Below are 72089 nucleotides of genomic sequence, written 5' to 3'. Positions count from 1 at the left end.
TATATGCAACGGTGTTCCGCTGGTGGTACCGCGCAAGAGGCTGGTACCACCAGCGGTTTCCATATTGAGACACCCATCACTTGGGTGTCCCAATATGGTGGTCGATGAACTTCCGCCGCTTGGAATGCTGGGATCCGGACACATCTGGATGGTACAGGATGTGAAGACATTACAAGGTAAGTATATTATAGATTAGTTCCATCATGTCAATTTCATCATGTAAATTTCATCATACCACTTCACATTTGCATATGCAAAAATAGAGTATAAGAACTATTAAATAAAAGTGAACAGTGCACTATATATATTACATTTATGTCATGCATATGAAATATAAAGTGGCTAGTGCGTATGATAAGTACAGCTGGCTATCAGTTGATACATTAGCTAGGTCTTTGAGGTATACCAGACAAAATGTGCTATCAAAGAGACACTAGTAATGATTAGACCATCAGTAAAGACAACCAGAGATAGGGAAATCAGAGTAAAGGGATTAAGGATACATACCGCAGCCAGCCCCACATGCCCGACTCGCATTTCGCCTTGCTTTTACGAGGGAAGCCTCGTATATATGATATATATATCATGTGAGGCTTTATAGCTAGGATCAGTCAGTGCATATAGCATTGTATATGTGCATAGTATAACACATTCAGTGTACACATTATTATTAGTGTTGAGCGAGTGTTGAGCGAGGATGTTCTGTCCGAGTATGCTCGGGCCGAGCTCCGAGTATTTACAGCTGCTCGGTGATATGGTTTAATCGCTCCCGTGTGCATGATTTGCAACTGTTTGGCAGCTTTATTACATTTGAGGAATGTGTAAGAAGTAGACATTCCTCACATGTAATAAAACTGTCAAACAGTCGCAAATCATGCACACTGGAGTGATTCAACCATATCACCGAGCAGCTATAAATACTCGGTGCTCGGCCCGAGCATACTCAGCAAAAGGGTTAACAGAACATACTCGCTCAACACAAATTATTATACATCATCTGATGTCTGTAGCCACAGTATAGTATATAGTAATCTGAATACTGGCTGTGCTGTACTGTGTGCATAGACGTCAGATGGTCAATGGTGTAACTAGAGTCCTATGAGCCTCAATGTAAAATTTGTAATCATTAATTAGGAGATCAGAGAAAATTATTACAAATGATAATTTGTAACAATTTTCTCTGTCCTGGTCCTATCCTGTAATAATATCCCAGCTCTAGGCCATGTATGTAATAACGTCCCCTGTCCTATAATAATGTAATCTGTCCTGTAATAACGCCCCGTCTTGCAATAACATCCCTTGCCCCTTAATATCCCCATCCTGGGCCCTGTACAGTGCTGGCCAAAAGTATTTGCACCCCTGCAATTCTGTCAGATAATACTCAGTTTCTTCCTGAAAATGATTGCAATCACAAATTCTTTGGTATTATTATCTTCATTTAATTTGCTTGCAAGGAAAAAACACAAAAGAGAATGAAGCAAAAATCAAATCATTGATCATTTCACACAAAACTCCAAAAAAGGGCCAGACAAAAGTATTGGCACCCTCAGCCTAATACTTGGTTGCACAACCTTTAGCCAAAATAACTGCGAACAACCGCTTCCGGTAACCATCAATGAGTTTCTTACAATGCTCTGCTGGAATTGTAGACCATTCTTCTTTGGCAAACTGCTCCAGGTCCCTGATATTTGAAGGGTGCCTTCTCCAAACTGCCATTTTGAGATCTCTCCACAGGTGTTCTATGGGATTCAGGTCTGGACTCAATGCTTGCCACCTTAGAAGTCTCCAAGTCCTGTCTCTAAAACCATTTTGTTGTGCTTTTGGAAGTGTGTTTTGGGCCATTGTCCTGCTGGAAGACCCATGACCTCTGAGGGATACCAAGCTTTCTCACACTGGGCCCTACATTATGCTGCAAAATTTGTTGGTAGTCTTCAGAATTCATAATGCCATGCACACGGTCAAGCAGTCCAGTGCCAGAGGCAGCAAAGCAACCCCAAAACATCAGGGAACCTCCGCCATGTTTGACTGTAGGGACCGTGTTCTTTTCTTTGAATGCCTCTTTTTTTCCTGTACACTCTATGTTGATGCTTTTTCCCAAAAAGCTCTACTTTTGTCTCATCTGACCAGAGAACATTCTTCCAAAACGTTTTAGGCTTTCTCAGGTAAGTTTTGGAAAACTCCAGCCTGGCTTTTTTATGTCTCGGGGTAAGAAGTGGGGTCTTCCTGGTTATCCTACCATACAGTCCCTTTTCATTCAGATGTCGACGGATAGTACGGGTTGACACTGTTGCACCCTCGGACTGCAGGGCAGCTTGAACTTGTTTGGATGTTAGTCGAGGTTCTTTATCCACCAACCGCACAATCTTGCGTTGAAATCTCTCATCAATTTTTCTTTTCCGTCCACATCTAGGAAGGTTAGCCACAGTGCCATGGGCTTTAAACTTCTTGATGACACTGCGCACGGAAGACACAGGAACATTCAGGTCTTTGGAGATGGACTTGTAGCCTTGAGATTGCTCATGCTTCCTCACAATTTGGTTTCTCAAGTCCTCAGACAGTTCTTTGGTCTTCTTTCTTTTCTCCATGCTCAATGTGGTACACACAAGGACACAGGACAAAGGTTGAGTCAACTTTAATCCATGTTAACTGGCTGCAAGTGTGATTTAGTTATTGCCAACACCTGTTAGGTGCCACAGGTAAGTTACAGGTGCTGTTAATTACACGAATTAGAGAAGCATCACATGATTTTTCAAAGGGTGCCAATACTTTTGTCCACCCTCTTTTTTAGGTTTGGTGTGGAATTATATCAAATTTAGCTTTAGGACAATTCTTTTTGTGTTTTTTTCATTGAAGACAAATTAAATGAAGAGAATAATACCAAAGAATTTGTGATTGCAATCATTTTCAAGAAGAAACTGAGTATTATCTGACAGAATTGCAGGGGTGCCAATACTTTTGGCCAGCACTGTATATAATAATGTCCCCATCCTGGACCCTGTATGTAATAATGTCCCCATCCTGGGTCCTATATGTAATAATGTCACCATCCTGGGTCCTGTATATAATAATGTCCCCATCCTGGGCCCTGTATGTAATAATGTTCCCATCCTGGGTTTTTGCTGCATTTTTTTCTGCTTTTTTTCGCTGCGTATTTGCTGCATTTTTGTCAGATACATTTATCTGTTATGCATGCTGATAAAGTTTAGTGCATAAAAAAAAACATGGTTCAACTTACTGAGGTTTTGGCACCAACAACGCAGCAAATCCTGATACCTGTGTTTCTTCACTTACTCATTGCTTTCTGTGGGTGAAAAAACACTGCAAAAACGCTGAAAGAAGTGACATGCTGTAATTTGCAAAAACGCAGCAGTTTTCTAAATCAGTCAGACAAAAAAAGCCTTAGTTACTTACCGGTAACGGGATTTTTCAGAGTCCATGACAGCATCACGAGAGAGAGGATCCGCCCATCAAGGACAGGAAACCTACAGGTTAAAAAGGGCGGCACCTCTCTCCCGCCTCAGTTTAGTTAACAGAGCATGAGAGGACCGCCAAGGTTAATTACAACAAAACAAATTAATTGTAAGCCAATTACTTTAACTAACTTCCCCCGAGGGTGCAAAAAAGGAAAATAAATCTACGGGAGTGCGAAAACACCAGTGTAGGGAGGGAATATAAGGGTGCTGTCATGGGCTCCGAAAACTCCCGTTACCGGTAAGTAACTAAGGCTTTATTCGTACTCCCATGACAGCACCACGAGAGAATTACAGAGACGAAAGGGGATTAGGGAGGGACCACAGCTTGAAGCACCCTTCTCCCAAAGGTGAGATCAGAAGAGTCACCTAAATCCAATCTATAATGCCTATAGAAGGTGGAGGGAGAAGACCAGGTGCCTTACATATGTCTTCGATGGAAACCTCCGTCTTCTCTGCCCAGGAGGTTGCTACTGCTCTGGTGGAGTGAGCCCTCAACCCCTCCGGTACTTCATTATCCCCCGAAGAGTAGGCGAGGGTGATGGCCTCTCTAATCCACCTCGCAATCGTAGATTTTGAAGCTTTACAACCTTTCCTAGCCCCCTGATGGCATATAAATAGGGAACTATCTTTCCTAAAACTGTGTGAAACCTCCAGGTATTTAAGTATGCACCTCCTAACATCCAATGTGTGTAGTTTCTCCTCTTTCTGATTCTTAGGGGGAAAACAAAAATTTGGAAGATTAACCTCCTGAGTCCTATGGAATCGTGAGACTACCATTGGAAGAAAGGCTGGGGATATAGAAAGAGACTGTATGTCACTTACTCTTCTGGCTGAAGTCAGGGCAACCAACAGGGCTGTCTTAAGAAGAATAATTTTATGGGAGGCTGAATCTAGGGACTCGAAGGGAGGGTTAGTCTAGGCATTTAGGACTAGATTTAAATCCCAGGGAGAGGATTTAGTTTTAATAATAGGTCTACACCTAAAAGAGGCTTTTATAAACTGTGCTACCCAATAATTAGCCGCTATATCGGAAGAAAACAAAGCTCCTAAGGCCGAAACTTGTACTTTCAATGTACTAGTGGTAAGGCCCTGTTCTAAACCCCGCTGTAGAAATTCTAGTATTTTCCCAATAGGGGGCCCATCCTCTGGTTTGAATTTTGAAAAGGACAGAAACTTCCTCCAAGTCCTAGCGTAGATGCGGGTAGTAACGGGTTTTCTGCTACATAGGAGAGTGTTTACTACATTTGTGGAAAAACCTTTGCTGGTTAACAGTGCCCTTTCAAATTCCATGCCGTTAAATGGAGATTTGAGGCTGGAGGATGGGAAACTGGACCTTGAGTGAGGAGGTCCGGAATCTCCGGAAGAACCCAGGGGTCTGATATGGACATTCTCCGGAGGCAAGAGAACCACGGTCTCTTGGGCCAAAAGGGGCATATGAGGATCATTCTGGCTTTGTCTGCCCTGATTTTCCTTATGACTGACGGAAGCAGGACCATGGGAGGGAATGCATACGCCAAAGGAAACTCCCAGGGAACCATGAAGGCGTCCACTGCCAGGGGCCTTTCTCTGGGGTTTAGGGAACAAAACGCTGCCACCTTTCAATTGGATTTTGTCGCAAACAAGTCCACTGTTGAAAGACCCCACATTGCCACAATCCTGGAAAATATCTGAGTGTTCAAGGACCATTCTCCTTCTTTTATGGAAGTACGGCTGAGAAAATCTGCTGTGACGTTTTCTCTTCCTCAAGACTGCAGTAGATTTACATTCCCAAGGGACTCCCCTAGAAAGATTAGTGTGTACCAACCACCAACAAAGGGATTGTAAGAAGCGAGGGGCCAAGGTAAACTCTTGGTCTAGATGTCCATCTAGGATTGAGTCGTTATACAATATATCCCATTGAAGTGCCCTTGAGTGAAATTGGGACCAACGCACTGCAGTAAAACTTGAGGTCAGGGACCCTAATAATGACATGGCTTTACGGAGTGACATAGAGGGTCTATCCATACAATGTTTCACTAAGCCCTGGATTTTTGCAATCTTTTCTTCTGATAAATAGCATAACTGCCTTTCAGAATCTAAAATGACCCCCAGGAACTGTTGAGCTTTTAGTGGAGTCAACCTAGATTTTTCCAGATTTAGAAACCAACCTAGTCCTTCTAGGACAGAAATTGTTACCTGAAGGTGGGCCTCGCATTGAATAAAGGAGTTCCCCACTATCAGGAAATCATCAAGGTAAGGGATTATTAAGATGTCTTTTTCTCTTATATGGGCCATAACCTCTGCCACTAGTTTGGTAAAAACTCTTGGGGCTATAGCTAACCCAAAGGGAAGGGGGGTATACTGGAAGTGTTTAACCACCCCTCTTATTTCAATGGCCACCCTCAAATACTTTTGATAATCCTTATGAATGGGAACATGGTAATATGCGTCTTTAAGATCCAGAACTACCATATAACAGTGGGGAAAATGTAATTTTATTATCGTTTTTAAGGATTCCATTTTAAAGGTGTCTATTTTAAGAAAGCTATTTAAAGATCTTAAATTTATGATTGTCCTGAAACACCCATCCCGTTTGGGGAGCAGGAAGAGCGGGGAGTAGAATCCGTGACCCTCTTCTGTTTCCGAAACCTCAATCAGGACGTTTTCTTTATTAGGTCTTGAATTTCCGATACGAGGGCAGTCTGCCCCTCTGGGGAGGAACTAGAGGGAATAATCATGAATCTTCTGTAAGGAAGAGTTTGAAATTGAAATTTAAGACCAAATCTAATCAGGCTCAAAATCCAATTACTATGTGAAATACGTTCCCAAGCCGGGAAAAATAATGACAATCTCCCTCCCACCTGGGCCGATTGCGATTCCCCTGGCTTCTGCTCATCTTTGGAAGAAGAACCAAAGAGTAGGCCTCTACCTTTGCAACTTCTTTCTTCAAATTTCTCTTGTTCTCTGAAAAATCTTCTTCGGACAAATTTCTTTTTCCCAAACAATTTCTTAAAAGAGGATAGAGGTACAGACGGAAATCCCTTCTTAGGATCTCCGGCTTTTTCCAACAGTTCATCCATAGTCTGGCCGAAAAGATATTCCCCCTCACAAGGAGTTGTACAAAGTCTAGACTTCGTTTGTACATCTCCAGGCCAGCATTTAAGCCATAGGGCTCGCCGAGCAGCATTTGATAGAGCTGATGATTTTGCTGCCAATCTAACCGAGTCCGCAGACGCATCAGCAAGAAAGGCCGCTGCACCCTGGACTAGGGGAAGGGAAGAAATAATCTCCTTCCTGGAGACACCCTCTTTCAGTTGGTTGTCTAGCTGTTCCAGCCAGACCATCAGGGCTCTGGATGTGTAGGTGGCTGCCACTGCTGGTTTCAGGGCTCCTGCAGCTGTCTCCCATGCACCTTTCAGGAAGGTATCGGCTCGTCTGTCCAGGGGGTCTCTTAATGCTCCCATGTCGTCAAAGGGGAGAGATGACTTTTTTGATGCCTTAGCAATGGCAACATCTAGTCTTGGTGCTTTTGACCAAGAGGAACATGCGGCATCATCAAATGGATACCTCCTTTTGAAGGAGGGAGGAATGCTGCCCTTCCTGTCTGGCTTTGGCCACTCTCTATCAATAAGATCTTTAACTATTGTATTCATGGGGAAACATCTTTTCTTTTTCTGACCTAATCCCCCAAACATTACATCCTCTACAGATTTTTCTGGTCTCGTGTCCACAATGCCCATGGTAGTTCAGACAGCTTTCACCAAGGCATCAACCTCCTGCAGAGGAAAACACAGTCTATCCGACTCGCTATTAGAGGAAAGAGGAAAAAATGTCTGAGATATCAGAGTCTGAGCCTGGCTGAGGGTCCCGAGGAGAATGCCTGGACTCAGAATTCCCTCGCAAAGCCTTGCCTATTTCTTCTTTAATTAAAGTCTTTAGACCTAAGGAAAACCCAGGGGTTTCTTCCGTCATTACCTTGTTAATACAAGGTTGCCACAATTTTTTAATATATGCATCAGGGAGCGGATTGCTGCATAGGGCACATTCCTTATGTTTAGTTTTAAATGAACATTTATTGCTCTGAAAGAAAGTTATAGCTAGAGAAGGAGGAAGAAGAATTAGTAGAACTTTCACGAAAATTCCACTTGCCCCTTGGAATATGCGGTACCGTAGAAGCAGAAGAATCCATCTTAACCGGCGGGGGATCACGCCGAACAACCGGACCTTCCTTCCTGCTTTTTGCGGTGAACTTTCTAGCTGAACGATTGGACCCAGACCGGGAACGTCGTTGCACCGCCTGTTGTGAGGGGTCCCCAGAGGGCTGCTCCTGCAGCAGTTGTTCTTGCTGAGGGGATAGCTGCTCCTGTGTATCTCCCATGTTTACCAAGGAAAAAACAATGGGCTGGAAAGCACCTCTGTATGTTGCCAGGTCCCTTTTATACTGGCCATACCTGGTACCTGTTTGGTGGGGCTTCGGAAGGAATTTCCCCCTCCCCCCAGGTGGGCTGATCACTGGCCGTTTAGCAGCACTGGCGGAACGCCGCCGGACTTTCCTCCCATCTGGTGAACAAACTCCTGCTCCGGTGTGCTCACCATGCTCGCATGCGGTCCCCTACTTCCTGGCCGCGCGCGAGCTCTGCCCACTTCCGGTGGAGCCTCCGACGCACCGGAAACACGTCACAGGGCCGCGCCTGTCACGTTCCCCGCCGGCGCGGCCCAGATCTCTTGCGTAGTCTAGTGGGGGGGGGGATGCCCGCCTGCGGCTCCACACATGGCGGACCATCGACCATCTACCTCCACGAGAGGGGATTTCACGCCGGCCGCAACGCACACAGAGGTGCCCCAATGAGCCCTGCCGTGGTGTCTCCAGACGTCCAGGACCGACTAGGGACGGAAACTTCACCGCTCCAGACACCCTGTCGATTCCGTCTGGGACAAGAGACCATCTTCATCCTGCAGGTAAGCCTGAGAGGTCTCCCATCAAGGACAGGAAACCTAAACTGAGGCGCGATGGAGGTGCCGCTGTTATGATCTGCTACAGGGACTAAGGAAAGACAGGAGAACTGTCCCTACAATAGAACTAAACTAGATCCCTACGATGTAACGGGGAACCTTATCCTGCGATCAGACCCGCTAAAGTCCTCGGCTAGTCTGAACGAAGACCTATAGATGTGAGGGAGGGATCCCTACAAGAACTAGGGACTGGGATAAGTTGGACACCTCCTAGCAGAAATAGTAGCAGTCAAAGACAAACACACAACAAAAAGCATAGAGGTCAGAAGACCTAGCAAAACTAACAGAGAACGGCAACAGAGCACCAAGCTAGCTCAAGAGTAGTAAATACAATGAAGTCAAGCAAGACCAGGAGGGCGGAGCCGGATTAAATAGGCAAAAATGGTCATGTGACCAGCAAACTAAAAAAAACCTAACAGGAGAGTTCTAACAGTACCCCCTCTTCTAAGAGGATCCTCCGGATCCCCTAGGCCCAGGCTTACCAGGAAACCTCCTGTGAAACGCTCTGACAAGTCTGGAAGCAGAAACATCATCCGCCCTCACCCATGAGTTATCCTCAGGTCCGAAACCCTTCCAAGCGACGAGATACTGCAAACTCCCTCTATACCGTCTAGAATTTAGGATGCGGGAAATTTCATATTCCCCGTCCTCCACCACCGGAGGAACAGTGGCAGAGGCGTCACCATCAGATACATCAGCTTTTTTCAACAGAGAAACATGAAACACCGGGCTAATCTTCCAGGACGTAGGAACCTCAACCTAACAGCAGATTGGTTAACTATCTGAAGCACCTTAAAGGGCCCTACGAACTTGGGACCCAATTTTTTAGAAGGAATCCTCTATCGCAGATTCTTAGAGGACAACCAAACCATGTCACCAACAGCAAACAAAACCTCTTACCGTTTCCTATCAAAGTACCTCTTAGATTTTTTTGTTAGCCTCCTGAAGATTACCATGCACATCCGTCCAAACTCTCTCCAAATCACCGGAAAAACTCTCCTCCTCAGGCACAGCCGAAACCAATTTGGAGAATGACCCAAAAGACGGATGTCTCCCAGAACAACAAAAAAAAGGCGAACACCCAGCAGAAGAGGATGTATGGTTGTTAAGAGCAAATTCAGCAAGTGGCAGAAACTCAGACCACCCCTCTTGATTGTCTGCCACAAAACAACGCAAGAACTGCTCAACATCCTGGTTCTTCCTTTCTGTCTGGCCATTAGACTCAGGATGATATCCAGATGAAAACGACAAATGAACTCCCAACCTGTCACAAAAGGCACGCCAAAAACGAGCCACGAACTGAGGTCCCCTATCAGAAACAATGTCAGTAGGAACACCATGTAGTCTGACAATTTCCTTGACAAAGGCCTTAGCGAGTGTCTTAGCGCAAAGCAGTTTGATGAAGGGAACCAAGTGACACATCTTGCTAAAACGGTCCACGACCACCCAGATGACCGTGAAACCTTCAGAGGGGGGAAGGTCAGTAATAAAGTCCATAGCCAGATGTGTCCAAGGTGCACTAGGAACCTCCAGAGGGCAAAGCAACCCCGCAGCAGGAGCATGCGAAGACTTGGATCTAGCACACACAGTACATTGGCGCACCCACTTAATGACTTCCTTCTGCCATCCAGGCCACCAAAAACTGCGACCCACAAGTCTCTTGGTCTCAGAAATTCCTGGATGACCTGCCAACCGAGACTCATGACACTCAACAAACAAATCTCTCCTAAAGGTCCTAGGCACAAACAACCTCCCATGGGGAGTGTTAGATGGGGCATTCTCCTGAGCTTTAAGAATCTCATCCTCCAAAACGGAGTCCAAAGCAGCAATCACAACACCTTCTTGTAAAATGCTCTCCTCTTCCTCCTCAACACCGACCATGGGAGAAAAGCTGCGAGACAAAGCATCCGCTTTAACATTCTTGGTACCCGGAATGTAAGTAACGGAAAAATTAAACCGCGAGAAAAAAAGAGCCCACCTAGCCTGACGGGCATTCAAGCGCTTGGCAGCATCAAGATAGATCAGATTTTTATGATCAGTGAAAACCTGAATGGGAAATTCAGCACCTTCCAAGAGGTGACGCCGGTGTTCAAATGCGAGTTTAATCGCCAGCAATTCCCGATTACCAATATCGTAATTAAGTTCAGTCTCAGAAAATTTTTTGAAAAAAAGGCACAGGGATGTACTTCATCCTTGTTTTCCTGAGACAACACCGCACCGACCCCCACCGAAGAAGCATCAACCTCAACCAAAAACGGCTTAGTCACATCAGGCTGCATAAGGATGGGAGCAGAGGTGAACCTCTCCTTTAGAAACACAAAAGCTTCAATGGCCTCAGAAGTCCACTGAACCGCATTAGCACCTTTCCTGGTGAGATCGGTCAGCGGTTTGACAATAGAATTTTTTTTTATGAATTTTCTGTAATAATTGGCGAAACCCAAAAACCTCTGTATCGATTTCAAACCAATAGGCCTAGGCCATTCCTGCACAGCTTGAACTTTAACCGGGTCCATCTCAAAACCTTCACTGGAGATAATGTAGCCCAAAAAACTAATTCTCTGTACAGCGAACTCACATTTCTCCAGCTTAGCAAAAAGCGAATTGTCCATTAATAACTGTAATACCTCACGTACGCTCCGCCAATGAGACTCCAGATCAGGCGAATAAATCAGAATGTCATCCAAATACACAACCACATTTTTGCCGATTAAAGGTCTAAGGATGTCATTAATAAGATTCTGAAAAAATGCTGGAGCATTGGTAAGACCAAAAGGCATAACCAGATTCTCAAAATGACCCGCAGGAGTGTTAAAAGCAGTCTTCCATTCATCACCCTCCTTCATGCGCAACAAATTGTATGCCCCCCGGAGATCAATTTTAGAGAACCACTTGGCCCCCACTAACTGGTTAAATAAATCAGGAATCAATGGCAGTGGGTAAGGATTGCGTACAGTAATTTTATTAATCTCACGAAAGTCCAGACAAGGACGTAAACCGCCATCTTTTTTTTTACAAAAAAAAATCCAACAGCCACAGGAGACTTGGAAGGCCTAATGTGACCGGCGGCCAAGCTTGTCTGTATGTATTCCTCCAAAGCCTTTCTCTCAGGAATAGTAAGATTAAATAAACGACTTTTAGGAAAAGTCGCTCCGGGGACAAATTCAATGGAACAATCATAGTCTCTATGGGGAGGCAAAATTTGTGACTCCTCCTCCGAAAAAACTCTCCAAAAATCCTGAATAGGTACAGGCAATTCCCCTTTATCCACAGCAGCAATACGTCCGTTACAACACTTGTCATAACACTTAGGGCTCCAGGACTTAATTTCATTGGTAGACCAATCCAGTACAGGATTGTGCAATTTTAACCAGGGTAACCCCAATATTACTGAAGAAGGCAAATTATCCAATACACCAAATCCAAATTTTCTTGGTGAATACCATTAATAGTGAGGGGAAATAAATATATATATTGTCTTTCTTTTTCATTTTAAAAAATTTTAATAAGGGAAATGGGCCTATGCAAAAGTTTGGGCACGCTTGGAGATTTGTGTGCTTTGATAATTTTGACCAAGGTTTCTGACCTTAATTAGCCTGTTAGGGTTATGGCTTGTTCACTACCATTGTTAGGAAATGCCAGGTGATGAAAATTTCCCAGCTTTATAAAAACCAAGCCTCCTCTAACTTTATGCCAAAAAATCAGCAGCCATGGGTTATTCTAAGCAGCTGCCTAGCACTCTGAAAATGAAAACGGTGGAGGCCCGTAAAGCAGGAGAAGGCTAAAAGAAGATAGCAAAGTGTTTTCAAGTTGCCCTTTCCTCAGTTTGAAATGTAGTTAAGAAATGGCAGTTAACAGGAACAGTGAAGGTCAAGATAAGGTCTGGAAGACCAAGCAAAATTTCAGTGAGAGCTGTTTGTACGATTGCTAGAGAGGCAAATCAGAACCCCCGCACAAATATGACCTTCATGGAAGAGTCATCAGAAGAAAACCTCTCCTGCAGCCTCACCATAAAATTCAGCATCAGAAGTATGCAAAAGAACATCTAAACAAGCCTGATACATTTTGGAAACAAGTTCTGTCGACCGAAAAGGTTAAAATAGAAGTCTTTGGCCACAATGATCAAAGGTATGTGTGGAGAAAAAAAGCCACCAAATTTCAGGAAAATAACATCTCGCCAACTATTAAGCATGGGGGTGGATCAGTCATGCTTTGGGGTTGTGTTGCAGCCGATGGTACAGGGGACATTTCACGGGTAGAGGGAACAATGGATTCAATGAAATTTCAACAAATTCTTGATGCAAACATAACACCATCTGTAAAAAAGCTGAAGTTGAAAAGAGGATGGCTTCTACAAATGGTTAATGATCCTAAACAAACATCAAAATCCACAATAGGCTACCTCAAAAGGTGCAAGCTGAAGGTTTTACAATGGCCCTCACAGTCCCCTCTTCTGAACATGAATGAAAATCTGTGGCTAGACCTCAAAATAGCAGTGCATGCAAGATGACCAAGGAATCTCACAGAACTGGAATGATTTTCCAAGGAAGAATGGATGAAAATCCCTCAGACAAGAATTGAAACACTCTTGTCTTGCTACAAAAAGCTTTTACAAGCTGTGATACTTTCAAAAGGGGATGCTACTAGGTACTAACCATGCAGGATGCCCAAACTTTTGCATTGGTCCATTTTCCTTTTTCGTCATTTTTAAAATGTAAAAGATTAAAAATTATATATTTTTTGCCTAAAATACAAAGGAAATCTGTTATCTTTAACTTCAGGCCTTTTAGAGATCATTTCATCTTCAACTTGCTTAACTGTTCACAATAACACTAACTTTGACCAGGGGTGCCCAAACTTTTACATGCCACTGTATTAAAGGGAATCTGTCACCCCCTGGGACGCTTTTAACCTTTTACTATGGGCATACAGGTGATAGAAATGTTAAAATATTCCTATCTGTAAGCTGTTCTTCACTTCAGTACCAGTGACTCACCGATGCCTGCGCAGAAGAACAATGATGCCAATGGCCATAGAAGGGCAAAAAAGGTAGGTATAATCGCGCTATAGCAGGGCGCAGGAGCAGGATTCCGGCCCCACAGCTACACGTCACATGGCATGGAGACGCTGATGGGAGGTGAACACCGGAGGCAGGAGTTTTCTTCCAGGCACCGCACGCTCCTGAGCCTGAAAGACCTCATTAACATAAAGGATTAAAAGACGATTTCTCAACAACAAGGCCGCAGATATGGGCATACAGGTAGGACTATTTTAACAATTCTTTCACCTGTATGTCCATAGTAATATGTTAAAAGCGTCCCATGGGGTGACAGATTTCCTTTAAGCCTGCGTTAATGGAGAATTTCATATTGTAAACACAATAAGGATGGGCAGCTGCTATGTGCTTGCCCCCCAGTGCAAAATTTGCCAGCCAGCCCCTGCCTTATAATGAGGCTCTATGAATAGAGAGAACTTGTTTTCATCATACAACCCCTTTATCACCTATCCAAGGTGATCGGTGGTGTCCAACAGCAGGGACCTGCACTGATCGGCAAAATGGGGCACTTTTAACTATTCAAGGGCTCGCTTACACTGGCAAGTAACACGGATTCGATAAAAAATTGCATTGCACTCAGACTGATGTTATTCAATGAGGCCGTGCAGATCTGCATATTTTCTGTATTGGACATGAGAAAAAAACTGCAGCATGCTACGATTTCACTATGAAATCTGATGGGTATGAGAAAATAATCAGATGCCTTACGGACCATCAGTAAGGCATTCGATTTTTACGGATGCATTATAATCCTGTAAGATGGAAAACTGTAAATGGTCCTGTAAATGATTAATAGCTGCTGAGGAAAACAAACAGATAGTACACGGACAGCACACGGATGACAAGAGAGAAAAAACTGTCCCACTCTCCTGGATGAGAATGGGATCATTTATTTATACGCTAGTGCAGCAGTGCACATGCTCAATACAAGCTCCATTCTTGTCCTATGGGGCTGAAGAGCGCTCTGCTTTTTCCAGCAGCCCCATTGAGAATGAATGGCATACTAGTCATGCATCCAACCAGCCGCTACATGCCCTGTTTGCTAATTGGTGCAGGTTCCAGCATTCACACACTCACTGATCAGCAAGTTATCACTTGTCCCATAGTTAGGTGATAACTTGTTTTCACTGTACTACCCCTTTAAGAGGACTCGTCAGCACAGAATGACTATTCAAACCAAGCACTGGTGCTCGGTGGACCTATGGTGTGACCAAACATTTAAAGGGGTTGTCCACTATTAGGACAACCCCTTCTTGATCAAAATGCTTTCCCCCAATAAAATAAAAAAGCCTATTCTCACCTCCCATGCTGGCGCCATTCCAGCGGTGTCAGCACTCGCGGTCCTGTGACTGCCGTGCGGTTGTTGTGACACGTGACGCCAGCGCCCAAACAGGGCTGGCATCACTGTCTCCACCTTCGGACAAATTGAACATGAAGAGGAAGTCCGGCCTGCAGCTGATCTCGGACTTCCTCTTCATGCTAAATTCAACAGGAGGCGGGAACAGTGATGCCACCGCTGATTGGCCGCCGCCGTCACTTTTCGCAACAGCGCGGAAACCCCAGGACCGTGAGTGCTGATACCGTGAGAACGGCGCCAGCACAGGAGGTGAGTAAAGGCTTTATTATTTTATCGGGGCCAAGAAAGGGGTATGAACAGGAGTTGTCCAAGTGATGGAAGTAGTGGACAACTTCTTTAACCCCTTAACGACCGCCACAACGCATTTTTACGGTGGTCTTTATGGGTACTTATTCCACAGAGTCGTTAAAATGCATCAAAATAAATAGCGCCGCCCGGTGGTGGCGATTTCTGCGGGTGTCAGCTGTGTGTGACAGCTGACACCCTGCAGTATCGGCCCCGGCAGGTCCCGATGCCGATCGGGGCTGATTAACCCCTTAAATACTACTGTCAATCGTGACAGCGATATTTAAGTGCTTTCCAGGGGGTCTTGCGACCCACTTACTAACCATCGGACCCTCGCGATGAGAATTGCGGGTCCCAATGGTTACCATGCTCCCTGAGATCATGTCATGATCCCTGGGTACGGTGGCCTGTGAGATCCATCAATAAGCTGGGTCTCACAGGCAGAGTCATTGAGTCAGACATGACTTACTGACAGGTCTCATGCACTGCAGTACATGAGTATTGCAATGTATGAGACCAGCAATCAAAGTGAAAATTACACATGTCCCACAGTGATACTTAGTGAACAAGTAAAAAAAGTTAAATAAAATGTGTAAAAAAGTAAAAAAAACACACAAAAAGTGCACACAAATCACAAAAATCCGTTTCACCGCTCAAAACGCAACGTTTGTGCTAAAACAAAAATAAACAAAAAAACTTACACATAATTGGTATCGCCGCGCTGGGAATGACCCGCTCTACAAAACTGTCACGTTATTTAGTCCGTTTGGCGAATGCCGTAAAAAAATAAATAAAAAACACACCGAAAATTAGCCTTTTTAATCATACTGACTCACAAAAAAGTGCATAAAAAGCGATCAAAAAGTCCTATGTAAAAAAAATTATACAAATAAAAACGCCAAACCGTCCCGCAAAAAACAAGCGATAATATGGCTCAACGGCAAAAAAAATAAAAACGTTACAGCTCTCAGAATGTGATAATGCAAAATCTAATTATTTTTTGGAAAATACTGTTTTTAATCTGTAAAAATAGCAAAACATAAAAAAAATATATAAATCTCGTATTGCTGTAATCGTACCGACCTGGCGGACAAATCAGTCTTATCACTTTTACCGCACAGAGAACAGCGCAAAAAAATAAAAACAAAATAAAACAATAACTGAATTGCTGTTTTTTGTTCATTCTGTGTCTGAAAAATCTGAATTAAAAATGATCAAAAATTACTATGTGCTCCAAAATAGTACCAAAGAAATCTGCAACTTGTCCCACAAAAAATAAGCCATCGTACAGCTCTGTTCGCCAGAGAATAAAAAAGTTCCAGCTTTCAGAATATGGCGATGAAAATAACTACTTTTTATAAAAAAAATCATTTTTACTGTGTGATAGCAGCAAAAACCTAAAAAAAAACCATATAAATCTGGTACTGCTGTAATCGCACCGACCCGAAGAACAAATCCGCCTTATCTATAATATAACGCTACAAGCGTCCCTCTGTCAGAAGGCTCTATAGACTGCATAAGCGCAACACGCCTGCGCAGTTTGGCTCCAGACAGAAGAACGCATGGAGCCGTTACAGGTAAGAGGAGTGTATGGCGCCGGAGATCACGGTATGCGTAGACACTAGTGTTGAGCGAGTATGTTCTATTAACCCTTTCGCCGAGTATGCTCGGGCCGAGCTCCGAGTATTTATAGCTGCTCGGTGATATAGTTGAATCGCTCCCATGTGCATGATTTGCAACTCTTTGACAGCTTTAATACATGTGAGGAATGTCTATTTCTTGCACATTCCTCACATGTAATAAAGCTGTCAAACAGTTGCAAATCATGCACACGGGAGCGATTCAACCATATCACCGAGCAGCTATAAATACTCGGAGCTCGGCCCGAGCATACTCGGACAGAACATACTCGCTCAACCCTAGTAGACACTGAACGCATACCGTGATCTCTGGCGCCATACTTACATACTTACCTGACCGGGAGGAGCGTTGCCGCGGCGCCTCTCTTCTGGCCGGAGACCGGGGGTGGAGTGAAGGCGTCGGAATCAGCGCATGAGCATAGCTCTATCCGGTGCCATTTTACTGAAGACACATTGCAGTGTGTCTTCAGCAAAATGGCGCCGGACAGCGTGGTATGGACACGCGCGTACTCCGGCACCACACTCCTCCCCCGGCCTCTGGCAGAACGGGACACAGCAGCGCTGGAGCACAGGGAAGAAAGGTGAGTATAAAGGTTTTTTTTTGTATGTGTGCAGCGTGAAAGGGATGAGGGGGCCACACATACCAGGATTGGGGGGTGAGGGGGCCACACATACCAGGATTGGGGGGGTGAGGGTGCCATACATACCAGGATTGGGAGGTGAGGGGTGCCATGCATACCAGGATTGGGGGATGAGGGGACCATGCATACCAGGATTGGGAGGTGAAGGGGCCACACATACCAGGATTGGGGGATGAGGGGGCACACATACCAGGATTGGGGGATGAGGGGTACCATACATACCAGGATTGAGGGATGAGGGGTACCATGCATACCAGGTTTGGGGGCTGAGGGGACCATGCATACCAGGATTGGGGGATGAGGGGGCCACACATACCAGGATTGGGGGATTAAGGGGCCACACATACCAGGATTGGGGGATGAGGGTTATCATGCTAACCAGGATTGGGGGATGAGGGGTACCATGCATACCAAGATTGGGGGATGAGGGGTACCATGCATACCAGGATTGGGGGATGAGGGGTACCATGCATATCAAGATTGGGGGATGAGGGGTACCATGCATACCAGGATTGGGGGATGAGGGGTACCATGCATACCAGGACTGGGGGATGAGGGGTACCATGCATACCAGGATTGGAGGATGAGGGGACCATGCATACCAGGATTGGGATGAGGGGTGCCATGTATATCAAATTTGGGATGAGGGGCGCCATGCATACCAGGATGAGAGATGGGGTGCCACGCATACCAGGATAGGGATGAGGGGTGCCATGTATACCAGGATTGGGGGTGAGGGGTGCCATGCATACCAGGTTTGAGGGTGAGGGATGCCATGCATACCAGGATAGGGATGAGGGCAGCACATAACAGGGTGGAGGAACAGGATTGGGGAGCACAAATACCAGGATGGGGCAGCACAAATAACAGCATGGGAGACCATATACCAATAAAAATGCTCACCACCGGGGCGCAGAACGGGCTCAATAGCTAGTCACTTATAACGCATGGTGAAATGCACAAAAATAAAAATAAGGACTATTCTGGTACTGATGTCTATTTCTTCATTCTGCCTCCAAAAAAATCAGAATAATGCTTGGCTCACGTTTATCCTGCACTCTCCGCTGAGCGCTTACGTTGGGGTTTCCATGTAAATTCACCAAAACCGCAATTCAGACAAAAAACCCAGATGGAGCCACTCACTTATGAGGCTCGTGGAGTCCCTTTGTACTGGTCTCTGTTCCAGCGGCGCACCATCATTTTAGGGTTTTTTTTAGCGCACAAGTGTGCGGGACTACAGATCTGTGTGAACCTAAAAACATTGAGACCACCGGAGCAGACGTCAAACGGGCTTCAAAGCGTCTCCATCTGCCTCTTTGTGGTGGGTGGTTCCGTTGGGGATTTCTTCTGCATTTTTGTGGGATTTACACGGAAACCCCGGCGTAAGTGCTCAGCGTAGACTGGCGATCCAGTCTTATTCTGGAAGCAATCAAAAATTATATACCCCAAAATGTTACCAATAAAACCCCTAATTTATCCCACACAAAACCAGTCCCCTCTCAGGTCTGTCATCTGTCACTGGGACTATAAGGGGTCTCACGTTACTGGTAGAACAAAGACTCTGGAAAAGCGACATCTCTCGCCCCCTCAAATAAAATCCAGTGAATTCTGCGCTCCCAAATCCAAATGCTCCCTCCTTCTGAGGCCCACTGTGCCCAAACCGCAGTAAGTGGAGACACGTTTGCCATTATTGTAGTGGGGAGAGCACTTAATTTATGGGGTGTGTGTCACCAGAAGAAATGTATGGGGGCACTACACTTTATGGGGGCACAATGTATGGGCACTAAACTGGCATATTTGGAATTCTCCAGAATAAAGCCAGGCGTGGATGTTACATAATAGTCACTGCAGCAGTAGATTAATTCATTGAGATGTGTAATTTCTACAATGGGGTCACTTTTGGGGTTTTTCTGCTGTTCTGTCACCTTAGGGGCTCCAAAAATGTTGCCCACAAACTATTATACCAAAGTCTATGCTTCAAAAGCCAAATAGTGTTCCTTCCTTCTCAGTTCTGATGTGTAGCCTAACAATTTCTGATGACATATAGGGCATCATCACGTTTGGGAGAAATGGCATAACAAATTATGGTGTCCTGTTTCTTCTATTATCCATTGCAAAAATTACAAATTTGGGGCTAAACCTACATTTTCGTGAAAAAATGAAAATTTTCAGTATGACGACCTAATGTTATCAAATTCTGTGTAGTACCTGTGGGTTCAAAATGCTCACTATACCCCTGAATAAAATTCTTGAGGGGAGTAGTTTCCAAAATGGGGTCACTTGTTTTTTTTCCCACTGTTTAGGCACATCAGGGGCTCCCCAAACGTGACATGACACCCGCACACCATTCCATCAAAGTCTGCGTTCCAAACGTCACTCCTTCCTTTCCAAGCCCCGCCGTGCACCCAAACAATACTTTTTCCCTAAGTATAAGGTAAGTCCGTACTCAAGATCAATTGCACAACAAATTTTGGGGTCCATTTTCTCGTGTTAACCTTGTGAAAATAAAAAAATTGGGGCTAAAAGTACATTTTTGTGGAAAAAAATTAGATTTCCTAATTTCATGGCTCTACGTTATAAACTTCTGTGAAACACCTGGCGGTTCATGCTGCTCACCACACATCAAGATAAGTTCCCTAAGGGGCCTAGTTTCCAAAATGGGGTCACTTGCGGGGGGTTTCCACTGTTTAGGCACATCAGGGGCTCCCCAAACGAGACATTGCATCCGCTAATTATTCAAGCAAATTTTACATTCAAAAAGTCAAATGATGCTCCTTCCCTTTTTCCCTTGTATAATATGTCAGGAAAAAACAATCACAGAATCAGTGGGATCTGCTGAAGCGTTCCAGAGTTATTACCTCATAAAGTGACACTGGTCAGAATTGTAAATTTGGCCCGGTCATTAAGTACATAATTGGCTCTGTCCTTAAGAGGTTAAGTTCTCCTCCTACTTGTTTTTTCTTTCTCTATCTCCGCCCTCCCTCTATTTTAGTTAATGAAAAATACTGGGAAGCCAAAGAGCGCAAAATAGGATCTTATCCGGTAACACAATAGAATAGGAAATAGTATATTGATCACCTGATGTACAGTACAGACCAAAACTTGAAACACACCTTCTCATTTAAAGATTTTTCTGTATTTTCATGACTATGAAAATTGTACATTCACACTGAAGGCATCAAAACTATAAATTAACACATGTGGAATTATATACTTAACAAAAAAGTGTGAAACAACTGAAAATATGTCTTATATTCTAGGTTCTTCAAAGTAGCCACCTTTTGCTTTGATGACTGCTTTGCACACTCTTGGCATTCTCTTGATGAGCTTCAAGAGGTAGTCAACGGAAATGGTTTTCACTTCACAGGTGTGCCCTGCCAGGTTTAATAAGTGGGATTTCTTGCCTTATATATGGGGTTGGGACCATCAGTTGTGTTGTGCAGAAGTCTGGTGGATACACAGCTGATAGTCCTACTGAATAGACTGTTAGAATTTGTATTATGGCAAGAAAAAAGCAGCTAAATAAAGAAAAACGAGTGGCCATCATTACTTTAAGAAATGAAGGTCAGTCAGTGCGAAAAATTGGGAAAACTTTGAAAGTGTCCCCAAGTGCAGTTGCAAAAACCATCAAGCGCTACAAAGAAACTGGCTCACATGAGGACCGCCCCAGAAAAGGAAGACCAAGAGTCACCTCTGCTTCTGAGGATAAGTTTATCCGAGTCACCAGCCTCAGAAATTGCAGGTTAACAGCAGCTCAGACTAGAGACCAGGTCAATGCCACACAGAGTTCTAGCAGCAGACACATCTCTTCAACAACTGTTAAGAGGAGACTTTGTGCAGCAGGCCTTCATGGTAAAATAGCTACTAGGAAACCACTGCTAAGGACAGGCAACAAGCAGAAGAGACTTGTTTGGGCTAAAGAACACAAGGAATGGACATTAGACCAGTGGAAATCTGTGCTTTAGTCTGATGAGTCCAAATTTGAGATCTTTGGTTCCAACCACCGTGTCTTTGTGCGACGCATTAAAGGTGAATGGATGGACTCTACATGCCTGGTTCCCACCGTGAAGAATGAAGGAGGAGGTGTGATGGTGTGGGGGTGCTTTGCTGGTGACACTGTTGGGGATTTATTCAAAATTGAAGGCATACTGAACCAGCATGGCTACCACAGCATCTTGCAGCGGCATGATATTCCATCCGGTTTGCTTTTAGTTGGACCATCATTTATTTTTCAACAGGACAATGACCCCAAACACACCTCCAGGCTGTGTAAGGGCTATTTGAGCAAGAAGGAGAGTGATGGGGTGCTACACCAGATCACCTGGCCTTCACGGTCACCAGACCTGAACCCAATCGAGATGGTTTGGGGTGAGCTGGACCGCAGAATGAAGGCGAAAGGGCCAACAAGTGCTAAGCATATCTGGGAACTCCTTCAAGATTGTTGGAAGACCATTTCCGGTGACTACCTCTTGAAGCTCATCAAGAGAATGCCAAGAGTGTGCAATGCAGTCATCAAAGCAAAAGGTGGCTACTTTGAAGAACCTAGAATATAAGACATATTTTCAGTTGTTTCACACTTTTTTGTTAAGTATATAATTCCACATGTGTTAATTCATAGTTTTGATGCCTTCAGTGTGAATGTACAATTTTCATGGTTGCATGGATATATAAAGTGTGACCAAGTTGTCAAGCACTTTCCAAGTGATGCTAAAATCTCTTGGAAAAGCGCTTGATAACCCGCATGCAGAAATGCATGCAAAAACGCTTGACAAACGCTTCTACCTGGCAGGATAAACGTATGTAAAAACCGCATGCATTTTTCCTGCCAGGGAGAAGCGGAAAAAATATGCAGCATTTCTGCTTTGTGGGCACATAGCCTTAAAGACATTGTTTGCACATATCTTAAGGATAACATCTGCTGCCCCATGTGCCTATTTGATCACTACATGGATTGTTTGTAGTCCCTTCTCTAGGATAGCAAAGGCAAAGAGAAGGAACTGATAGAGGAGGGCAGCCACAGATGGGGAGAGATACTGTATGCATGTTGGCTTGTCAGATTAATTGATCGCTATCTGCTCTATAGCTTGAGACCGGTGCTAGTCCCTCTGGAGCCAACCACTGAGCTAATGTAGACATATAGTAGATAGAGGGAAGGAGCTGCACACCTAAAGACACGTGGAGAGCTTTAAGTAGGATTTACTGACAGTATTTCATATCCACTGGTTACACCCTTCATCAGAATATACAAAAATGTACATATATATAAACACATGTAAATATGGTGGTAGTAGAGTAGTATTAAAGGGAACCTTTCACTAGGTTTCACTCATATACAGTACGGCCAGCATCTTTCAGTCCTCTGTTACAACGTACTAGTATGCTGCATATATGTCCCCAATTCTCTACGCTAGGCAAAAAAGACCTCAGAAAGGTCTCTGGTCTTGGTCCGGACCCTCCTCTCTTCTTGTGATCGCCCTTCTCCTTCTCTGCTTCATGTGGATGATGCGTCCTACGTCGTCATCATCACAGCGTTTCCCATCGTGCTCCTGCACAGGTGCACTTCTCTCAGCCCTGCCGAGGGCACACCAAAGTACTCTAGTCTACTCTAGTGTGCATGCATCGCAGGCCAAATATAATCACCCTGCGGGCCATATTTGGCACACGGGCTAGAGTTTGACATATGTGATCTAGAGAGTTTATCTAACTGCATGATTGTCTCTAACCCCCAGATCTATGGTTTAGCGTGGATCTCAAATTCTAGAGGTGGGACCTCACCTATCTTGCCTTTACATATTTACCTTTATATCTCCTCATGTGTGATTTATTTTTGATGGACTGGATGTTTCCTGCGACTGGATATGCCCCTCTCCCTCCTTAGGCTTATATAGATTTTTCTCATCCCAATTGAACAGAAAGAGGGAAAAACTATGCAGCGCGCATAGCAAATTTTGACCATGCCCCTAGCCATACCCCATTTACCTTTTTTTCTCTACCCTGGCAGCAGAAGATGTCAGAGGGGTGGTGGTAGTGAGGGATATTCAGGAGACGCCCCCAGCTGGCAGGGCATAGACCCGAATTTGGGAATGTCCTGCTGTATCAAGGACAGTTGGGACTAGAGATGAGCGGCTCGATTCCTGGAACTCCGGTCCAGATCAGTGGTACCTGGTGGCTGGACGGGAGAACTGCAAATGTCTTACCTTCTGGCGACCCCGACGCAGCTTTTGATCACCCAGGGCAGTGTGTTGTCATCTATGCGTCCTGCTCATCTCTCGTTGGGACCTGTGGATTATTTGTTCCTTCATTTACAGTCGGAGTCGCCAGAACTTTCTCATCTTTATGTAGCGTCACTTTATGACATCTGGCTTCTAGTGTCTGTAAGGCCGTGTTCACACGATGCAGAAATACTGCGTTTTTTGTTTTCTGTACATTTCTGTCGGCTCCAGGTTTTCGTGGGCCCTGGGTGAAAGAGTTTCAGTGGGCCCCTTTAACACATACCACGATTCATGATGCAAAGATAAGGTAGAGGAATATAGGTATAGTACAAGGCCAAAGATTTCACTTCTTACATTACATGAGTGATATTTATTGTAAATTCTACAATAGCTCAGAAACCAGCAAATCCTCGCAGAACACAGTGCAGACCGGACAATATAGTCCTCCATACAGTATTATGGGCACCACTAAGTCCTCCATACAGTATTATGGGCACCACATAGTCCTCCATACAGTATTATGGGCACCACTAAGTCCTCCATACAGTATTATGGACACCACATAGTCCTTCATACAGTATTATGGACACCACATAGTCCTCAATACAGCATTTTGGACACCACATAGTCCTCCATACAGTATTATGGCACCACTAAGTCCTCCATACAGTATTATGGACACCACATAGTCCTCCATACAGCATTATGGACACCACAAAGTCCTCCATACAGTATTATGAGCCCCATATATTGCTCCATACAGAATACTGGCCCCCATATAATGCTCCATACAGAATACTAGCTCCCATATAATGCTCCATGCAGGATGGACCCCATATAATGCTCCATGCTGTATGGGCCCCATATAATGCTCCATGCAGGCTGGGCCCCATATAATGCTCCATGTAGGCTGGGCCCCACATAATGCTCCATGTGTTATGATCTGCTACAGAGACTAAGGAAAGGCAGGAGATCTGTCCCTACAATAGAACTAAACTAGATCCCTACGATGTAACGGGGAACCTGATCCTGCGATCAAACCCGCTAAAGTACTCGGCTAGTCTGTACAAAGACCTATAGATGTGAGGGAGGAATCCCTACAAGAACTAGGGACTGGGAAAAGTTGGACACCTCCTAGCAGAAATCGTAGCAGTCAAAGACAAACACACAACAAAAAGTAAAGAGGTCAGAAGACCTAGCAAAACTAACAGAGAACGGCAACAGAGCACCAAGCTAGCTCAACAGTAGTAAATACAAATGAAGTCCAGCAATGCCAGGAGGGCGGAGCCGGATTAAATAGGCAAAACTGGTCATGTGACCAGCAAACTAAAAAAAACCTAACAGGAGAGTTGTAACACCATGCTGTATGGGCCCCACATAATGCTCCATGCTGTATGGGCCCCACATAATGCTCCATGCTGTATAGGCCCCATATAATGCTCCATGCAGGCTGGGCCCCATATAATGCTCCATACTGTATGGGACCCATATAATGCCTCATGCAGTCTGGGCCCCATATAATGCTCCATGCTGTATAGGCCCCATATAATGCATCAAGCAGGCTGGGGCCCATATATTGCTCCATGCTGTATGGGCCCCATATAATGATCCATTCAGGCTGGGCCCCATATAATGCTCCATGCAGGCTGGGCCCCATATAATGCCTCATGCAGGCTGAGCCCCATATAATGCTCCATGCAGGCTGGGCCCCATATAATGCTCCATGCAGGCTGGGCCCCATATAATGCCTCATGCAGGCTGGGCCCCAAATGGGGCATTTCATGGGGGCATTTCTCTGCTGTATCTGTGCATCATGAATAGTGGTATGTATTAAAGGGGTCCACTGAGACTCTTTCGCCCAGAGCCCACAAAAACCTGGAGCCGGCCCTGGGTGAATATGTAAGCAGGTTACTTGGATGCAACAGTGCAGATAATGAGGAGACAATGGTACTTAACCAACACTATTTATTTAACACAAAAAGGAAAATTTATTTATATGTGTATATATACACTGCTCAAAAAATATAGGGAACACTTAAACAACAGAATATAACTCCAAGTAAATCAAACTTTTGTGAAATCAAACTGTCCACTTAGGAAGCAACACTGATTGACAATCAATTTCACAAGCTGTTGTGCAAATGGAATAGACAATAGATGTAAATTATTGGCAATTATCAAGACACCCTCAATAAAGGAGTGGTTCTGCCGGTGGGGACCACAGACCACATCTCAGTACCAATGCTTTCTGGCTGATGTTTTGGTCACTTTTGAATGTTGGTTGTGCTTTCACACTCGTGGTAGCATGAGACGGACTCTACAACCCACAGAAGTTGCTCAGGTAGTGCAGCTCATCCAGGATGGCACAACAATGCGAACTGTGGCAAGAAGGTTTGCTGTATCTGTCAGCGTAGTGTCCAGAGGCTGGAGGCGCTACCAGGAGACAGGCCAGTACACCAGGAGACATGGAGGGGGCCGTAAGAGGGCAACAACCCAGCGGCAGGACCGCTACCTCCGCCTTTGTGCAAAGAGGAACACGAGGAGCACTGCCAGAGCCCTGCAAAATGACCTCCAGGCCACAAATGTGCATGTGTCTGCACAAACAGTTAGAGACTGACTCCATGAGGGTGGTATGAGGGCCCGACGTCCACAGATGGGGGTTGTGCTCACAGCCCAACACCGTGCAGGACGTTTGGCATTTGCCACAGAACACCAAGATTGGCAAAGTCGCCACTGGTGCCCTGTGCTCTTCACAGGTGAAAGCAGGTTCACACTGAGCACATGTGACAGACGTGACAGAGTCTGGAGACGCCGTGGAGAGCGATCTGCTGCCTGCAACATTCTTTAGCATGACCGGTTTGGCAGTGGGTCAGTAATGGTGTGGGGTGACATTTCTTTGGAGGGCCGCACAGCCCTCCATGTGCTCGCCAGAGGTAGCCTGAGTGCCATTAGGTACCGAGATGAGATCCTCAGACCCCTTGTGAGACCATATGCTGGTGCTTTTGGCCCTGGGTTCCTCCTAATGCAGGACAATGCCTGACCTCATGTGGCTGGAGTGTGTCAGCAGTTCCTGCAAGATAAAGGCATTGAAGCTATGGACTGGCCCGCCCTTTCCCCAGACCTGAATCCGATTGAGCACATCTGGGACATCATGTCTCGCTCCATCCACCAACGTCACGTAGCACCACAGACTGTCCATTAGTTGGCGGATGCTTTAGTCCAGGTCTCGGAAGAGATCCCACAGGAGACCATCCGCAACCTCATCAGGAGCATGCCCAGACATTGTAGGGAGGCCACACACAATACTGAGACTCACTTTGACTTGTTTTAAGGACATTACATCAAAGTTGGATCAGCCGGTAGTGTGTTTTTCCACTTTAATTTTGGGGTGAATCCAAATCCAGGCCTCCATTGGTTAATACATTTGATTTCCATTGATGATTTTTGTGTGATTTTGTTGTCAGCACATTCAACTTTGTACAGAACAAAGTATTCAATGAGAATATTTCATTCATTCAGATCTAGGATGTGTTATTTGAGTGTTCTCTTTATTTTTTTGAGCAGTATATACAGTGCTGGCCAAAAGTATTGGCACCCCTGCAATTCTGTCAGATAATACTCAGTTTCTTCCTGAAAATGATTGCAATCACAAATTCTTTGGAATTATTCTCTTCATTTAATTTGTCTTCAATGAAAAAAACATAAAAAGAATTGTCCTAAAGCCAAATTGGATATAATTCCACACCAAACCTAAAAAAGGGGGTGGACAAAAGTATTGGCACCGTTTGAAAAATCATGTGATGCTTCTCTAATTCGTGTAACTAACAGCACCTGTAACTTACCTGTGGCACCTAACAGGTGTTGGCAATAACTAAATCACACTTGCAGCCAGTTAACATGGATTAAAGTTGACTCAACCTCTGTCCTGTGTCCTTGTGTGTACCACATTGAGCATGGAGAAAAGAAAGAAGACCAAAGAACTGTCTGAGGACTTGAGAAACCAAATTGTGAGGAAGCATGAGCAATCTCAAGGCTACAAGTCCATCTCCAAAGACCTGAATGTTCCTGTGTCTTCCGTGCGCAGTGTCATCAAGAAGTTTAAAGCCCATGGCACTGTGGATAACCTCCCTAGATGTGGACGGAAAATAAAAATTGACGTGAGATTTCAACGCAAGATTGTGCGGATGGTGGATAAAGAACCTCGACTAACATCCAAACAAGTTCAAGCTGCCCTTCAGTCCGAGGGTACAAAAGTGTCAACCCGTACTATCCGTCGGCGTCTGAATGAAAAGGGACTGTATGGTAGGATACCCAGGAAGACCCCACTTCTTACCCCGAGACTTAAAAAAGCCAGGCTGGAGTTTGCCAAAACTTACCTGAGAAAGCCTAAAACGTTTTGGAAGAATGTTCTCTGGTCAGATGAGACAAAAGTAGAGCTTTTTGGGAAAAAGCATCAACATAGAGTGTACAGAAAAAAAAAAGAGGCATTCAAAGAAAAGAACACGGTCCCTACAGTCAAACATGGCGGAGGTTCCCTGATGTTTTGGGGTTGCTTTGCTGCCTCTGGCACTGGACTGCTTGACCGTGTGCATGGCATTATGAAGTCTGAAGACTACCAACAAATTTTGCAGCATAATGTAGGGCCCAGTGTGAGAAAGCTGGGTCTCCCTCAGAGGTCATGGGTCTTCCAGCAGGACAATGACCCAAAACACACTTCCAAAAGCACTATAAAATGGTTTTAGAGAAAGCACTGGAGACTTCTAAGGTGGCAAGCATTGAGTCCAGACCTGAATCCCATAGAACACCTGTGGAGAGATCTCAAAATGGCAGTTTGGAGAAGGCACCCTTCAAATATCAGGGACCTGGAGCAGTTTGCCAAAGAAGAATGGTCTACAATTCCAGCAGAGCATTGTAAGAAACTCATTGATGGTTACCGGAAGCGGTTGTTCGCAGTTATTTTGGCTAAAGGTTGTGCAACCAAGTATTAGGCTGAGGGTGCCAATACTTTTGTCCGGCCCTTTTTTGGAGTTTTGTGTGAAATGATCAATGATTTGATTTTTGCTTCATTCTCTTTTGTGGTTTCTCCTTGCAAGCAAATTAAATGAAGAGAATAATACCAAAGAATTTGTGATTGCAATCATTTTCAGGAAGAAACTGAGTATTATCTGACAGAATTGCAGGGGTGCCAATACTTTTGGCCAGCACTGTATATATATATATATATATATATATACATATATATATATATATATATATACACATGTAAGCACTTTATTGCCTGTTACAGTAACAGGGTCAATACAGTATATTATGACACAGCAATGCAACTAAATACAATATCTATGCACCGTTCTATTACACTAGATGGTGGCCCGATTCTAACGCATCGGGTATTCTAGAATAGGTATGCGGCCGACCGGGCGCCAAAATCGCTGATTGGTCGAGGCCGGCAACCGCGACCAATCAGCAAAGCGGTGTTAAAATTTGGCGCCTATATCGCAGATTGGTCACAGCCGGCGGTCGCGACTAATCAGCAGAGCGGGGTTTAAATTTGGCGCCAATAATGCTGATTGGTCGCGGCCAGCGAACGCGACCAATCAGCAGAGTGGGGTTTAAATTTTGCGGCAATAATGCTGATTGTTTGCGGCCGGCGGTCGCGACCAATCAGCAGAGCGGTATTTAAATTTGGCGCCAATAATGGTGATTGGTCACGGCCGCGACCAATCAGCAAAGCGGTGTTTAAATTTGTCGCCAATAATGCTGGTTAATCGTGAACGGTAACCGCGACAAATGAGCAGAGTGGTGTTTAAATATGGCGCCAATATCGCTGATTGGTCGCGGCCGGCCACCGCGACCAATCAGCAAAGCGGTGTTTAAATTTGGCGCCAATATCGCTGATTGGTCACGGCCGGTGGTTGCGACTAATCAGCAGAGCGGTGTTTAAATTTGGCGCCAATACTGCTGATTGTTCGCGGTCTGAAACCACGACTAATCAGCAGAGCGGGGTTTACATTTGGCGCCAAAATCGTTGATTGGTCACGCCCGGCGATCGCGACCAATCAGCAGAGCGGGGTTTAAATTTTGCGCCAATACTGCTGATTGTTCGCGGCCGGCGACCATGACCAATTAGCAGAGCATTGTTTAAATTTGGCGCCAATCTCGCTGATTGGTCGCGTCTGCCGTCCGCGACCAATCAGCACAGCAGAGTTTAAATGTGGCGGCAAGATCGGTGATTGGTGGCGGCCGCTATTTAAATGTGGCGCCCAAATCGGTGATTGGTCGCGGGCAGCGGCCGCGACCAATCAGCAGAGCGGTGTTTAACTTTAGCGCCAAGATCACTGATTGGTCGCGATTTTGGCGCCACATTTAAATAGCGGCCGCGACCAATCAGTACAGCGGTGTTTAAATGTGGAGCCAAGATCGGTGATTGGTCGCGGCCGATATTTAAATTTGGCGCCCAAATCGGTCATTGGTCGCGGGCAGCGTCCGCGACCAATCAGCACAGCGGTGTTTAAATGTGGCGTCAAGATCGGTGATTGGTCACGGCCGATATTTAAATGTGGTGCCAAGATCGGTGATTGGTCGCGGGCAGCGCCAGCTACCAATCAGCGATTTTTAACACAAATGTCCGGACCTTTGTAACACCATGCGGATACTGTGGGGACATCAGCGGCTAGCGTGTCAAGGGAGGACAGGGGAGCGGCGCTGCGGGTCGAGATACTTCTGCTGCGAGCGCCCGCTCATGTCCCGGCTTCTCGCAGAGGAAGTATCCGCACAGACAGCGCCGCTGACATCCATGCGGCTAGAGTGTGAAGGGAGGACCGGGGAGCGGCGCTGACATCCAATTGGTCGCGGCCGCTATTTAAATGTGCCGCACAAATCGGTGATTGGTCGCGGCCTTGGCCCGCGACCAATCACTGATCTTGCCGCAAAAGTTAAACACTACTGTGCTGATTGGTCGCGGACGCTGCCCGCGACCAATCACCGATTTGGGCGCCAAATTTAAATATCGGCCGCGACCAATCACCGATCTTGGCTCCACATCTCCCGGCTGCATCTCTGTCCCGCAGATGGGTCCGGCGGTCGAAGTCCTTCTGCTGGTACCGGCCGGGAGATGAGCGCCTCGCGCCGGTCATCTCCCGGCTGCATCGCCGCTGAGCTCCGTCCCGCAGATGAGCCGCTAACGGCCGCCATCTTTTTTCAGAAATCCCGCGGCGCTGATTGGCCGCTGCCGGACCAATGAGCGACGTGGGATTTCCAGGACAGACAGACAGACGGGATAAGACGATTATATATATAGATACACTGTTCTTGTTATCTAGCAGTTAAACAACTGTTAGGCTAAGTGCCCACGATGTAGAAATGCTGCATATTTTTTACGCTTCTCCCTGGCAGGAAAAACGCATGCGTTTTTTACATGAGTTTTTCCCGCCAGGTAGAAGCGTTTGTCAAGCGTTTTTGCATGCATTTCTGCATGCGGGTTATCGAGTGCTTTTCCAAGCGATTTTAGCATCACTTGGAAAAGTGCTTGACAACTTGTTCACACTATATAATTCCATGCAACCGGCATTGCAATAGACCAGACGGAGCAGACAAAACACACATTTTTTATTTTAAATTCTTTTTTTTTTTACAGTTTCTATGGTACGCAGGTCTGGATGAGAGTCTCCTCTCCTCCAGACTTGGGTACCATCCGCACATAGAAACGCATAATATCCGTGTGTACAAATGTACTGACACAGATATTATGCGTTTCAATGCAAGTCAATGGCGGCGATTACGCTGCGTGTCCGCAAAATTAATGGACATGCTGCGGATTTTTGAGCGCATCATGGGCATTGACATTGCGGCTTGTCATTGGGGACCATGGGGGGCGGATTACCAAGCGTTTCCCAAGCGTTTGCGCTGCGGAAATTCTGCAGCACAAACACTTGGAAAACGCATAGTGGGCACACAGCCTGAATGCCTTTATGTCCCAACTTCGCGGGCATCACTTTCAGTCCTAGGCCCGTCCCCGTTGTAGTCTCTATAAACACCTTTGATCATTACACTGGCCCTAGCGGGGTCACTAGTGTTTCCCATTAGGCTGCAAGTCCTAGATGTCACGGGTATACCACGACAGAGAGGAGCCAGAAGACCGCAGCGTCTGATTCCCCCCCCACTCCTGCACTCACTAGAAGCCTTTCACATTCATATTAAAAGGTGCAAGTTTCTTCAGTGTGGCTGGCACACTGTTATGGGGGCATCTGTGGCTGTCACACTGTTATGGGGGCATCTGTGGCTGGCACACTGCTATGGGGGCATCTGTGGCTGGCATACTGTTATGGGGGCACCTGTGGCTGCACATTGTTATGGGGCGTCTGTGGCCGGCACTCTGTTATGGGGGCGTCTGTGGCTGGCACACTGTTATGGGGGGCACCTGTGGCCGGCACACTGTTATGGGGGCATCTGTGGCTGGCACACTGTTATGGGGGTGTCTGTGGCAGGCATACTGTTATGGGTACACCTGTTGCCCTTTGTGAGGGGCGCATGGTGGTAGTCGTGGTGAGAGGTTGCTGTTCTCCTCGTTCTCTCTACTGGCAAAACCTGCGGTGATGTCATTTAGTCAGCTGATGGTCATGCGACCATCACCTGACAGCTGACGTCAGCAGTTGCGTGACCATCAGCTGACTAAATGACGTCAACGCAGGTCCTGCCAGTACATCGCGGGACGCCGAGGAGAGAGGACGCGGCCGGGAGGAGACCGGGGGCCGCTAGAGAGGTGACTATGAATCATTTTTTTTTATTTTTCACTTGCAGGTACCATGGTACCCAGGTTGGAGGAGAGTCGCCTCTTCTCCAGACCCGGGTACCATCCGCGCATTGAACCGCATAACTATGTATACATGTACAGTATATTATGTGGTTCAAAGCAAGTAAATTATCAAATCGCGCCTAAATTGCTGTGGATTTTTCCGCAATGATAATCCGCAGCGGAAATTTCGGCAGCATGTACACAGCACATGAGGATTATCATTAGGGTACATCCTAGACCTCTTAACAAATCCACATCGTGGGCACACAGCCTTATATCTCACACACTAATAGGCCCAGCACTGCCTATCTGCCCTAATGTTTCAATCACCAACTAAACCCTGACCTATATCCTATGCTTTCCCCATACACTATACATAGACTCACATATTAATACACAATAAAAATACAATAAAACCATACAGTAGACACAAACACAGATTAAAGAGGGAGAGGCACATGACCCCTGTCACACCCCTATACTGGCACACTGTTATGGGGGAATTTGTAGCCGGCACTCTGTTATGGGGGCATCTGTGGCTGGCACACTGTTATGGGGGAATTTGCAGCTGGCACTCTGTTATGGGGGCACCTGTGGCTGGCACACTGTTATGGGGGCACCTGTGGCTGTCACACTGTTATGGGGGCACCTGTGGCCAGCACACTGTTATGGGGGCACCTGTAGTCGGCACTGTTATGGGGGCACTTGTGGCTAGCACACTGTTATGGGGGCACCTGTGGCATGCACACTGTTATGGGGGCACCTGTAGCTGGCACACTGTTATGGGGGCACCTGTGGCTGTACACTGTTATGGGGGCACCTGTGGCTGGCACACTGTTATGGGGGCGTCTGTGGCTGGCACACTGTTATGGGGGCACCTGTGGCCGGCACACTGTTATGGGGGCGTCTGTGGCTGGCACACTGTTATGGGGGCACCTGTGGCTGGCACACTATTATGGGGGTGTTTGTGGCTGGCACACTGTTATGGGGGCACCTGTGGCCGGCACACTGTTATGGGGGCACCTGTGGCTGGCACACTGTTATGGGGGCACCTGTGGCCGGCACACTGTTATGGGGCACCTGTGGCCGGCCTTCTGCTATGGGGGCACCTGTGGCTGGCACACTGTTTGGGGGGCGTTTGTGGCCGGCACTCTGCTATGGGTGCGTCTGTGGCTGACACACTGTTATGGGGTACCTGTGGCCGGCACACTGTTATGGGGGCACCTGTGTCTGGCACACTGTTATGGGGGCGTCTGTGGCTGGCACACTGTTATGGGGGCGTCTGTGGCTGGCACACTGTTATGGGGGCACATGTGGCTGGCACACTGTTATGGGGGCGTCTGTGGCTGGCACACTGTTATGGGGGCACCTGTGGCTGGCACACTGTTATGGGGGTGTTTGTGGCTGGCACACTGTTATGGGGGCACCTGTGGCTGCACATTGCTATGGGGGCGTTTGTGGCCGGCACTCTGTTATGGGGGCGTCTGTGGCTGACACACTGTTATGGGGCACCTGTGGCCGACACACTGTTATGGGGACACCTGTGGCCGACACACTGTAATGGGGCACCTGTGGCCGGCATACTGTTATGGGGGCGTTTGTGGCCGGCACTCTGTTATGGGGGCACCTGTGGCTGGCACACTGTTATGGGGAAGTCTGTGGCTGGCACACTTTTATGGGGGCGTCTGTGGCTGGCACAGTTATGGGGGCACCTGTGGCCGGCACACTGTTATGGGGGCGTCTGTGGCTGGCACTCTGTTATGGGGGCGTCTGTGGCTGACACACTGTTATGGGGGACCTGTGGCCGGCACACTGTTATGGGGGCACCAGTGGCTGGCACACTGTTATGGGGGCGTCTGTGGCCGGCACTCTGTTATGGGGGCGTCTGTGGCTGACACACTGTTATGGGGGACCTGTGGCTGGCACACTGTTATGGGGGTGTCTGTGGCTGGCACACTGTTATGGGGGCGTCTGTGGCTGGCACACTGTTATGGGGGCACCTGTGGCCGGCACACTGTTATAGGGGCGTCTGTGGCTGGCACACTGTTATGGGTGCGTCTGTGGCTGGCACACTGTTATGGGGGCACCTGTGGCCGGCACACTGTTATGGGGGCACCTGCGGCCGGCACACTTATGGGGGCACCAGTGGCCGGCACACTGTTATGGGAGCATCTGTGGCTGGCACTCTGTTATGGGGGCGTCTGTGGCTGACACATTGTTATGGGGCACCTGTGGCCGGCCGGCTGTTATGGGGGCACCTGTGGCCGACACACTGTTATGGGGGCATCTGTGGCTGACACACTGTTATGGGGCACCTGTGGCTGGCACACTGTTATGGGGGCACCTGTGGCCGGCACACTGTTATGGGGGCATCTGTGGCTGGCACACTGTTATGGGGGCATCTGTGGCCGGCACTCTGTTATGGGGGCGTCTGTGGCTGACACACTGTTATGGGGGCACCAGTGGCTGGCACACTGTTATGGGGGCGTCTGTGGCCGGCACTCTGTTATGGGGGCGTCTGTGGCTGACACACTGTTATGGGGGACCTGTGGCTGGCACACTGTTATGGGGGTGTCTGTGGCTGGCACACTGTTATGGGGGCGTCTGTGGCTGGCACACTGTTATGGGGGCACCTGTGGCCGGCACACTGTTATAGGGGCGTCTGTGGCTGGCACACTGTTATGGGTGCGTCTGTGGCTGGCACACTGTTATGGGGGCACCTGTGGCCGGCACACTGTTATGGGGGCACCTGCGGCCGGCACACTTATGGGGGCACCAGTGGCCGGCACACTGTTATGGGAGCATCTGTGGCTGGCACTCTGTTATGGGGGCGTCTGTGGCTGACACATTGTTATGGGGCACCTGTGGCCGGCCGTCTGTTATGGGGGCACCTGTGGCCGACACACTGTTATGGGGGCACCTGTGGCCGACACACTGTTATGGGGGCATCTGTGGCTGACACACTGTTATGGGGCACCTGTGGCTGGCACACTGTTATGGGGGCACCTGTGGCCGGCACACTGTTATGGGGGCATCTGTGGCTGGCACACTGTTATGGGGGCATCTGTGGCCGGCACTCTGTTATAGGGGCGTCTGTGGCTGACACACTGTTATGGGGCACCTGTGGCCAGCACACTGTTATGGGGGCACCTGTGGCCGGCACACTGTTATGGGGGCACCTGTGGCTGGCACACTGTTATGGGGGCGTCTGTGGCCGGCGCTCTGTTATGGGGGCGTCTGTGGCTGACACACTGTTATGGGGCACCTGTGGCCGGCACACTGTTATGGGGCACCTGTGGCCGGCACACTGTTATGGGGGCACCTGTGGCCGGCACACTGTTATGGGGGCACCTGTGGCCGGCACACTGTTATGGGGGCACCTGTGGCTGGCACACTGTTATGGGGGCACCTGTGGCCGGCACACTGTTATGGGGGCGTCTGTGGCCGGCACACTGTTATGGGGGCGTCTGTGGCTGACACACTGCTATGGGGCACCTGTGGCCAGCCCTCTGTTATGGGGCACTTGTGGCCGGCACACTGTTATGGGGCACCTGTGGCGGCCCTCTGCTATGGGGGCACCTGTGGCTGGCACACTGTTAGAGGGGCGTTTGTGGCTGGCACTCTGTTATGGGGGCGTCTGTGGCTGACACACTGTTATGGGGCACCTGTGGCGGCCCTCTGCTATGGGGGCACGTGTGGCTGGCACACTGTTAGAGGGGCGTTTGTGGCTGGCACTCTGTTATGGGGGCACTTGTGGCCGGCCCTCTGTTATGGGGCACTTGTGGCCGGCCCTCTGCTATGGGGGCACCTGTGGCTTTCTGGTGGGTCTTTGTGGGGCATGTCCCTGGGGATGTGGCAGGAGACCTTATAACCCAGATTCTTCCATCCTTGGCCCTGGCATTACGGCTGGCAGCAGTGACATGGGGGTGATAGTAGGTGCCTATAGCTGTAGATGGCGGGCAGTGAGCAGCACCCGGCGCATGTGCCAGAGACCGGCGGCAGCTGTATGTACCGTGGTGGGAGGGTCATGTAATGGGGGTGGGGTGATATTTGCGTGCCCCTCCTCCTCCTCCGCTTCCTCTGTGCAGGGACCGGAGGGTGATGCAATGCGGGCTTCTCGGCTGTGACTCGGGGAGGAGCAGGGGGCGCCGGGTACCTGGGCGTCTGTGTCCGCAGCGCTGCCCCCTCCCCTGGAGGCCGTGCCCGGGGATCAGGAAGGAGAGGCTCGTCAGATGCACCGCTGCCATCATGGGCACAGCTGCTGCGCTGGGGCTGCTGGCGGCTCTGCTGCTGCCCATCTCCAGGACCTGGGGCTCCACCATCATCAGCGCCCAGCCCTCCATCAATGACAGGCCGGTGATAGGTGAGTGCTCTCAGCATCCTTTATGGGCTGGAGGTAGATGGTGGGGGCAGCTGGGACTTGTAGTTCTCCACCATACATTGCCTATATGTAGGGTTCACACACCTTATTATAATGGGTGAATGTACACATGGCCCTGGCCCCCAATCCTGGGGAGATGGTAGAGATGCCCCGACATGTCCTCATTGTGCGGCTATATTGTGTTACTGCTCTCATATATCTGCTGCAAAACTACATGCAGGGTGTGAACAGCGGCCAGGGTGACACGGGTCAGTGTATACTGAGGGCGGCTGCTTCATGGCTCTGATTAGCTCAGGGTCCTGTTTGTATTAGAAATAATCATTAATACAGAAAAGCTTTACATGGATGATATTCACCGCTATATTACACCTCGTGCTTCCTGCAGAATGGGACATAAAGGAAACTTCCAGCTATGAGTAGTTTGATCTCTGTAAATGTGGACATAAGTGTAAGCTCCTGTACAGCGAGCCCGGCGTGGTGTATCTGCGTACAGGCGCAGACAAGGAGGATTACTTCTTATCGGGACCCCTCACATTTGTGATCTCCTTCCCATGTCTGTTTTTCCAGTATGTGTGGCATGTGCTTTTTTTCATGGGTACCATATGTGCCCATTCTAACCTACGGTGATCGTCATATATACCCATTATAACCTGTACGTGTATCCATGTGATCCACAGAGACATGTCCGTGTTTTTGTCGGTATCATGGATGACAAGGGCCAATACAAGTCTTTGGGTCCATGAAAAACACTTACAGCCCACAGATCGCACCTGCATCCATCCGTGTACTGTACGTGCTCAGCATTGCAAAGTATAGGAGAAGCTTTGTAATTTCATTCTTTATCCATACCGGAAAAACACTGATTGCACATTGATCCAAAACACTGATGACACTGGTACCAATTTTTCCAGTACTTGATTTTTACAGTGTGAAGGAGGCCTAAGATTTTAGTGGTGTTTTTTTTTTTTTTTACACCATTGATTGTTGCTGTGTGTAGGGGGGAGATATGATAAATAAATATATATATATCTCTATCTCTCTCTATGGAACTGCTTGAGAAGGGCTCTATGTAGGTAGCTGGTACAGGTGAGTACGGGATCTGTACTTTTTCACAATTTTGGATGTGCTGCCTCCTCTTTTAGATAGAGAGGTAGATTCCTTGCGCTACAGTGGATAGCGGTGGTCTAGTTACCCACCAGGTCCACCCTCCTGCACATATCAGGGTAACGATGGCTTTCAGTCTTAAATCCTTGACAGCAAATCAATGTAATCCTTTTTCTTTTTTTTTCATGTTTTCCCAGAGATCTAAAACGAGAATTCTGTTTCTTCCTGTCATATTTCTCTTGTACGATCAGTTCAGAAGCTTCCTAAAAAAACTATCGCTAAGATAAAGTATGGTTGTTGCCCGTAGTAACCAGCTCTTGCTTCTTAGGCTATGTGCCCACGTTGCATTTATGAAGCAGAAAATTTCTGCTGCATAAATGCAAGTCCTCTCCCGGAAAAACGCATGCGGAATTCCGCACGCGTTTATCGCGCATTTTTCGCGCGTTTATCACGCGTTTTCCACATGCGGAATTGCCTTGCGTTTTTTATGCATTGGACAAAGGCAATTCCGCTTGCGGAAACGCAAAATTAAATGACATGCTGCGGATTTTTGAACGCGGCATAAACGCTGCGGAAAAATCCGCAGCATGTGCATAGAACTTGCGGAATCCCATTGGGGACCATGGGGTGCGGATTACCATGCGTTTTTCAAGCGTTTACGCTGCGGAAATTCCGCAGCATATACGCTTGAAAAATGCTACGTGGGCACACAGCCTTATGGGCTTATTTTTAAAAAAAAAAATTAGCATCTGATTTCTATGGTAACCGATAAACATATGATGGTATCCAGCACTCTTTAGAGATTTTAATGAAGATGAGCTATAGTGTACAAAAACATTAAGGTTTCCATCTTTATGACCTTCCTCAGAATATACACTAGTGATCTAAACATATACAGGAGCATCTCACAAAATTAGAATCTCATCAAAAAGTTAATATATTTCAGTTCTTCAATTCAAAAAGTGAAACTCATATAGAGTCATTACAAACAGAGTGATCTATTTCAAGTGTTTATTTCTGTTAATGTTGATGATAATGAAAACACAAGTCATTATCTCAGTAAATTAAAATAATCAACAAAAAACACCTGCAAAGGCTTCCTAAGTGTTTAAAAAGGTCCATCAGTCTGTTTCAGTAGGCTCCGCAATCATGCGGAGACTGCTGACTTGACAGATGTGCAGAAGGCAGTCACTGATACACTCCACAAGGTCCCAGAGTCTGGAGGGAGAGTGGAGAGGCCACAATCCAAGCTGCTGGAGGTCTAGTGTGAAGTTTCCACAATCAGTGATGGTTTGGGGAGCCATGTCATCTGCTGGTGTAGGTCCACTGTGTTTTATCAAGAACAAAGTCAGCGCAGCCGTCTACCAGGAAATTTTAGAGCACTTTTGTTTACAATTTTCTACCGAGCCCTCATAGCTTGTTGTAGAGATCTTCTTCAAGACCTGCCAGAGTTTGGTCATACATCCTGATCTTCTGACAGAGACTTATCAAAGGGAACTTTCTCTTTGATGTGTGTAGTCTAGTACACACACGTGGTCAAAATTATTGGTACCCCTCGTTTAATGACAGAAAAACCCACAATGGTCATAGAAATAACTTGAATCTGACAAAAGTAAAAATAAATTAAAAATCTGTGAAAATGAACAAATGAAGTCAGACATTGCTTTTCAACCCTGCTTCCACAGAATTAAAAAAAAAAAAATTAAAGTCATGAAATGGGCCGGGACAGAAATGATGGTACCCCTGAAAATAATGTGACAAAAGAGACATGTTAAATCAAGTTGTGTCTACAATCTTGTAATCAGTCAGTGGGCCTGTATATAGGGCTACAGATACTCACTGTGCTGTTTGGTGACATGGTGTGTACCACACTCAACATGGACCAGAGGAAGCAAAGAAAAGAGTTGTCGCAGGAGATTAGAAAGAAAATTATAGACAAGCATGTTAAAGGTAAAGGTTATAAGACCATCTTCAAGCAGCTTGATGTTCCTGTGACTACAGTTGCACATATTATTAAGAAATTTATGATCCATGGAACTGTAGCCAACCTTCCTGGACGTGACCGCAGGAGGAAAATTGATGACAAATCAAAGAGACAGATAATACGAATTGTAACAAAAGAGCCCAGGATAACTTCTAAAGAGATTAAAGGTGAACTTCAAGCTCAAGGAACATCAGTGTCAGATCGCATCATCCGTCGTTGTTTGATCCAAAGTGGACTTCATGGGAGACGACCAAGGAGAACACCATTGCTGAAAAAAATCATAAAGCCAGACTGGAATTTGCCAAACTACATGTTGACAAGCCACAAAGCTTCTGGGAGAATGTCCTATGGACAGATGAGACAAAAATGGAAGTTTTTGGCAAGGCACATCAGCTCTATGTTCACAAACGGAAAAATGAAGCATATCAAGAAAAGAACACTGTCCCTACTGTGAAACATGAAGGAGGCTCTGTTATGTTCTGGAGTTGCTTTGCTGCATCTGGCACAGGGTGTCTTGAATCTGTGCAGGGTACAATGAAATCTCAAGACTATCAAGGGATTCTAGAGAGAAATGTGCTGCCCAGTGTCAGAAAGCTTGGTCTCAGTCGCAGGTCATGGGTCTTACAACAGGATAATGACCCAAAACACATAGCGAAAAACACCCAAGAATGGCTAAGAGAAACACATTGGACTATTCTGAAGTGGCCTTCTATGAGCCCTGACCTAAATCCTATTGAGCATCTTTGGAAAGAGCTGAAACATGCCGTCTGAAAAAGGCAACCTTCAAACACAAGACAACTGGAGCAGTTTGCTCATGAGGAGTGGACCAAAATACCTGTCGAGAGGTGCAGAAGTCTCATTGTTACAGGAATTGTTTGATTGCAGTGATGACCTCAAAAGGTTGTTCAACAAAATATTAAGTGAAGAAGAACCATCATTTCTGTCCAGGCCTATTTCATGAGTTTAATTTTTAAAAAAATTCTGTGGAAGCTTGAAAAGCTATGTCTGACTTTCATTTGTTCATTTTCATAGATTTTTAATTTATTACTTTTGTCAGATTCAAGTTATTTCTGTGATCATTGTGGGTTTTTCATTCATTAAACGAGGGGTACCAACAATTTTGACCGTGTGTGTGTATATAAGAAGCTGACCACTAATGGCCATCTAATCCTTCTTCAGGCCAGTAAATAGGGCAAGGTCCAATTAAGTGGTCACCATGGCCATTAACAATCAATTAACACAGAGCCATGTGGTGACCAGTACATGGGATCTGACCCTGAGGACATGGAAGGGGCTTCTAACAACCCATGTGGGTGAAGGAACTCTAGGTAACCTGAATAATCCTTGGTTTAGGTCGTCCTTAGGTGGCCCCAATTGTGGCTGCAATGCCTGGCCCTCCCACAGTTCTACTGAACTGGACCCACCGTGTTCCTGATCTGGTTTGGTACAGTCTTACAAATATTGTGGCCATAACATAGACAGTCTGAAATCCTACAAGGGGAAGACAACTGGTGGCTTGTTGGTGATATATTTGGCCGATTATAGCCAAATGAAGTCCAAGCACTTTCCTTCTGGTCACTTGTGTACCGGTCTTGTTTGCCATAGTAATGTTGTGTTTTTCTGGTCATAAACGTCAGTAGATGACAGGACTGTCCTTCACGATGGGGCATGAGAAGTGTTTTTGTATTGTACGAAGTAAATGACGACGTCAGGAGATATACTAGAAGTTCCACCTCAGCCGGAAGAAAACATTTCTGACTCATGATGACGGAAACAAGTAGAACAGGTTCCAGGAGAGATTCCTATTTCAGGATTCATCTCCATTATTTTACTTCTACACTGTTGGCAACAAGTAACATGGGTATAAATAAATGTCACGCGGATGATTAATCCACAAATTCAGCATTATTTCCATCCTAATAACTTAATAAACAAGATAAGTGACACTTTAACTTTACACAACCTAGGATCAAAACCGAATGAGCAAATCCCCTGCAGTAAGTAAATAGTAATAACGCATGTAAATTACACAGGGTACTTTAGTTGACTTTATTTTGATCCAAAAAGCATAAAAGTGTCTACAGGTTGGTACGATCACAATGATACCAAATTGCGGGTGGTGTACTTTTTTTTTTTTATTACTTAAAAATCCTCCTCCATTTCTTTTTTTTATTTTACTTTTCCTCTCCCTTTCTTTTTTAATTTGAACACTCTGGAGTTTGACATTGAATGGTCCACATCTTTGCAATACTCTTGTGATGCAATATATTATGCCTGTCAGCATAAGGCATCGCTCACACAAGCGCATAAATCGGACGAGTGCAATGTGAGAACATTGCATTGCTCTCTGATCAATGTTAGTAAATGAGTCCGTGCTCATCTACGAGGATTTCCTCAGCTCTAATCGGACTGAGGAAGAAATCGCAACTTGTTACGAGTGTATGCGAGAATCGGCTCGCACTCGCCAATGCAAGTCAATGGGTGCGAGAAAAAAAATTGCACGGTATACTGCCCATGTGTATGCCGCCTGATTTTTACGCATACATCTCACAGGAAACTCAACATTTCATCAGCCAAGTACAGTAAATTCACAGCCCAAACCTTCACAATAGGTAGGTGTTCTATAGCTATTTAATGTATCAAGCCCCCTACATATAATAAACTAGCACCTTTTAGCTCCTTTCATGTGGTACTAAAGGGTGTTTAGCCTTATTTAGCCTATTAAATAGAGACGTTGGGTCTCCCTAATTTTTGATAGCCAGCTAAGGTAAAGCAGACAGCTGTGGACTGATGTTATCAGGCTGGGAAGGTCCATGGTTATTGGGTCTTTCCCAACCTAAAAATACCAGCCTGCAGCCATTCCAGAGTTGGTGCATTCCGATTGCCCTGGTGCGGTGTCAATCGAGATAATGGTAGTTGGGTTGATGATAGCTCTGATTTATCAAAAATCCCAGCTGCCATCAACCCCTGGTGTTAGTAATGGAGAAGTGTCTCTAATCAGTAGTCAAAAATAAGCGCACACACAGAAAAAAATACTTTATTTGGATAAAGACTCCCCCACATTATCCCTAGTTCACCAATTTATTGAAAGAAAAAATTCCATGCAGGTGCGCTGTATTCCGGAAAAGGACACCTGAAAAACATAAAAGACAGAAATAAAAACAAGAGGACAGTCCCTCGTTCACCAATTTATTACCCAAAAAGTTCCCACGAAGTTCGGCTGAGCGAGACCTGCCTGCTCTGATGAGTGTTGTTGTCACTACCTGGCACCTGTGAATAGTAGTCACTTTACTGCTATTACAGATGCCAGAGACCGATTTGGGGAACGTGGACTATGGCTTTAGTTTCATGGGATTTTTTTTTCAATAAATTGGTAAACAAGGTCTTGTGTGAGAGGGTCTTTATTCAAATAAGTGTTTTTTTTTTTTTTCTTTTTGATTACTGGGCTAACAATGGGGGTGTCTGATAGAGACCTCTCTATTACTAGCTCCAGGAGTTGATGGCAGATGTAATTTTTGAAAAATCACAGCTGTCATCAACCCCAACTACCATTACCCCGACCTTCCCAGCCTGATAATATAAGCCTGCAGCTGTCTGCTTTACCTTGGCTGGTTATCAAAAATAGGAGTGGACCCCACATTAAAATAAAAAAAATAATTATTTTTTTAATAGGTTAAACCAGGCTAAACGCCCTTTTGTGCCACATGAAAGGCACTAACGGGTGCTAGTTCATTATATGTAGGGGGCTTGTGACATTAAATAGCTACCTAACTATCTATATCTGCATTTAAGATAGCTTTATTAGTTAGAAAACTAGTTTCAAGTTACATAGTGAATAACAGTATGTAAAAGATGTTAAAAACACATGTCATACAGATGCTAGATGAGAATCGCATACACTCGCCCTACTTTTCTGGATCCGCATCTAGGGGCTTAATCTACAGGGATCAGTGTTCTTGCCAATCTTTTCCAGTTTCAGCACAATCCTGGCGATGTATATCAGCCGGCTCCTGCAGCTGATCATATGGATACAGAAGCAGTATCTCTCCGATCAGCGTGACGGATATATCTATCATGGAATATTAATTTACCAGTGTTATGAGGGAAAAACCTAGAAGTCTGAACTGAAACGTAAATTGATGTGAATGCAAATTGTAAATGGATGTTCACACAAGGCCACTAGACAGAGAAAAACCAAAAACAAGCAAAATACCCAAATAACTGGAAGTAAATGGATAGATCGCACAGTGCAAAAATAATAATAAATAATAAAGGGTATTTAGTTAACAACATAATTTTCATCAGAATAATGTAAAAGCTATCCCACCACGTCACGGTAACCCTTATGGGACAGTCCTTGCTCTAATATTAAAAACCTTACCATTTGTCAAGTGACATACATATGGACAAGGGCAGAGAGACTGGATCCCTAGTGTAAGCATAAACCTAGGCAGAATGAACCTTTCAGTTCAGACAAAGGGCGGCCACACCCTTTTATATGCACTGAAGCACACTGAACTACAAAGAAAAAACCTGGAAGTCTGAACTGAAACGTAAATTGATGTGCATGTTCACACAAACAGTGTTATGAGGGATATATCCAATATGTAGTGTTTAAAGGGTCGTGAAAGCTGTTTTCTTATACTTGTCAGGCTACGTTCACACAATGCATTTTGGAGAGTTTTTTTTAAGCTGTGTATTTTTGAAAAAATGCAAGTGACCTAATTTACTTAATGGGTGCAGAAAACCTGCAACATCAAAAACTCACCAAAAGCTCATTGTGGGAATATGGCTTTAAGGAACTACGTGGTAATAGAGGGGATGGGAGTGGGGCTGTTTTGGATCCTTTTCCACTGGTCACTGTGTAGAGCAGTTATTAATTTAAAAAGATGTGTGATGCTTAAAGGGGTATTCCCACATCCCAAACTGTATTAGGTGTCATAATAATAATATTAGTAAATACTTCCAATTAGAACTGTAGTATAGTTCTTCTGATTCACTATGTCGCTTACCCCATGTGCAGGGTATTGCACTAGCTTTGGTTTCCATGGTTATTACAGCCCGTATAGTGACAGTTAGTGGTTGTAACCATGGATTATGTAAGCTAATACAATGCCCTGCACATGGGGTAAGCAACATAGCGAATCAGAAGAACTGTACTACATTTCTAATCGGCGACATTTGCTAATATTATTACATCTACTATGGATTAGGATAGGATCATTGTTATGGGAACACCCTTTCAAAAAAGGTTTTCCATATAAGTATATGTATCTCCTATCCACACGATAGGTTACAATTGTATGATCGTTGGGGTTGGGTGTGTGTGTATATAATGTATGTATATGTGATCGCTGGAGACTGTTAACAGTCACAGGCTTCTGTGAATCCTCTGTGTGAATGCAGTTCTAGTGCGCACACGTGAGCACTCGGCTATTCACTTATTGGGCTGACCGATCGTTCCTCTGTCAGTCCCATAGAAGTGAATGCATTTAGTGGAAATGGTCCCATGGCTTTCAAAGCTTAGTCAGTATGAGAGCCTATGCTGATCGTACCCTCGGCTGTGTGCCCGCTAATCCATTACTCCCAGTGCTGGCACCATTCTATCCAGTACACGGTGCGTGAATCCGTTACATGCACACATAAATCACTTGCTGTAATTGCGTGTTGGCTCTCCGGCACATGTTTATTTTCCCATGAATTATACGGTTTGGCATAAATGGCTCCTGTTGTCGAGGTGTTGGAATAATCTAGTGTGAGAATTGTTAGACGACTCATTACTCATGTGTGTAAATAGCTCGGCTGACGTGCTCGTCTTATCCAGCGCGGCCTTACACAAACAGACCAGACGCTGAGCAGATTGGTAAATACATTTACCTTTTTAAAGGGCTTTTTTTGACATCCTTAAAAAAAAATAAAAATTGGCAGAAAGGGAATAGTATAAAATAACATCTGGAAGATGCAGACACTTTATTTTTCCTTTACGTTTGTTCATCCCTTACTTCCAAGAGCCACAACGTTTTCAATTTTTTTTTTTTGTTGTTGTTGACAGGGATATGAGGGCTGTTTTTTTTTTTTTTGGAGGATGAGTTATATTTTTTTTAATGGTGCTTTTCAAGTTTACCATGTAATTTATTGGAAAACGGAGAAAAAATAGTTTGGTAGGATTGATGGATTTGGTGGGGGTGATAGTTTTTTTGAGGGGTATTCTCTTTAAGATGTTGACTGAGGTAGAGATAAAATATTCACTTTTATTCTGCAGGTCAGTTTGGATTTGACAGGAATTGTTTGTTTATTTGCTTTTTTTAATTTTGTTAAAGGGATCCTGTCAGCTGATACATGCTGCCCAGTCTGGGTCCTGGTGGCTTCTCCCCGTCCACTGCCAGTGACTGACAGGTTTCTGCCTATATGCACACACACGTAGGCAGAGACCTGTCAATCCAGGGCAGTGGGCGGGGAGAAGCCATTGGGGACCTGGTTGTCCGGCTGGTCTACAGTGTGGTTGTGAGGGGCACATGGTGGTAGTAGTGGCGAAGAGCTGCTGTTCTCTTCCCACATCCTGGCACCCCACAAATAAAAGATAATGTCCTGTTTTTCATGTGCCTTTTGTGCATTGGATAACACTTAGATTTCCTTGAGGGTCCCATCTGCTCGGGGACTCCAACCTCAGCTGCAGGCAAACAATCAAGCACAGTCTCTTGTTTCGTTTTTAACAAAACCATTTTTTACTGTAAACGTTCAACTCCGTTTTTGGTCACAGATACAGCAGGTTCAGTTTCAGCTTTCTTCAATACCCCTTTCACGCTTAACTCTTTATTCCCCAGGTGTGATCCACCCGGTACCGCAGCTTTCCAGAACCCGGTTCTGCATCCTATAGGGACGTCCCCGTCTGTTTCCCCTTCTTGGGAAGTGAGTAAGGCTGGCTCCTCCACGCCTTCTCTGGGCCATAGGCCCTGGACGTTTAGGGAAGTTTCCTCGCAGTTTGCCGCTTCTTTTTCCATAGTGCTGCTTCTCACTTTCTCTGCCTCTTGCTGTATCACTGTTGACCTTCAGCCCACTGGCCCTGAACTTCTCCACTCCTTTCAGTTATCCCTCCTGCACATACTTTGATGTTTCAACCAACAACTACATCTCTGACTGATCAGCTGACTGGAAAAAAAAAACCGTTGCTCTTCTCTGGACCAATCGCCAACTCTCCTTCAGTTTCTGGACAGGACTTCCCCGTTACTACCCTACTGCAGTCACTAAACATTCTATATCTAAGGGGCCGCCAACTAAATCTTCCCCCGTCCTACCTTAATCCCTAAGTCCTATGCTATGCTTTATGTCTTCTACACTAATAGGCCCACCGCTGCCTATCTATCACGAACTAAACACTAAACTATATTCTTTCCCTCTACACTATACATGAATAACATTATACATTGGTCACAACACATTACATTTTAGTACAAACACAGTTTAGAGAGGGAGAGGCATATGACCGCCCCTGTCACACCCTGACAGTCATCCGTGTTTGGTCCGTGTGTCTGTTTTTTACCAACAATGTTTTTCATACATGGATGAAGAAATAAATGATAAAGCTTCTCCTTTTCCTATCCTTTGCAATGTTAAACACTTGACAGCGCACGCACTGTACACCGATGTCATCCGTGTGCTGTATGTATTTTTCATGGACCCAGTGTCTTGTCTTGGCCCTTTTCGTCCGTGAGTTTTGCATGGATGTCTGTCTTTTTTTTTTTTTTTTTTTCTCACTGACTGCACTTGGACTGACGATATGGTTGTGTGAACAAGCCCTAACGAGAAGCTCCTACTCCGGACAACTCTCCTACTCTCGTTGACTTCATTTACAGGCGCTTGTAGCTTTCTCTGAAGATGACAGTCAAATGCCAAGAGTTACTGCATGCAGGCCAAATATATTCCATGTAGAGAAAGATTTGTTTAGTTGTATGTATCTAAAAGCCCACTATTGTATAGAGGTGTATATACTTGGATACCAATTCATCATGTTTGTACTCTAGTGTTGATGACTGAGCTGGAGTGGCGTGTGCCTCTTAATGAATTTGGTGTAGCATTCAGCTGCCGTGTACCACTACTGTCGCAATTTATGACCCTTTTTTAGCCTTAAATGATAATACATTTGCTGGCTGGGCTTGTCTCAGATAAAGCTCTACTTACTTTTTAAAAAGTTGCTGTTAGAGTTGCACAAAAAGTAAAGCTGGCAGAAACTGCTTGACGAATCGGGGACTTGGTCTTCAATTATTTTTCAAAAACAGTCATTTATTCTATGATGGTGCATAAAGAACCGCTATATAATCCGTTTCAGTATATAGGTCATATGTCTGCACTGAAAAACGGAAGGAAACATCACCTGACACATATATCCTTAAAGGGAATCTAAGAGTAGGATCAACTTAGTATATTATGGCCTTATTATACAATATATGTCCATTTTACCTTTTGTGTCCCCCCTCTTTCCTCAGACTGTAAGCTTGCGAGCAGGGCCCTCTCTCTTGATATCTGAGTTATGCTGATTCTGTAACGTCTTTACAAGTCCCCCCCCCCCCCTAAAATTGTAAAGTGCTGCGGAATATGTTGGCGCTATAAAAATAAAAACTATTATTATTATTAACCCTCCTAAGCCATCTATATGGCCTGTAGGTCATAGCAAGATGAATAAAATGATACCTTGATATCTGTGAACTGATGTCTTATCCCAGAGTAATCTACATCTTTCTTATGTAAAACGTTTTCTCTATGTAAATGAGCTGTTAAGATCTATGGGCCGGACACTGATCTCTATGAGATTCTGCCTTCGGAGATTAAATGAAAGGGGGTGTTACCAGTGTGAGACATGTAATGACTGACAGTCTGCTCTCCTGATCGCCATGTCTCACACTGGTATCTCCCCCTTTCATTTGTAATAACCTCTGACGGCTGGCTTTCAGGGAGATGTAAGTTTGGCCCATAGATTTTAACAGTTCATTTACATATAAGAAAAATGTGGCTATCAAGGTATCATTATATTCATGTTCCTAGGACCTACATGCCCATATAGACGGATTAGGAGGGTTGATCCTACTGACAGATTCCTTTTTAACAGCAAATCAAATCCCAGTAAGCTGACTTGACATCATATCTTTTTAGACTTTTTAATTTGTAAATTCCTTTATTCCAGTGTTGCTTTCTGCATGTAACCAATCATATGAATGTTGGGTGGTAAATAATAGTGTATTGTTTTGTACTTTACACTTGCAGGCGTTTTGGCACAGGAGACACACTTTCACAATCTGCAGCATTTTGGCTCGTCCTATTTGGCTGCTTCTTATGTGAAGACCCTTGAATCGGCTGGAGCCAGAGTCATCCCCATAAGGTAACCGGAGCCTGGGTGGAAAGATGGCTGGGCTGTTCTTTGTGACCCATAATAGTATAGTGATTGTCCTGCCCAGAAACAAGGCCCAAATACACTTCAAGGATTTGCTCACACTAGTGTAGAACACGCCGAGTGCTATCTGATGTTTGATCGGGTAGCACTTGGCCCTGTGTCATTCTATGGGGCAGTGCAGACCTGCCATTATTTTCTCAGGCCGATTCAGCACGAGAGAACAGTCGCAGCATGTAGTGAGTGGCTCTCCTAATTGGATCACGCACACCCATTCAAGTCTATGGGTGCAAGTGAAACATCAAACTGCACTTGGATGTCATTTGAGTGTAGTCCGATGTTCTCGCACAAAGTCAATGGAGAAGATGGAGGAATTACTTTCTCTGTTTCCTCCGGATCTGTACAGCGATACTCTCATGTGAGAGAATCGGATCACACTAAGATGGCAATCTGATCGATCTCTGACAGTTTGATCCAAGTGACATTAACATCGACTCAATTCTCTTGCAATAGAGAATGTCAGTGTGAGCATACCCTAAAGGAGGTTATCCTGGAAGCCATGACTGCGCTGTCCACGTGTTACACAAACAATAAATATTCAGAGAAACATGAATGTACTGTTCCAGACCACTGCAGCCGATCACAGGTTTCAGCAGTCCTGTGGCGTCCGGTCATTGCTCCCGGAGCCAGTGCCATACACCGGAACTGCTTGCGTTAGACTCATGGGTGTGACAGGAGATGACTGCCTCCATTTATGTTATTACAGTCCATGGGTGTGACAGGAGATGACTGCCTCCATTTATGTTATTACAGTCCATGGGTGTGACAGGAGATGACTGCCTCCATTTATGTTATTACAGTCCATGGGTGTGACAGGAGATGACTGCCTCCATTTATGTTATTACAGTCCATGGGTGTGACAGGAGATGACTGCCTCCATTTATGTTATTACAGTCCATGGGTGTGACAGGAGATGACTGCCTCCATTTATGTTATTACAGTCCATGGGTGTGACAGGAGATGACTGCCTCCATTTATGTTATTACAGTCCATGGGTGTGACAGGAGATGACTGCCTCCATTTATGTTATTACAGTCCATGGGTGTGACAGGAGATGACTGCCTCCATTTATGTTATTACAGTCCGTGGGTGTGACAGGAGATGACTGCCTCCATTTATGTTATTACAGTCCATGGGTGTGACAGGAGATGACTGCCTCCATTTATGTTATTACAGTCCATGCCTATAAAGAAAAGCTAATGCCAGGCAAACCCTTTAAAGTCCGGCAGCCCTGCTGATTTTTGTGGAGCCAACTCTCCATCAAGCCAAGTGTGTACGGAGCCCCCTAAGTGAGAATGAGAATCTAAACGCCCCATCTTTTTGTTTTCAGGAGAGATAAGCCGCAGCCAAATCGATTCGCCAGTCAAAGTCCATTGGCCATGACGGTGGTGTGTGTGGCCACTGGACGGAGCGGCAGAACCGCCTCTTACCTGGCGGCACATGCGGCTCTTCTTTTGATTAGGCACTGTCATTGTTGCGGCATCACACATGTGGCGTCTTGCCAGGCTGCCTAACCAAAAGAAGAGCCACTGATGCCATCAGCTAAGAGGTGGTTCTCCCGCCCCTGCGGCCACAGACCACAATGGATTGGGATGTGCAAATCTATTCGTACAAACTCTACTGTGAGTGGTTTATTTCAACTCCGAAACAGACGGCATTTCTTCTCGGCTTTGTGACATGACCACATGGCCAGCGCCTGCTCATCATACATATGACGCTGGGGAATCTGGTCCTGTCCATTGCTTCTACAATGCTAAGTGGTCCTCATAAGAGGTACAAAAGGGAAACTCAAACTTGTGTACGTGGTAATAATAAAAAAGCTTGGTCTTTGCATCTGTTGTTGTCTATATTATTATTCTTGTAGTTTGTATTAATGGCAGGTTCTTCCGTTATATAACAACTCTGTATTTTACCGTTTCAGGATCAATCTTGCTGAAGAAGAGTATGTGAAAATCTTCACCGCCATTAATGGGTATGTGTTAGGAAATAGCGCAGGAAGCCGCATACAAACCTTCCGCCAGTTTATAGATCAGACCAATAATCCGCTTGGTTAGGTATCAGATTAGGAGATTAATCTATGAAATATTTTTAGTTAGATAATTTCAGTATACATAAATCAAAACCTCTGAAAGCATCAAGGATGCCATGTTTTCTTAGTATTCTTCCCTATATATTATTCCGATGATGTAATGATTTTGTTACCTATATCCAGATTACACATTGTATTGCACACCCACAACTTAACTTTCCAAAGGTAAACCTTGAGAAAATGTCCATAATGTATAAGGTTGTCCAGTGAAAACAAGTTGTTGCCTATCCAACTTGCCAATCGGTGGGTGTCCGACCTCTGGGACCCACACTAGAAATTTATATCTCCGTTACATAATGGAGTGGGAGTTCGGACACTCAACCACCGCTCCGTTCATTCTCTATGGGGCTGCCGGAAAAAGTTAAATCCAGCACTTGGCAGCCCCATAAGGAAGGAGTGGAGCGGCGGGCGAGCATGTGCACTGCCACACCATTCTAACGGGGATAAAAGTTCTCCATTTTGCGAATCCGCCCAATTGGAACTGCAACAGCCGATCTTTTTGTTTCAAGAGGAGATAAACCTCTGTCGGCAGCAATTTTTCTCTACTCTCCCCATAGAAAAGACATGAGCACTCAGCCAATCCTTGTGTTCATGTATACGAGTGAGTCAGGGGGATAGCTGTATGCCGAATGAACTTTCAACCAACGGTTGTCTCATGTATGGCTAACCTTACAGGTTTGATATCCCTTCAAATAAGTGTATGGCTAGTTATGGACTGTACAGTGGACTAGTTGTCTGGTCTCTTTGGTATATATTACCTCTTGTCTATATGAGGAACACTGATCTGAATATCTGATATTTTTTTTTTTTTTTTTATTTTTTTTTTTTTATATTCTAGGGTTCTTCTTCCTGGGGGTGGTGTTGACCTTAAAGATTCTGGATATGCGAGAGCCGCCAAGATCTTCTATGATTTAGCACTAGCGGTAATTTTATTTTTACTTCAATATTATATACAGTATTCTTTTAATCAATGTAGATTTTCATACATTGGATATTAAAAAAACTTACACACCTCTGTTAAAATGGCAGTTATTTGTCATGTAAAAAAATCATACCAAGAAGAATCATTTCAGAACAATTTCCACCGTTAAAGGGAACCTGTCCGTAGGATCAACCCTCTTAAGCCGTCTATATGGTCTGTAGGTCATAGGAAGCTGAATATAATGATACCTTGATATCTGCGAACCAATGTATTATTCCAGAGTAATTCAGATTTTTCTTAATCTGTAAATGAGCTGTTAAGATCTATGGGCCGGACATGGGTTACTAGTGTTAAAAATGTAATGACTGACAGTCTGTCACTTCAGAGCTGTGTATGATTAGGGTGCTTTCACATTGCTTTCAGGGACACGCTCGGTGGTCCGTCATGGTATACGTCCACACCCCTTGCAAAATGGGATTCGGACGTATGCACAGACGGGGCCATAGACTACAATGGTGCCTGCAGAGTGAACGTGCGCTATGTCGCGCGTCATTTTCGGGAGTGTACGTCTACAGAAGGCAGACACTCAGATGCAGTCTACTACATATGAGTGTCCACCTCCAGGAGGCGTAGATGCTCGATAATTATGCATAACAGACCACATGTTCACTCTGTCAGCACAATAATGCTGTCCGAATCCTGTTTTGCGAGGGGTTCGGAAGTATGCACCGATGGATCCACAGAGCGTGTCCCTGAATGCCGTGTGAAAGCACCCTAAAGCCCCCGTCACACTAAGCGAGATCGCTAGCGAGATCGCTGCTGAGTCACAAGTTTTCGCTGGTCGTGTCGGAATGGCCTAGACCATTTTTTGATCGTTGAGGGTCCCTCTGGGTAGCATGCATCGGTGTGTTTGACACCTTACCAACGACCTCATTGGCGACTCAGAACTGAGACCATAGGCGTGCATTTGCGTTGCATCGTTATACGGGTCGCCGTATCGTTGCTGCGTCGTTGGGAAGATCTGACTGTTTGACATCTCACCAGTGACCACACAGCGACGCAGCAACGATCCCTGCCAGGTCGTATCGTTGTCGGGATCGCTGTAGCGTCGCTAAGTGTGGCGGTACCTTAACTACAGGGCATATGGCCCTAATAGTTTAATGGCCATGGTCTATGGGTGCTAATAAACAATGGCTCTGCCTCACTTGGCCTTCCAACATGTTAATGCTAAGGCATGTAATGCCACATTTCCCGTGCTCTCCATAACTTTTTCCAGCAATAACACCAATGGTTCCAGAAATCACACCGCCAACCAGTGACTAATCTCTAAGTTGGCTTTCTTATGAATGGAGATGCCTTTATAAGACAATAATGTTACTATAGACATACAAGCAAAATAATCTGGACACCCAGTTTCTTACAGGTGCCCAAAATCAAGCATCCATCAGCTGTAGAAGGGGTCTGTGTTTAAGGTGGTTATCCAGGGCTTTTGTATTTTTTTTTTCTTATGGTTGTCGCTAACTACCTGCCTGTTGTGCCTGATACCGATCTCTGCTGGCTCAGAGCGGTCACGGACTGCTCCTACCGGTGATTCTGTGTGTCAACAGAAAAGCTTCTCCTTTTCTGCTCTGTTGACAGGGCACCTCTGCTGATGTCATATTGATTGACAGCCGGCTCCCCACTGCCTAACTGCGGGGAGTGGCTGTCAATCAGCTTTAGGTTGGCAGTGACACCCCATCACAGATCAGACTGGAAGAGGAAGAGCTTATCTGTTGATGTGTGGCAAAATTAAGTTCTAGAATAGAATCACCGGCTCTGAGTTGGCGGAGATCGGCACCTGGCAGAACAGGCAGGTAGTTAGCAACTACTTGCCTCTAACTTCTTAGCCCCATAAGAAAAAAATAAAAAGTTCTCTGATAACCATTTTTAAGTTTGAGTTGAAGGTTTGGAACTTTGATTGCCAATTCTGTTGTATTTGATGGAAAGTACGGCGCTGTGTAATTAGAAAACCTGTAGTGGCAACTTCATTAAAAGACGAGCATGAAGCAAAAGCGCAAAAAAGAACTTGAGGATTACCGTATATTTATTTTTGCTTCGGAGTCTCAAGCTCCACCTAAAAGTAATGAAAATACACATAAGATATTCCGGAGCTTCATTTATTGGTTCATGGATAACAATCCTCTGACAAGTCTGAGATCTCCGTGTGGAGTCACAAGTGTCAGTTGCAGCGGTGTATTGTACACCACAATTTTATTTTGGAGAAGTGAAAAACGCACTTCCTGCAGAAAAATGTATTTTCCGGAGAAAAAAACGTAATTTTACATATGTGGGAAAGAGGAAGGGGGTTACTCGCTGCAAAGTTACAAACTATGACTGATATTGCACAACACAAAGTGATTCACTTTGAAAAAAAAAAAGAATAAAGAAATTCCTGGAAATAGAGAAGTAACATGGTGACCTCGATATTAGTCAAAATATTATTATGTGCCAAAACATAATATTATGTAGTTTTTTATTTGATTAATCTACATGATTATATAAGATATATAGTTATGCAGCATACAACATTAATATGACTGTATAAACTAGGCACATAGCCCTATAGGGAATATGGCTCCTATAAAAATCATGGCCGTGGGCATGATCAACCACCGCTCCATTCACAGAAGCCCCAGTTCTCGGGATTGTTGGGGTTCCAGAAGTTGGGACCCCGCAGTAAAGGAGAAGTTTTCCCGAACCCAATGCACAGACTCAACAATTGCTACCTAATGAATAGAGAATCCAGCCACATGTAACGTACCCAACACTCTCATGATGGCAGGGTCCCCTATCATTCCCTCTCTAGCACGGCAGAGTTGATGGGCTTTCCCCAGTAACTGAAGTTCGAGGTGTTTCGGAGACCTGCATCCGGACCAGAAACTGGGATACGTGAAGCTGGCCTAGCCCTCCCACAAATAAGAGGACCATGTGGAGTCTCAGGTATCCGGTGTGGCTGCGCACAGTTTAACTCCATTGGACTTTGAAGCAGTAAAAAGCACTTTCTCTGGAAAGGTGAATCATGCTTGATGATCTGTTTATGTTTGGATAGGTTGAGATTGAATAATTGCCTTCAGGACCATCAATATTGGCAGATTTAAGGCTTGGTAGAGGCCAAATAATAGTCTGGGAGTTGGACCATAGAAAAACAATCCCAGTATTACTACACAACTTGGTGCTTTCCTAATGTGTGGCAACAATTTAAGCTGGCTGTTTTCAGTATGACCACCAAAAGTATTACTAGGTATGTAGAAAACGTGACTGGTCCACAGAGACCTCTTGCCTCAACCTTCTCAGACGGCTTTTGATTCAGTGAAGATTATGGAGAACTGTTTTGTGAACAGATCATTACTTGTACACCGCGTGCAGAATTATTAGGCAAATGAGTATTTTGATCACATGATACTTTTTATACATGTTGTCCTACTCCAAGCTGCATAGGCTTGAGAGCCAACTACCAATTAAGTAAATCTGGGGATGTGCATCTCTGTAATGAGGAGGGGTGTTGACTAATGACATCAACACCCTATATAAGGTGTGCTTAATTATTAGGCAACTTCCTTTCCTTTGTCAAAATGGGTCAGAAGAGAGATTTGACGGGCTCTGAAAAGTCCAAAATTGTGAGATGTCTTGCAGAGGGATGCAGCAGTCTTGAAATTTCCAAACTTTTGAAGCGTGATCACCGAACAATCAAGCGTTTCATGGCAAATAGCCAACAAGGTCGCAAGAAGCGTGTTGGCCAAAAAAGGCGGAAAATAACTGCCCATGAATTGAGGAGAATCAAGCGTGAAGCTGTCAAGATGCCATTCGCCACCTGTTTTGCCATATTTCAGAGCTGCAACGTTACTGGAGTATCAAAAAGCACAAGGTGTGCGATACTCAGGGACATGGCCAAGGTAAGGAAAGCTGAAAAACGACCACCTTTGAACAAGAAACATAAGCTAAAACGTCAAGAATGGGCCAAGAAATATCTTAAGACTGATTTTTCAAAGGTTTTATGGACTGATGAAATGAGAGTGACTCTTGATGGGCCAGATGGATAGGCCAGAGGCTTGATCAGTAAAGGGCAGAGAGCTCCACTCCGACTCAGACGCCAGCAAGGTGGAGGTGGGGTACTGGTATGGGCTGGTATCATCAAAGATGAACTTGTGGGACCTTTCGGGTTCAGGATGGAGTGAAGCTCAACTCCCAGACCTACTGCCAGTTTCTGGAAGACAACTTCTTCAAGCAGTGGTACAGGAAGAAGTCGGTATCGTTCAAGAAAAACATGATTTTCATGCAGGACAATGCTCCATCACATGCATCCAACTACTCCACAGCGTAGCGGGCCAGTAAAGGTCTAAAAGAAGAAAAAATAAAGACATGGCCCCCTTGTTCACCTGATCTGAACTCCATAGAGAACCTGTGGTCCATCATAAAATGTGAGATCTACAGGGAGTGAAAAGAGTACACCTCTCGGAGCAGTATCTGGGAGGCTGTGGTGGCTGCTGCATGCAATGTTGATCGAAAACAGATCAAGCAACTAACATAATCTATGGATGGAAGGCTGTTGAGTGTCCTCATAAAGAAAGGTGGCTATATTGATCACTAATTTTTTTGGTTTTGCATGTCAGAAATGTTTATTTCTAAATTTTGTGCACTGATATTGGTTTACCTGGTGAGAATAAACAAGTGAGATGGGATTATATTTGCTTTTTATTAAGTTGCCTAATAATTCTGCACAGTAATAGTTACCTGCACAAACAGATATCCTCCTAAGATAGCCAAATCTAAAAAAAAACACTCCAACTTCCAAAAATATTAAGCTTGGATATTTATGAGTCTTTTGGGCTGATTGAGAACATAGTTGTTGATCAATAATAAAAATAATCCTCTAAAATACAACTTGCCTAATAATTCTGCACACAGTGTATTACGGTAATTTCTTTCCTTCTGTTAACATTACTGAACTCATTATTGTCATGTTTCCTTTCTCTCAGGCTAATGAAAAAGGTGACTACTTTCCTATCTGGGGGACCTGTTTAGGATTTGAGCAACTGACTGTACTGACAAGTGGAGAACTGTTACTAACACTGACCCAGACAGAAGACATCTCATTGCCTCTAAACTTCACTGAAAGTAAGTACTGTATTTTTCGGACCATAAGACTCATCTAGGTTTAAGAGGAGGAAAATAGAAAAAAAAATTGAAGCAAAAAATGTGGTCATGATGCCCTGTTATGGAGGGGGAGATCTGCTGCTGACAGTTATAGGGGTAATGTCGCCCAATTCTATACTAATGTTTTAGGTCAATTAGTAATCTTAGTGTATGTAAATTGACCTAAAACAGGAAAGGTTTATTCATGGCACCCCAATCCAGGTATGTATGGCATCCCTCATCCCCCATCCTGGTATGCATGGCATCCATCATCCCCCATCCTGGTATGCATGACCCCCAACACACTACACACACAAAAAATAAATAAAATGAAGGATTCTATTCACCTTCCTTCCCTCTGCTCCAGCGCTGCATCCTGTTCTGCTGCCAACAGCTAATCTCACCGTGTAAGCAGCGCATGACGTCACTGCCATGATCTCCCACACTCCCAGATCACCTGTCGGAATATTCACTGCTCCCCACGCCTGGACTGTGGGCATGGAGAGCAATGAATATTAATTTTCTTTAATAGCGGGTATGGTGTTAACCGCGGCACCTGCAGCGACTCGGTGATCACATGTGACCGCTGTTAAAGAAAATGAATATTCACTTCTCATGCCCATGGGAGTGGAGAGCAGTGAATATTCATTCTTTTTAATAGCAGTCACATGTGATCGCCGAGCAGCTGCAGGAAACGGCGGCTGCGGCTAACATCTTGCCAGCTGTTAAGGAAAATTAATATTCACTACTTTCCACTCCCATGGGCATGGAGAGCAGTGAATATTAATTCTCTTTAACAGCGAGCACCGTGTTAGCTGCAGTCGCCGGCTACTGCCTCTGTGACCCGCTCTACCGCCACCGCTACCCCCTTCGCCCAGTCACAGCTGGTATATCCGGACTAGAAGACGCACCCCCCCACTTTAGAGAGCAGTACAGGACATGGAGCACAGTATTCACCTGTACACTGAATCAGTGCCTGCGCTTCAGTGATATAGCGCCCATTGATTCTCCACAATCTGCTCCTAATTCACAGGATGTTTCTGGTTGGCTGGATCTTCCTGTCAATCATGTGCTCCACCAATTGTCATTGTCTCTGAGTTTGCAAATTGAATGTGGTTTGCAGTAGCCCAGGTAAAACCATTATACATTAATAAGTCCATCACTTTTTACTTCTGCACTGGGGGTAAATGGCACTAATGACAATGTCAGCAAAATTACCTGCCAAAAATTATGTGTTCGGCAAGATTTGTGCGATTGATTAGGATGGGACACGTGCATCCTGACGGGTATCCTCAGTGCCGCCACTTCCCAATGTGTAAGTGAGCGTCACCGGACAACCCTCTTTAAAAGCATTGTAATTTGAGGGACCCATATTCACAGCTGAGACAGTAATCCAAATGATGTGACTATCAGTCTGTGATTAAAGGGAATCTGTCAGCAGGTTTTTGCTATGTAATCTGAAGACAGCAGTAGATGGGGGCTAAAATGGAGATCTCGGTGATGTCACTTACCAAGCTCTGTGGTTTTGTTTGCTTGTAATGGTTGTTTTAGCACCAAGAGATTATCATTGCTGGACACAGCAGCGGCTGCATGCTAGTCTGACACGCCCCCTCCTGTGATAGGCAGCTCACTGTCTATAGACATTGTACATACAGAGCCTGGTGTGGGCGGGGTTAGCTTCCTCAGCTCTGCTGTGTTGCTAAATCTAAAAACGCTGATTGTGTCAGAACGGCTGCACCAAGTAAACTAAGTGATACATCGTTGGATTCAGCTTCACTTTGCCTACATCAGGCTAGTCTCTGATGAAGTAGCAAAAACCTGCTGACAGATTCCCTTTAAAGCAATAATGGCCCCCATAAATCCTGCCTTATCATTTACTAACCACAGTACAGTATACTGCCTCATGTCTGTTTGCACCAGGCAATATGTTTCAGGTAGGACTCATTTGCCACAGGGCAAGTTTCATGAATTACTTGGTGACTGGCAAGGTGGTGCATTGTCTGCACTCTGCTTCCTGCAGCAGAGATCAACCACTTTAAAGGGGTTGTCTCATGTTCCTGTATTCATGAGTGCACTGGGCCAACAGAAAGTGGGTTTGACGAGGAGCAGACTTAAAGGGGTATTCCCATCTCAAAGATCGTATCCCAATATGTAGTAGGTGCAATAATAATAATATTAGCAAATACCTCCAATTAGATATTTAGTACAGTTTTTTTGATTCGCTATATCTGTTTCCTCATGTGCAGGCATCGCAGGACCTTAGGTATCCATGGTTACGTCCACTGATAAAGTGACAGTTAGTTAGCTGCTAGTGGTCGTAACCATGGATACCTAAGGTCCTTCAATGGCTGCTCATGAGGTAAGTGGCATAGCGAATCAGAAAAACTATATTACATTTCTAATTGGATGTATTTGCTAATATTATTATTTATTATTATTATTACACCTACTGCATATTGGGATAGGATCTTGGAGATGGGAATATCCCTTTTAAAGGGGTTTTCCCATGAACGAAGTATATTTTAATAGATCTTAGAATAATAATAAGTTTCACAATTGGATGTGTTTAAAAAAATGTTCCTGTGCTGAGATAATCTTATAAATGCGCCCCTGCTGTGTACTGTGTAATGGCTGTGTCTGACCGTGTACGGACCATGGTCTGATCATACCACAGCTCCTGGGCAGGGGAGGAAGCAATTATTAATGATTGACTGATCATAGAGAGAAACCAAAAGCCCTGAACCGGAATACAAGTTGGTATGCATGCAGTGTGTAGGCGCATGTTCACACTGACCACTAAAGAGACGAAACCCAAGGCCAAAACAAAATGAGCAAATACCTAGCAGTAATTAAATAAATAGCAACAATGCATGAAAATATAGGGTACTTGGTTTACATACTTTTGATCAAAAAAACATAAAAGCCATCCCGCCATGTCACGGTGATTAGAGAGAGAAGGGATTTATCTGAATGTAATAATAATTATTCTGAATCTCTTCCCACCAGCCCATCTATCAATCAGTCCAAGCTCTATACCATGCTGCCCGCTGACCGGGCTCCATGGGCAATGCGAGAGGTTCCCCTCAACCCTGTATCGCTACTATAAGTACAGAATGTAGAAAACTGCGGAGAAATCAGGGAAATTTCCCGGGCCATGTTCTGCAGCAGATCATAAGAAAATATATAAGTCCAGAATTCACCTGGAGAAGCTGTGCGCTGTATCATGGAGACGTATATTTTGCAGTGGTGCTGTACAATGTGGGTCCGTAGCACAGGACCCCTTGCACATCCATACACACATGTGGATGGACCCTTGGGCCCCAATGTATCAAGACTGGCGATTTTTCTCAGCGATCTTAATGAATCAGGAGCATCTGACTCCACCACGCTTCCTTAAAAGAGGCGTAAGGAATACACATCTCGTCATGAGCTCGACAAGCTGTGGCCTCGCTCCTCCGTCCAGGCTACACTCATTCTCACAACATTTTTGTGACTTTTCAAATCAATTTATGCCAAAATTGGAAAAAAGGCATTATCTGGGGTTTATATAATATTGTACTAGTGCTAATAAATACTGTTTAATTCTAATAATATATAAAGCAGATCTGTCTGGTGTCCTGTACACTGCCCATGATGAGAATAACCTATCAGGGACATTAGGGAGAATTTATTATTCTTCTATGCCAAAAAGTCACAACATTTGGTCTAAAGGGTATCTGTCTTCAGGTAGGGTGTAACTGGAGACCTAACCGGCTCGTTTTTCACGCATTTTAGATGAAAACGGGAGGAAATGCCATTTATTTACCCTAAACGTTTTTTTTTTTCTTTTTTTAGATGCATTACATAGCAAATTATTCCGGAACATTCCACAGACGTTGTATAAAGCCCTCTCCACCATGTTTATAACGGCAAACTTCCACTCCTGGAGCCTCTCCATACAGGTACAGGCGCCCATCTATCCAGATAATGACTCCTGTCCTGTTAATTGCATCGATCATTTCTTGTTCTTGACTTTTAGCTTTTAGGTGTCCAGAAATCTGTAATCAAAAGCAGATCTTTACTAAGCAAAGAAGTAATAGTAGAACATTTCTAAAGTTAGGCTGAGTTCACACGATGCGTTTTTCATGCGTTTCCGCGGCGTTTTTGCAGTTGCGTAAACGCCGCGGAAACGCATGAAAAACGCATGGTAGAAGGGCAGCAATGTTCCCCAATGGAAATCCGCATGTGCTGTGCCCATGATGCGGATTTTTCCGCAGCGTAAACGCTGCGGTCAAAAATCCGCAGCATGTCAATTAATTTTGCGGAAACGCTGCTCTTTTGCCGCCATTGACTTGCATTAGACCGCATGGAATCCGCATCACTGTATATGTTGATGCGCTTTTCATGTGGTCTAATGTGCGGATGGTACCCGGGTGTGGATGAGAGAACTCTCATCCAGACCCAGGTACCATTAAAAAAAAAAGAATAAAATAAAAAATATATATATTCTCACCTTCTGACGGCCCGCGCTGCGTCCTGCCGGCTTCCCGGTTGAATGAAGAAGGACCTTCGCTGACGTCAGAGTCATGTGACGGGTCACGTGACACTGACGTCGGAAGGTCCTAAAGTCTTCACTGCCGGCAGCCGGGACCGATGAAGCAGGACACCGGGGGCCATCAGAGGGTAAAGTATAGATTTATTTTTTGACATTCACACACTATATAAATCCATGCCGGTTGCATGGATTTATATAGTGTGAAGTTGACAAGCACTTTCCAAGTGATGCTAAAATCGCTTGGGAAGCGCTTGTCAACCCGCATGCGGAAATGAAAGTGAAGACCGCTTCATTTCCGCATGTCCCTGGCAGGAAACCGCATGTACAATCCACATGTACAATCCGCATGCGTTTTTTCCTGCCAGAGAGATGCAGAAACGCTCAGGAAAAAATCCTGAGCATTTCTGCATCGTGTGCACATACCCTTAAAGGGATTTTCTCACCACAATGTGTTCTGACCTATCAATAGGATATGAAATGTTGATCACTGTGGAGGATCTCATGATTTATATTTTTTATTGTAATAAGTGGCGCCATTCTTGGCTGCATGTTGTTGTCTGACCGCTTATTTACATTTGAAAGGGAGTTTGTCGGCACAAAATGATTGTTCACACAAAGCACAGGCGCTCGGTGCACCATGGCGGGCCAAACATTTAAGTGCAGCTTCCCACCTACTTGTTTTCCATCCGCCCCCCTTTTCTTTGACAGCTCTGGCTTGATGGAGGCGGAGAAGGGCGGAGGTAGATGGGGAAAACAAGTAGGTGGGAAGGTGCACTGCAATGTTTGGCCACACCAAGGGTGCACCAAGCACCTGTTCTTCATTTGAACAGTCGTTCTCTGTTCTCATATCAGAAACCCTTTTAAAGCACCACTCCAGCGGTTTTTTAGTTGAGGTCTGGAGGGGTGCTACTCATCTATGTTCCTTGTCCCTAGTCTCATACTTACCAGCTGCCTTCTTCTTCTGTTATCAGCACCGCTCCGGTCCATTTCCCGCAGTTTGTGACCGGATTGTTCCAGTTTTTGCTGGGAGATTCTGAAGCCCTTACTCAATGTAAGTCTATGAGAGGCTGAACGAGGCCAGAACGCGGCTCTCATAGACTTACACTGAGAGCTTGTGACCACTACCTCTGACTTCCAGTCAGTCACAAGATAGCGGATCGGGACCGGAGCGGCGCCAGGAACAGCTGCAGATGGCGGCTGGTAAGTATAATACGAGGGTCAGCGAACTTACATTGGTGGCACCTGAAATAAAAAAACACAAACAAATGCTGGAGTTCACCGTTGACGGCACTTGCCCTAACATTGGCCCATCCTCGGGTCTCTTGATAATAAGTCTTTTCTTGCCTTTCCTATTTGTCATGTAACATTGTGGTAAGAAAGCCCCTCTTAAGTTTCTGCTTCCAAGAACTTCTCAAAAAACTCTGCGTGCATACAGCCCGTCAGAATATGACGTGAGTTTTGTTACCTGCCTTGGATTGCTCAGATCTTCCTGGTTTCTATAGGCAGCGACTAATATTCACTAAACCTCTTATTCTTCTACCCTTCTTATATTGTAACATTATTTTGGTTTCTGCATTTTTACAGAACTTTACAGCTAATGAGAAGTTACGAAATTTCTACAAAATCCTGTCCACCAACTCTGATGGCGTTCTGGAATTCATCTCCACATTTGAAGGTATCACCTGATCTCTCTGCCAAAAATGTGTTTTGTATGTGATGTGCCCACAGCCTATAATATGGGGGTATTCTTTTTACCATCTCAGATTTTGTAGAAATCTAAAAGGAAAAACCATCTATGTATGAAATCCAGAGTATATTGGTCCATAGACCTTTGTTAGCGCCTTTCCCTGTAATGTCAAACTCAAATACACAGAGGACCAAAATTAAAATCTTGGACAAAGTCGCGGCCAACTTTGATATTTATTTAAAAATGTCTACAATTGAGGACATTTTTCCTTATCCGATATGATGAACCTTTTCATGTGGAAACAAACTTAGAGGTTGTCCCACAAACATTAGTACATTTTAATTAATAGATCCTAGCATATTGGAATAATATAATATATGCTATGTAAGAGCAGTAAAAAAGCATATGGCCTAATTTAAATAAGTAGTAAATGATAAAAAGCCTTGAATAATGCAGATAATAAAGTATGATGCCAACAAAAGTGCCCCCAAGACACCCCCACAGTGAATTTCCCCTTAGTTCCCTCCACATGCACGGTATGATGACCATAGTGTACCCTCCTTCAACCCAACCGGCAAAGTTTAGTGACGCCATCACAGTATGATTCCCCCATACAGCCCTCTTCACAGTATAATGGCCCCACATAGTCCTCCATACAGTATAATGCGCCCTGTATTGCCTCGCATACAGTATAATGGGCCCCCCATAGTCCTCCATACAGTATAATGGGCCCCCCATAGTCCTCCATACAGTATAATGGAACCCCCCCCATAGTCCTCCATACAGTATAATGGGACCCCCATAGTCCTCCATGCAGTATAATGGGACCCCCCATAGTCTTCCATACAGTACCACCTGCCTTCGCGGGCCAAATATACTCACCCTGGGTGCCAGAGTTTGACATGTGTGCTGTAGTCGTACATCCTCCTCCTTGTTACACCATTACACTTTTTATAACACCCATTCCTTGACCATGCGAAAATCTGAAGATGGTCAAAGATGATGACCAAAACATTGAGGCTTGTATTGTGAAATATGTCAGAATTAAAAGCTTTATTTTCATACAAGTGCCAAGTTCTTATTTAATTACCCTTTAAACTTGCTCCTGTGTTCCGCCACCTTGTGTTTTGCAGCGTATGAATACCCTATTTATGGCGTCCAGTGGCATCCAGAAAAAAATCCATTTGAATGGAGAAAAACTTCTGATATTTCCCACGTTGCAGAAGCCGTGCGTGTGGCTTTTTATATGGCTGACTTCTTCGTTAATGAAGGTAAGAATGTTATAGAAAAATGGGGTCTACGAGACCCCCTGCCTCCGTGGACATCGGTGACTTTGTAGTCAATGCTGTGGTTGATAACAGCTGGAGATGTAAAAAATACAAATATGTTTTAATGGCACCTTTTTATTTCTATTGGTTTTCATTATGTAAAAACTTGAACTTGTAAAATTGAGTGTATGATGTGTGATCGACTTTTATAGTATGTTTATGAGGGCCTTAAAGGGAGACAGTCACTCGCAAACAGCAGTTTTAAGCTGCTTATACATTTATATAGGAATCATACCAGTAACATTTTAGAGTAGTTGCCGAAAAATTAACTTTTAATCCGTATGCAAATAAGGGCACAGGGAGTGCTCCCTAAAATCACACCCATGTTCCTGCAGTCGCGCACCGACGCTGGAGGAGCCCAGCGACACACTCAGAATCAGTGCAGGCCACACTCAATGTAGGCGCATGAAGACTGATCGCTGGCTGTTACACTTCTGGGTGTACTGAGCCGCGGGCCACATACTGGAAGGAGAAAACCGCTCATTCATCAGGTGAATTGTCCTTCTCGGTGGTGCATCCTGCTGTGTAAACGGGACTCTCTCTCCCGAAAACTATGGTGTCCTTTGTGCACTGAGCAATCTAGTATGGATCGCTCAGGGTGCGTCATCCTCTATGGTCTGCCCGTGTAAACAGGCATTTACACGACTGTTGATTGGTGTAAATTTACCAATCAGTGACAAGTATTGTGCAGTGGTCAATCAGTGTAAATGGACCTCGAGTCCTTTTGTAAATGTTTAAAGAGGACCTTTCACCAAATTTTTCATGGCAAAATGGACACACAATGTAATAGTGGCTGCATAGCGGTATACAACTTTTTTTTTAAATTTCGCCTCTGATTGCTAATATCTCATTAACAAAGTATTTGTCACCTAAAGAGTTAACACCCGCTTGGACTTTACTAAAGTTATCATACAGGGAGACGGACGTGCACACCTCCACCCACTCGCCCTCCTAGAGAAAAGTGTCTTATAACACCCACAATGGAGGGCCGAAATTAAGAAAAAAAACTGTTTTATTCCCCTCTTACAAGGGAGAGTTTTTGTTTTTTTTCACTTTAGATTTGGGTCACTTACTTTTATTGATGCCCGGAGTTATTGTGATCTTTATTGTACATTGTGTCTAATACTTTTTCTTTTTGTCTTTTACAGCCAGGAAAAGTCAGCATCAGTTTTCTGAGGAATCCGAAGCACAATTCCCACTAATATATAACTACTGTCCAACGTACACAGGAAATATTTCTGTTTTTGAGCAAATGTATTTTTTCTGAAGACATTTTAAAGCTTAATGTGGTGCAATTCATTCTGAGAATATATTTTTGCTATGTACTTTGTATTGTTTGCAGCTAACGTGATGGCAAAAAAAAAAGTTTTTACTTCTTAATTCAATCAGCATTCGCCGTTATTGGAACAGATATTAATGTTCGTGTTACTGGAGTTACACTGAATGTATTTCACCTTGCCCTGCAGAGAGTGCGGCAACTCCTGTTCACTCCTGGAAACTGCATACAATTAAATGTTGACTTGAATATTCTGACTTTGTCCCTATTTCTCTATGCTCTGGTATTCACTCACTCCTTTTGTGTATCTAATAAGGATGTATGAAAAGATCTTGATGTGGTAAGAATCTGCATCTGAAGAGTTTGACAGAGGGAGAGCGCTCCCTCTGTTAGCCCATCTGCCTCCCGCAGCATGATCATAAGGTTCATCACCATAGTCGAGGAGATAAAACAGATGCCCCAGATTCAAAGAAGTGAACTCAAAGATCCTTAAATAATATATAATTGTGTTGAATAAAAAAAAGCTTTAAAAATAGATGTTGCCTCACAGACAGACTGTTATGCTGACGTATCCTTTAATAAAATAAAATAAAACTTAAAGGACACGTTGGGGTCCACCGGACTGCAGAGGAGCTGCAGCAGCTGAGTCCCAGAGGAATGTTCAGTTAAGCACAGAAAAAGAAATGAACTAGTGTGTTAAGTGCATACACAAGTAGTAACAAACAAGGTGCAATGCTGGGAGTTAGCAACACTCCAGAAACAAAACTAATAAACTTCTGCACTGCAAGACACCGCTGTGCAGAGCAGGAAGGATTTGGCAGCATGAAACGTCTGAGCACTAGATGGCGGCGTTTAGAGCTGCAGATAGCTGCTGGCCAGAAAAGGCCTGGAACCTAAGTTCCCAAAGAGGAGGAGGATCTTTGCAGCACCCAACACATGGGTGTAAAAGCGGCAGTGTGACCACACATACAATGGCGGACCCTGAAATGCTGGATCGGTAGCAAGGACGCCTCCGTGGTGTGGACACCTACCGGTGAACCGACACGGTAGAGCGTGCTGCTCACAGCATTCCCCTAGCCCTAATTGATGGCTAGGATGACTAGGGAGCACACAGCAGGAACCCTAGACAACGACTCTCACACACTGCATTTACTGCCAGAGACCTCACCCCAGGATAGAAAGAGATGGACTAGGCACCGGGGCGGAGCCCTTAAATACACTAGACAGCCCCAGCCCGCCAGGACAACCAACCACGCTGTACCAGACAGCAGGGTGTGTGGCTTATAGGCACATGACCACGAGGGGGCGTGGATTAGCGGTACATGCCCTGAGGGGGGCGTGGTTTAGCGGCACTTGACTGCAAGGGGGCTTGGCTTAGCGTCACATGAGCAGAAACGCAAAAAACACACTTAGAATCCCTAGAACGGAACCTAAATGCTGACAATTACTGACCAGCAGGAAAGGGCCTGGCCAGACGCCGCGAGAAAGCCCTTCTGTGTACCGGCCTAACATTGCCCCCCTCTCTAGGCCTCCCCCGGAATTATGGATACGTTCAAAAGCGGCAATAAGATCCGGAGTGTTGATATTTTCTACCGGCTCCCAAGTGCTATCCTCCGGACCATAATCCCACCAGTCCACCAAATAAAACTTCTTGCCTCTAACCACCTTTGATGCAATGATTTAATTTACCTCAAAGTCATCCTGTGCTGATTCCGATTCAGCCGGAAAAGAACCAGAGAATTCATTGAGAGTAACCGGCTTGAGTAAAGAAACATGGAAGGTGTTAGAAATTCGCCAATTTCAGCCGATAAGCCGCATCATTCACTTTGGCCAAGATTTTAAATGGCCCCAAATACCGGGGAGCAAATTTACTCGAAACCACCCGGAGGCGAATATTGCGTGCAGAACGCCACACCAAGTCCCCAGGAGCATAACTTGGAGCAGGACGCTGATGCCTATCAGCCGTGACCCTCATACGCTCCTTAGAAGCACGCAAAGACTCCTGAGTCTGATCCCAGATATCCCTGGCATTCGTTGCCCTATCCTCCAGAGCGGGGAGAGGCATAAAAAGCCCGGCCGACCGTTATTTCGCGCACAAGAGACGCAGGAGGCGACAAAATGGGAGATATCAATAGACATCTTGGGCCACCAATAGGACCGAGAAATTAGCTCTTTGGTCCGTTTGTCCCCAAAGTGCCCTCCTATCTTGGAGGAGTGACCCCAATGGAGAACCTCTTGCCTACGAGACTCTGGCACAAAGGTCCTTCCAGGCGGAAGTCCCTGCAAGGTGACAGGGTTCACAAAGAGTAAACTCTCGGATAGGACAATAAGCCGCGGATCCGACTCTTCACCCAGGGGGTCAAAAGAGCGAGACAGAGCATCTGCTCGTGGATTAGATTTACGGATAAACCCCCTTGCCAGATTATCTGCAATGTACTCTGACGTTGCTTTCGTCTCAGGGACCGACAAAGGATATACCCTGCCTCTTAAGGGTTCCGAACTCGGTAGTGAATTTATGGCGCAATCATACACCCGGTAAGGTGGTAGTCTCTACAGCTTTTTTTGAGAAAACATCTGCATACTCCGCGTATTGGACGGGTAACTCAGAACGAGAAACTGGAAGCACCGGACAAATACAATTCCCCTAGCAGGAAGAGCTCCACTGGATAACCTGACCAGTCGATCAGTCCAGATGGGGGAAATGCCTCCGGAGCCAGGGCAGGCCCAAAAGTACCGAATCCACCCCCTCCTCCATCACTAGGAAAGAAATAGATTCGTAATGGCTAGCTCCTATCTGGAGCTGTATAGCCTCAGTACGATGGGTAACCTCCTTAGGCAGAACAAACCCGTTAACTACTCGGATTTTAACAGGATTAGGAAGTAAAATTAATGGAACGGAGTGGCTCTGAACGAAAGACGCGGACATAAAGTTTGCCTCTGCTCCCGAGTCCACACAAGCTCCTATCTCCACAGTGTTCTGATCAAGAATGACTGAGGAAGGCAACAGAATTTTGGAGGAAACATTCAATTTCTAGTGACTTGCCTCCAACAGACACTAGAACTCCCCGTTTAACATGCGGAAAGCGACTGGTGCATTGCCCAGACCCCCGAGCGGTGTGGGACAGTAGACAGGATTTTATTGACTGTTTGGGAAGACTAAGACCCTCCGTGAGTGACACCTCCATGGGCACAGAGGGATCAAAATTTCCCGAACCCTCAGAGGCACTGAGAAGGTTGGAGCAGAACGCTCCCGTAGCTTCTCAGCAGTCACCTCCAGTCATCTCTTGGCAAACCGAAGGTCAATTCTGGTAGCGAGATTAATCAATGCCTCAATCGTTACTGGCACCTCTCGGGTAGCCAACGCATCCTTTACATGGGAGGCCAGACCTCCCCAGAAAAAGGGAATCAGAGCTTTGTCTGGCCAATCCAACTCAGCTGCTAGGGTGCGGAAACGCACCGCATAGTCGCTTACGGACGACGTAGCCTAATAGCGAGAAAACGCTTGGCAGTGTCATTGGTGACCTCAGGACCAAAAAGACCTGTTTGAGGGCTGTTGTGAAACCGGCTACAGTCTGCACAAGTGGATCCGACCGTTCCCAGAGTGGAGTAGCCCACTCCAGCGCCCGCTTGGAGAGCAAGGAAAATCTAAATCCCACCCTAGACCTATCAGTGGGGTACACCGGCGTTTGTAACTTGAAGTGCACCGCACATTGATTGAGAAACCCCCGACTGGTCCGAGCGCTCCCAGAAAACTTACTTGGAAGCGCTAGGCGAGGAGTTGGGACAGGGGAGGGTATTAGGGCGGCTACCGTCTGGCCCACAGCCTGAGCGGTCAGAGTCGGAATGTCCAGAGTCGGCGGACATTGTTCTACTCGTTGCAACCGAGACTCCAGCTGCTGGACATAGCATTGCATCGAGGATGAGCCGTTCTGACTCAGCCAGACCCTGGCCTAGTCTAATGTTATGCTGGCGTGTCCTTTAATAAAATAAAACTTAACCCCTTAAGCCCCGAGGGTGGTTTGCACGTTAATGACCAGGCCAATTTTAACAATTCTGACCACTGTCACTTTATGAGGTAATTACTCTGGAACACTTCAACGGATACCCATGATTCTGAGATTGTTTTTTCGTGACATATTGTACTTCATGATTGTGGTAAAATTTCTTCGATATCACTTGTGTTTATTTGTGAAAAAAACGGAAATTTGGCGAAAATTTTGAAAATTTTGCAATTTTCAAAATTTGAATTTTTATGCCCTTAAATCAGAGAGATATGTCACACAAGAGTTAATAAATAACATTTCCCACATGTCTACTTTACATCAGCACAATTTTGGAACCAAAATTTTTTTTTGTTAGGGAGCTATAAGGGTTAAAAGTTGACCAGCGATTTCTCATTTTTCCAACAAAATTTACAAAACCATTTTTTTAGGGACCACATCACATTTGAAGTCACTTGGAGAGGTCTTTATGACAGAAAATACCCAAAAGTGACACCATTCTAAAAACTGCACCCCTCAAGGTGCTCAAAACCACATTCAAGAACTTTATTAACCCTTCAGGTGCTTCACAGGAATTTTTGGAATGTGGAAGAAAAAAATGAACATTTAACTTTTTTCACAAAAATGTTACTTTAGACCCAATTTTTTTTATTTTCACAGGGGTAACAAGAAAAAATGGATGCCAAAATTTGTTGTGCAATTTCCCCTGGGCACGCAGATACCCAATATGTGGGGAAAAAACACTGTTTGGGCGCACGGCAGGGCTCGGAAGGGAAGGAGCGCCATTTGACTTTTTGATTGTAAAATTTGCTTGAATAATTAGCGGACGCCATGTTGTGTTTGGAGATCCCCTGTGTGCCCAAACATTGGAGCTCCCCCACAAGTGACCCCATTTTGGAAATTAGACCCCCCAAGGCACCTATCTAGATGCATAGTGAGCATTTGGAACCCCCAGGTGCTTCACAAATTGATTCGTAAAAATGAAAAAGTGTGTTTTTTTTTCACTTTTTCATTTTTACAAATCAATTTGTGAAGCACCTAGAGGTTCCAAGTGCTCACTATGCATCTAGATAGGTGCCTTGGGGGGTCTAGTTTCCAAAATGGGGTCACTTGTGGGGGAGCTCCAATGTTTGGGCACACAGGGACTCTCCAAATGCAACATGGTATCCGCTAACAAATTGAATGGAAAATCGGCTCAAATTGTTAGCGGACACCATGTTGCGTTTGGAGAGCCCCTGTGTGCCCAAACTTTGGAGCTCCCCCACAAGTGACCCCATTTTGGAAACTAGACCCCCCAAGGCACCTATCTAGATGCATAGTGAGCACTTGGAACCCCCAGGTGCTTCACAAATTGATTCGTAAAAATGAAAAAGTGAAAAAAAAAACACTTTTTCATTTTTATGAATCAATTTGTGAAGCACCTGGGGGTTCCAAGTGCTCACTATGCATCTAGATAGGTGCCTTGGGGGGTCTAGTTTCCAAAATGGGGTCACTTGTGGGGGAGCTCCAATGTTTGGGCACGCAGGGGCTCTCCAAACGCAACATGGCGTCCGCTAACAATTTGAGCCGATTTTCCATTCAATTTGTTAGCGGACACCATGTCGCATTTGGAGAGCCCGTGATGTGCCTAAACAGTGGAGCTCCCCCACAAGTGACCCCATTTTTGAAACTATACCCCTCAAGGATTTTATTAAGGTGTATAGTGAACATTTTGAACCCAGA

The 72089-nt window shown here is 45.2% G+C and overlaps 1 protein-coding gene across 2 annotated transcripts; it reads left to right on the top strand.

Annotated features, from left to right (window-relative positions):
- The first annotated feature begins 36485 nt into the window (after window positions 1-36485).
- On the top strand, window positions 36486-66620 carry GGH (gamma-glutamyl hydrolase). 2 transcript variants are annotated; one of them, XM_073679354.1, is made up of 9 exons: window positions 36486-36810; window positions 49175-49289; window positions 51280-51330; window positions 52286-52370; window positions 57385-57523; window positions 61376-61482; window positions 63660-63750; window positions 64896-65033; window positions 66239-66620. In XM_073679354.1, the coding sequence occupies exons 1-9, from the start codon at window positions 36549-36551 to the stop codon at window positions 66355-66357; spliced, it is 1107 nt and encodes a 368-aa protein (XP_073535455.1). In that variant the 5' UTR covers window positions 36486-36548; the 3' UTR covers window positions 66358-66620. The 2 variants fall into 2 exon arrangements, with proteins under 2 accessions (XP_073535455.1, XP_073535456.1); XM_073679355.1 differs by lacking the exon at window positions 66239-66620 and adding an exon at window positions 65426-65514.
- Window positions 66621-72089: the final 5469 nt, after the last annotated feature.

The sequence above is a fragment of the Phyllobates terribilis genome, unplaced genomic scaffold, assembly GCF_046119375.1.
Source record: "Phyllobates terribilis strain yellow unplaced genomic scaffold, ASM4611937v1 Scaffold_4__5_contigs__length_816908805, whole genome shotgun sequence".
Taxonomy (NCBI): domain Eukaryota; kingdom Metazoa; phylum Chordata; class Amphibia; order Anura; family Dendrobatidae; genus Phyllobates; species Phyllobates terribilis.
The sequence above is the reverse complement of the archived record's forward strand: the minus strand, read 5'-3'. Positions and strand labels throughout refer to the sequence as shown.

Excerpts from the sequence above, each read along its gene's own strand:
- GGH (XM_073679354.1), top strand. The coding sequence starts at position 36,549 with ATGCAATGCGGGCTTCTCGGCTGTGACTCGGGGAGGAGCAGGGGGCGC. Across the intron at positions 63,751-64,895 it reads ATTCATCTCCACATTTGAAG|CGTATGAATACCCTATTTAT; the intron begins GTATCACCTGAT and ends TGTGTTTTGCAG. Across the intron at positions 65,034-66,238 it reads TGACTTCTTCGTTAATGAAG|CCAGGAAAAGTCAGCATCAG; the intron begins GTAAGAATGTTA and ends TGTCTTTTACAG.